The sequence below is a fragment of the Battus philenor genome, unplaced genomic scaffold (genome assembly GCF_028537555.1).
Source record: "Battus philenor isolate CCGP_79_NKW_IND1 unplaced genomic scaffold, ilBatPhil1.0.hap1 SCAF_17, whole genome shotgun sequence".
In the NCBI taxonomy this organism is placed as follows: domain Eukaryota; kingdom Metazoa; phylum Arthropoda; class Insecta; order Lepidoptera; family Papilionidae; genus Battus; species Battus philenor.
Genome location: NW_027181679.1, coordinates 1,915,911 through 1,987,999, shown reverse-complemented (window position 1 = coordinate 1,987,999; position 72,089 = coordinate 1,915,911). Strand labels below are relative to the sequence as shown.

At 33.2% G+C, this 72,089-nt stretch overlaps 3 protein-coding genes across 6 annotated transcripts in view; 1 reads left to right on the top strand and 2 right to left on the bottom strand.

Moving 5' to 3' along the window:
* Window positions 1-36,386: 36,386 nt before the first annotated feature.
* On the bottom strand, window positions 36,387-63,024 carry Pkc98E (Protein kinase C). 3 transcript variants are annotated; one of them, XM_068762804.1, is made up of 20 exons: window positions 62,786-63,024; window positions 61,801-61,933; window positions 61,455-61,569; window positions 58,525-58,585; window positions 57,374-57,548; window positions 55,082-55,113; window positions 53,690-53,760; window positions 52,730-52,880; window positions 51,258-51,394; window positions 49,672-49,765; window positions 48,474-48,542; window positions 46,471-46,578; window positions 45,146-45,276; window positions 44,257-44,489; window positions 41,887-42,035; window positions 40,676-40,728; window positions 39,566-39,752; window positions 38,427-38,566; window positions 37,897-37,995; window positions 36,387-36,905 (listed from the first exon to the last, which is right to left on the bottom strand). In XM_068762804.1, the coding sequence occupies exons 1-20, from the start codon at window positions 62,880-62,882 to the stop codon at window positions 36,828-36,830; spliced, it is 2,313 nt and encodes a 770-aa protein (XP_068618905.1). In that variant the 5' UTR covers window positions 62,883-63,024; the 3' UTR covers window positions 36,387-36,827. The 3 variants fall into 3 exon arrangements, with proteins under 3 accessions (XP_068618905.1, XP_068618907.1, XP_068618906.1); XM_068762806.1 differs by lacking the exon at window positions 46,471-46,578; XM_068762805.1 differs by lacking the exon at window positions 48,474-48,542.
* Window positions 63,025-64,006: 982 nt separating this feature from the next.
* On the top strand, window positions 64,007-67,848 carry Arl2 (ADP ribosylation factor-like 2). Its single transcript, XM_068763128.1, has 4 exons — window positions 64,007-64,163; window positions 64,358-64,513; window positions 66,239-66,437; window positions 67,339-67,848. The coding sequence occupies exons 1-4, from the start codon at window positions 64,099-64,101 to the stop codon at window positions 67,471-67,473; spliced, it is 555 nt and encodes a 184-aa protein (XP_068619229.1). The 5' UTR covers window positions 64,007-64,098; the 3' UTR covers window positions 67,474-67,848.
* A 2,509-nt stretch (window positions 67,849-70,357) lies between these two features.
* Pnn (desmosome associated protein-like protein pinnin) overlaps window positions 70,358-72,089 on the bottom strand; it is a 5,857-nt gene continuing 4,125 nt past the window's right edge. Inside the window, exons 5-6 of one of the 2 annotated variants that reach the window (XM_068762995.1) lie at window positions 71,414-71,704; window positions 70,358-70,637 (exon numbers count right to left, since the gene is read on the bottom strand). In XM_068762995.1, the coding sequence (XP_068619096.1) occupies window positions 70,432-70,637; window positions 71,414-71,704 (497 nt within the window). In that variant the 3' untranslated portion in view covers window positions 70,358-70,431. The remainder of the gene's footprint in view (window positions 70,638-71,413; window positions 71,705-72,089) is intronic. The other variant, XM_068762996.1, reaches the window with a different exon arrangement.

Here is a 72,089-nt window from a genome sequence, read left to right as displayed (position 1 = left end):
AGGCTGGCGTTGGGAGATCAGCAGCGTCGGATAGCAGTGGTGCCGGTATCGGGTGATCGAGCACAATAAATCGGCGCCGACAAACGACGCCGGGGCACGCCACTAGAGCGTCCGGGAGGCGCACCCAAGCTTATAGTCTGGGAGACAGGCTGCACGATTATGAATATTAATACTGCTAATCTCTGGTAGTATCTTTTGGCTTTCAACCTAGACAGCAAATAAAAACATGTAAATAGCTTAAGTTAGCTTAAATAATAAGTGTAATATAAATAGGACTTAATACTATAAGAATATTAGAAAATAAGCAAAATAATTAGAAACTAATTGTAACAGAGCCGACGGTGGGGGGTTTTAGTCAGTAAAAGTCTACTGAGATACTGCCTGGGCCCTCCATTCCCAGGCGTCCAATGAGGATTCCCCCAGTCTAGAAATTGTAATTTAGTAAATAAAGGCTCTGACTATGTTAGAGGAAAATTTTGTAAAATAAAAAAAAATGACAGTGTTTTATTTTTGTATTTTGATAAAATTTGTGTAAATAATTTTTTTATTTTATTGATATTAAACTCAATTAAAAAAAAAACCTAGACAACATGGACGCGGCCCTAAAGAGTAAAAGAATAACCGGAATACGAGAGATACCCCGTCGCTCGACGTATAGAACAGGAGGTATATAGAAGGAACGACGGCTTCGGTAACGAGGATATTTTTTCCGAATGCCACGCAGGCCTACCGCGTGCTCCACAGTGTCAAGGTGGACGCGGTCTTGACCCAGCTCTTCACGGGGCACGGGGGGTTCTCTGAGTACCTCCACAGGTTCAAGCTTAAGGAGGACCCCTCGTGCTTCTGTGAATCGATCGTGGGCCAGCGATCCGGCGTTCGGAAGACTGCGCGCAGATTCCGATTGCCGGATAGGCAAAAGGATACAAGAAGATAACATTGCAGCCATAATGCAAAATGAAGAGGAGAGAGGATGCTTCCTCAGCTACTGCGGTACTGAGGTAATTAAAAAGGTTATAAATAAAAATAAAACGATATAGATGATTCAGATATTGTAAAGAAAGCACCAAAGCAGTAAAAATAGTAAAAGAATTAATTAATTTGTAAAATAAAAATGGGTAATAAATAAAATGGTGCGAAATTGTAAAAAAACAATAAATAAAATAAAATTGTAAACTATAATTAGCATGTAGTGGCTGAGGATGGATGTAAGGATAACGGAATGGAAGTGAACGACTGGGAAAACTGTAGAAAGAATGAAGAAGAAAGAGAGATAATAAGAAATATGAAAGAAGAGAATGAAAATAAATAGAAGTGTTTAAATAAATTAATTTAAAGTCCCTGTCCCACACAAGATAGGGGAACGAGTGGTCCCCAATAACGGGGGCTATAAAAAAATCCTAGACAGCATTTTGTCTAACTAGACGACATGTTTTACACCTAAACGGCATAATGACAACATATATAACAATGAAACATTATTGTTGTACTTTTTAAAAACCTAGCTGCCGGTCTCGCGCCGGCGCGAGATACGGGGTGATGAGAGTGACCAACTTATGAGCCAGTACAGCGTCGACATCGCGCGAAGTAACATGCTAAAGTGTCTGCATTGCGCTTGAACTTTTTAACTTCGTTGACGAACTATTGATTTCTAGTTATCTTTTATATTTTTATCTTTTACTCCTGAAATATAAGTACGAGAAAGGGTCGCCAATAAACGCGAGACGCAGCACCGAAAGAAAGAATCGCTTACACAGTGCCGGTCTCGCGCCAGTGCGTGATACTTTTGATTTCTTATTTTTTTATTTTAATTACCTAATATTTGCAAATGGTACTTAATTTATAGCTTTTGAACCGTTTTAAAGTAAATAAGCAACAAAAAGAAAATTGGACAATGAAACGGGAGTTGGTGTCCAAATTTCTTCAAGACACTGGTGAGTAAAGCTGTAAAAAAAACTATTATCAATTGAAAAATTGATATCAACTTTACTCAATGAATTACTTGGCAATGTTTTAAATTGATTTTGTCGTCATCATTTCAACTCCAGCTGAAAAAGGCCTACCCCATACATTTTCATAAAAAAGCGACTGGAAGCGGCTTGCATCCAAAATTGTCCATCGACCTTAAAAAGATCTGTCAAAATTATGGGCGGAAATCCTGCGCAGCATTTGCTGAATTCTACTTAGTCTTCGTTTCAGAAAATTAAGGCCCCGCCATCATGGATTCACTTTAATTCCTTCCGCTTTTCTATGGACCTTCTCATTTTCAATTTGGACTCGTAGAGAAACTTTACCCATGGCCTGTTGAGCAACTATGAGCTTTCCAATGATGCTAATAGTAAGATACCATGTTTCTGTACCATATTAATCGAAGACTATCGTCATAAAGCTCTGAGAGAAATTTGACGTTTCATAGCTCTCCGACCGTTGCCCAGCTGACTTAATTCGAGAATTGAACATTATTCTAGTTAAACTTACCTAGTGCGACTGTTTCTATAGCTTAAGTAAATTTATTTTTGGAGAACATCCGTTGAAAATATCTCAGGTGGAGAGATTTGAAACCAATATTAAAAATATTATTTAAAAACTTGTTATATTATCCAAGAATATACTGATGTGATTTATGATGAATCGCATCTTATCGATGCTCATTCAGGAAGCTAATTATTGTCGCGCACTCTTCATAAAACTATATTAGCACAGAGTAACTGTTGAGTTTCTCGCCGGTTCTTCTCAACAGAACTGCATTCTGAGTCGATGGTAGCTTCCTGTAGGAACAACAATGCGGACATTTTATGTTATTTAACGATATCCAATTCGAATAAAGAATATTTTAATTTGGATTTTTGATTTTTTAATTCTTCAACGTTACTGGCTCCTGGACTATAGCAGTCCGCGCAGCCTGACCCTTGCGCTAGTTTCATGACTCCAGCACGATTACGCGTCACGCCCGCCGGTAATTTATGAGAGCCGCCACTTTTTCATTTTGCTGCTAGAGGATCGCGAGCGGCCGGGAATAGGTGACGCATTATTCTAGCATTCGACGGACCGTCCTCAATCATTACTTCTTATATACAGTATATGTTACAGTGTAATAGATTTTAGGTTTTTATATAATATTTATACTTACAAAAGAATCAATACAATCAAGCGATATACATTTTTAAAAGCGTAACAATATCTTATAGGCTGGTTACACACTGGCAAAACAAAAAAGAAAAAACGCTGCAATTAATAATATAATTTAAAAACAAAAGAATAGTACAAATTCAAATATATTAACTATATCAACAAAATAAAAATAAATAAAGGGATAACAAAAACAAGATTCAATCGATTTTAATTTACAATCTTCATTTTTTTTACAAAATTAACCGACATTGAATACAGAGGAAGTCCCTAATATCACTTATATTTTATGATTCAGATTCTTCATCATAACCAGCATTTCAATCGTGGGTCGTCCACCGCTGAAAATAGGCTTGCCCCATATATTTCCAAACCAAAGATATTTCACGTCGGCTCTTAGTCTTCGTTAACAACTGTCTTCGACGTATTCTCGGTATATACTGGGTTGAGAAAGTCTCCAACTTAGATCTCTGGAAACACTGCGGTAAGATACGAATCGTTCAGCAGATCAAACACCGCAATTGGAACTGGATAGGCCACACGCTCCGAAGGGACTCTGATCACATACCGAGATAAGCTCTAGAACAAAATCCTCAAGTAAAACGAAGACGTAGCCGCACCAAGTAAACCTGGTGGCGGACGATCACTGCAGAAGTGAAGGGAGTAGGAACAGTGGCGTAGCTAGGGGGTAGCAAGAGGGGCGGTCGCCCTAGGGCACCACGGGCAAGGGGGGCACCCAAATTGAAAATATTTTTTTTGATGAACAAAAAAATGTTAAAAGAAAAATGAAAACCACGATTTTAACTAACGATGTCAGAGTTCAGATCTCCAGTGGGCCCTTTTTTGCCAAAAATGACATATTCAACAGATTAGTGGGGCCCTAAGAACATTTACAAATTTAATATATGCCGAAACTGGTTCGGTTCGTTAGTCAGAGATTTTTATTATTTAATTTTTTTTGGGAGTTGGTATCTTTTGTGGCCTCAAAATTAAAAATCAAGAATTTAATGAAAACGAAACGGTTTGCAGCTATTTCAATAGACCTTTGGTTTTAACGCAAACAGTCTTGAATACTTTCCATAAACATTCGATAGTTATTGTGTATGAATTATTAAATCGTTAGGGTCAACAAAGTGTAGATTGTGGTGACTGTTTCGCGACGTAAACGTTTGAACTTAATTGGTTGTATCACCTCTAATAATAAATCACTATTTAGATACCGAATTAACATGTACTTTAACAAAATATACACAATCTGCAGTACGATGTCTATGTGTTACTTTCAGAGCACTATTCTCAGTGTATATGCAAATTGCCCAAATTATCCATATTTTCTCGTTTTGTAAAATTCGTTTATGTTCATTTATTTTTTGCATGTTGTTGTTGGTCCACCTCCACAATCGTATCAAACGGCCCAAATTTATCGAAATAAGTATTAAAAAAACCATAATCGAATTTATTAAAGAATATATAGATTATACCAAGGCTTCTAAAACTGAGTTTCGGACCCTCTAGCGTGTCTCCTGGAAATTTTAGGGGGTCACGAGATTTCGAAAATAAGAATTTCTATAAGACTTTTTCCTTTTTTATTTTTTTGGAGGGGGTCGCTAAGGAATCTTTTATTAAATGGGGTGGTCGCGAAAAACTTACTAAACCGAAAGGGTATCGCGAGTTAAATAATTTGGGAAGCCATGAATTATACCATAAATCGCAGACCTGCTAACATCTGTTTCATCCGAAATATACTTCATTTTCATGCCTAAACAATTTATACATAAAATGCGCATAGTAGCCGAAATCGCCATATGTTAATTTTCGAAATTGTGTTATAAAATAGAGAAGTCTTTTTCTACATGTTTTCTGTGAACACCTCATTCGTCCGTCAATAGCGTGGCGAATCTTCCCTTTTCAATATGCGTGGGTCAGCCGCATTCACAATATTTTACAGAAACATTTACTAGTCGGTGTTGGTCATCAGGTTCAAATGCATCCTGTTCGGTTTATGATATTTTTAAAATTTCGGCTAATTTCTTTTTACAAGGTAATTTTTTCGTTTTATTTTTGGGACCCTCTCCCCAAAGCTACCAACGCCCGTTTTTTTAATCCTTTAAGATAACTAAATATGTGTTTGTTAAAAGTTTTTCCTTCAAGATAGCACCTTATATTTTTTTGTAAATTTTGACCTTCAAGATAGCACCATATGGCGTTTTCAAAAAAAAAGATTCATTTGAAGAGAACACCATATGAAGTTTTAAAAAAACACCCCAAGAGAACACCATATGGTCTTATGTGCGTGAAAAGATAAGGCCATTGGTTTCTGAAATCTAAAAATTTTGAAACTCAGTAAAAAACGGGGGGGGGGGGGCACCTGACCACAATTTTGCCAGGGGCCCCAAATATTCTAGCTACGCCACTGAGTAGGAATGACGTGGAGTGAAGTAAATGGCGAGGCTCAAAACCGATCAGAATGGCGACTTACTGTGGACGCCCTCTGCCCCATATTGGAGAAATAGGAATAAATGAATGCTATATTTCCAATAGATCCGGTCATTTATTTATTTTGTGCCGTCTTAATATTATTATATTTGTGGTTAAAACTATTTAAAAGTATAAACAATTTTTTTTAATCTATTTTAATAGAAATCTATCGTCTCAGTTTCGATCTATACGTTTATATATTTACTGTCGCCTGGCTCTATCATGATAACGCCTTTGACATACGTTTACTAGAAACCTGTTAATTATAATGAATCCGATTTTATTTGACTCGTTCTCTTTAAGGACGTGAACTTATCTAATGAAGTCATTAAAATGGTCATCGAAGTACTCGCGTATAATTTATGGTGTATAAACATTAAGCCTTGGGCGACATTACTATCGTATTCCCCATTAAGGTTGATTCAACTATTCCATCTAGATAAACGTATGTGTGGTCATTTAATGGTTTAAATCTAAATCTGTGATATAAAATCGTAAGTGAGTTCTGAAACCAGAAAGCACATATTTTATTTGTATTATATATGTCAGCGCAAATATTGGTACGGACTGTCAAATGACTTTCGATGTAGCGACATTAATTTATCACATTGTAATTAATTCATAACCTCAAACTTTATTTCTATCAAATATTTACTTTTTTAAAAATTATATTAAAAATATTTAAAACTAAATTTTAGCTGTATAAAATCTTCACGGAAAGCCTATTGATTTATTAGTGCAAATGCAACGTACACATGCATGGCAATATGTAATATCTGTTAAAGTTTTAAAATTCGAAATCAAACTGATATGCTTCACAGGATAAATTTGAATTTGAAACAATGCATACCCTTGAAGTATTCTTTAAAAAACTCAACATAGTGTGTAATCAACTAAATATAAATAGACAAACGTGACCTCAGCAGATGTCATGATTATTAAAAAGATATTTGAGGTTATTATTCTGACATTTAATATTAGGGCGACCGGAAAGTAATGTCGTCTCTGTCGACTTATTTTACAGAATAACTGATTGATTTGTAACCGCTCGGGCATTGAAAATTTTTATACTATATGGCAAAAGGTTGTTGATAACGAAGGTGAATATATTGTTGATTGAAGTGTGAATTTAACTTAAGAAAGCGACATTACTTTCCGGTCTCCCTAATATATGTACACATGTCTGTATCAGTGTGTTGTGAAATTACATCGATTTTTTTAAATTTATATTTGCATGGGAGAATAATATTTTGTAATCACGTTAGTGTTAAAAACTATTGTTTAGGTTTTGATGAATATTAGTAATTTTTTGTGAAGGGTCAAATTAATAACAAAACGATTGAATCGCACACAGAAGAATTTACGCTATTAGTCGAAATAAGAAAATTCTTCGAAACTATCTTATATTGGAAGTGGGTTTTAACCATCTAAATAATTTTAGTAATTTCTGGGTTGTAATAGCGGAACGGTAAAGAACTGTCTCGGATTCGAATCCCGGGATACAATCTTATGTAATACACTCTTTGTGCATTAATTATATAGGATATCCACTCATTCATCACTTATCCCGCATTCAAAGCGTGGCGATTATGATATTTCTCCACATAGATATCTTAGGGGTAGGCCTATGTTTTTCAGTGGGCGTCTATGGGCTGAAACGTCGATGCAGAGATGTTTCTCTTACATATTTAAAATTCCTACTCGTTAACTGAGGAAAAATATGAGTAAGTGGAGTATTTGAATATGTGTAAATATTTTTCCTTTGTACCCATATTCCATATCTACTATAATGAACTAGGTGAACATGTACTTGATAAGGTCGTCGGAAAGTCCTGGACGCAGGCAGCTTTTAAACGAAGTTATTAGAAAAATAAGTTGTATTCGTTCATTTACGGATCTCTTTAATCCTGATGATCCTTAGAAGAATCTCGAGTCTCCCTCTCAATGGACCGTTAAGGGTTATAAGATTAATGACTTCAAACTCCCAAAGGTCCAGAAGGTTTTCAAGGCTTGCTCACCCCCTAATAGCGTTAACTTTTTGCTACTCACGCCAACCATAGGGGTCCCACTGAACACTCATCACACCACACCAGCAACCACTACATCTACGACACTCCGCAAACGTCACCGGGTTATGTACAATAAAACTAAAAATTACTCACCGCACCACTACATCCGTTTTTAGAAAACGACCGCCCGCGCCTTAACCACGAACAGCGTCAGCGAACCGTGGTTGGATCAGGATACCTCCTCGGCTCTCCTATGGTCCACGCTGCCGTCCCAAGCCGCATGCACACATAATTACACAGCTCTATACGGGTATAGCCCTTTACTACGTCATCGTGGAACTGGTACGCGCCCTACCAGCTTTATTTTTGGTTTTTAAGTTCACAGACCCATCAGCTCCGTGAACTCGGCTCCGATGAAGCTGTAAAAGCCTTCGGGCTAGCAGCAAGTACATCAACAGGGAATAATTATTTATAAGATTAATATAAAACAAAAATCCTGTTTGTAAAACAAAACTTATGGTTACCGTAGCGCATCGGCGAGTGCACCCGACCGAGGTCGCGTCGGCTGCAATCTGTCATGAAACCTCCATCTCGGATTGTATCTAGTTTTTCCCCCGGTATCATCTTAAAGAACTATTACTTAATTCCACTCGAAATTATAAACTTTCATACCCTGAGCTTTTTCAACAATAATTTCACGATAATATTGTTAACGCGTGGGCAACCTATTGGTTTAAATACTCGGGTAGTTTACAATATATTCATTATAAATTTAACTTTGTAATACAAAATTCAACACTGCACCACATCTGTGGTATGTAGTTCGGTCTACGTTCTTTATTACCGTTTGATATTCCATATTTTAAACAAGTACGGTAATAGATATAAACACTTTAAAAGATCATGTACAGCACAATCCTCTTTACACGTATTTCTAATAACCCAGTGTGAGTGAAAGTGAATTTATAAATCTTTTAGATTAATTATTTTTGTCCATAGGAATGCGCAAGGCCAATAACTTGTGGCAGTACTAATTCTGTAGGAACACATAGTGAATAATTAATTTTAGTTTGTCATAAATCGAATTTTAAAAACGTTTTCCGTCACTGCAAGGCATTACCTTCCCCTATGATCGTTATGATGACCGGTCTTACGCTGCCTACATCCAGCGACTTCCGTGACCTTATTTATATATATATATATATATATATGTGTATATATATATATGTGTGTATATATATATATATATATATATTTAGCTACTTCCCCTATACAGCAGTAGTCGTGCAATAAAGTGCACCGCCCACCAGCCCGCTGATAAATGCGCATGCGGCAAACAATGCAAATTACACAACTACCACCGTTAAATCACTCAACACGTGTTTCACCCCTCCACGGGGCCTCTTCAGGAGTAATGTTACACCGATTAGTGCCAAACACAGAGGTCTCTGTGTTCGGTCTGGCGGAAGTAACTATATATTGGTCCTTTTCTTACCTAGTAGAATCGGCTTGGTTAGGTGCTATCTCTACCTATGTGGTGTAAATAATGTTATTTTCGGCTTTATGCAGCTTCATCGAAATTGCAATCACGGAAACAGAGGTCCGTGAGACCCGAAGAGGGACTATACCTGTGTAGTTATATAGTATTGTAACTGAAGTGTAGTATAAGTCAGCGAAGATAGCCGTGCCGTAAAAAAAAGCAAAATGCGTTCAAATCTTATACAATTCAAATACAATTTATAATCTTTACGTATTTCATATTCGGTTAATTATACCAGCAATGAGAGTTGAAGCGACATATAATTTTATAATTAGGTTATTTATGCCATAAATACAGTTATAACTAAAAAAATATATTACTTTTAAATTTAAAATCTGTCATATTTATATAACTGGTCATTGTATTTTTTCGTTTTTGCGCCAGTGTATTATAAAATATTTCGAATTTAAAATGCAGTGGGGTGATAATGAGAATCGAAATTTTAATTTTTTTTAAATTCTCTATATGCTTGGTATAAGTCAAATGTCTCGAATATCTCCGACATTTTGTTTCTAAATTTACTTCTTTATTCTCCTCATGATAAGTTAATCAAAGATCTTATGCGCAGTTGTTAATAGAGAACTGTGAATTAGTAGTCATAGTGTATCGTTATTCTATTTTTAAATAAATTTATACTTTTTTAAATAAGAATACTAAGTCATTTACTGTGTAACAAGTGTTACCATCATTAATTAATACGCGGAAAGTCCAAAACACACAACACACGTAACCTTACAGCAAACACATAAAGCTTATCCACCCTACTTGACAGAAAAATCAGATACACTTTGCTCAAAGTTTCTACACCGTAACTTTCATGTACGTCTAACATCACGCCACATCTGTAACGGGGCTGGCAGAGATACAAATCGCTCCCGCGGTGCACGCCCTCCGCATATATATTACCAACTAAACGTTAATTTACTACGGAATATGAATTTAATTTAAATAGAGATAAATCTTTTAAGGTTTCTATTCTCAGGCGTGTTTCATTTCAAAGTTGATGCTGCGATCTACAAACATTTTAATCTTAACAAGTTAGGCAAATCCTTTCCTGAATCTCACACTGTGATGTCTCATTACCGTGATTTTTTTTTATAAACACTCTCTCTATCGTATTTTTAAGACAGAGACATACACACTCCTACTTTCACCATCCCTCTCTCACCCTTCACAATTTCATTCATTCAGCGTACATTCAACATATATCATTCACTCTCATTACATTTACACATCGCCTTCCATCCCTCGCCACATTTCTTGTTACACGGTTTTGTTTTGACTAGTTACGTCACCCACCACCCTGCAACAAAACCGCAACAAAGTGCTCTCGGCTTTCCTCCTATTCCAAGATGTTTCCGCAAGTAAAGTTTCCCCATTACCGTCTATTAGACAGTCACGGTAAATAAAAGTGTCAATGGAACACAATCGCCATCTGTCTAAAACAAAGAAGGTTTCACTATAACTGCCAATAGCCCTGTAATTCACAAACATTTGTTTACCAATCATATGGAGGATTTTAAAAATAATATTTACCATCATATCTACTTCATATAATATAATAACAGAGATTCGTTTCTCTTTATCAACCCGCTCCATTTTAAACTCACGAAAAATTTCACAATATATTGGCGTGAAAACAAAAAACAATGACCAATCATATAAATATGACAGATTCCAAATTTAAATTTTTTTTTTTTATTTTTAAGTACATAGCCAAACTAAATATAAGTGTAAATTTATGTGGCTCTTCAACTCTAAAATTCAGATAATATAGAATAGAATATATAAAGATAATAAATTGTATTTCAATTGTAAAAGATTAAAAAGTTTAGTCTGCAACGCATTTTACTTTTTTTACGGATTAATATAATCTATGTTTTATGTCGAAAATGTTAAAGAGCTTCATTCGTTTATAATTCAAGATTTTATTTTATATTTTTTTATTACAATATTTAAGTAAATATTTATTAACTGCGAAAGATTGTTGCTGATATGAATTTTAATTTTTTTTTTGCTTAACGCATTTTGCAGTTGTCTGATATTCCCATTTCAATTAGTTCTGTATTTTTTATATTACTTTGTACTTGTATGTAATATTGTTAGTATTGATGGATGCGTGGTGTGGGTAGATATCCCATGGGTCTCCGTATAACCTAAAAATGAAGATTCAAAACCGATATCTGAAAGTTACCGTAGTTGGTTAGTCGAAACGGTTCCGGCTGAGTTTTCTTCTCATTAGCACTGTGCTTCCCTAATCTTTAATTACGGACCCCCGGCGGGTCTGGGACCCGACTTGACCTCGACACCGTTACGGGTCTAATTAACTCAGCTCTATTTAGCGTCCCCGTATCCGGAAGTGGCAAACGGGCGGCTAACAAACTGTGGTACACCACCAGTGTTGTACGTTTTATCGATATATAAAATATCTTTTTTCATATAACTAAGAGTGATCGAAATAAAGATCGGAGTTTATTGTACATACGCCATAACGTCATAACTTAGGTAATTATAGTTATACTATATACTTTCACAAACAAAATACATTTATTTTTTGACATCTCATTGATATGTCATAAAAAAGCGCCAAAATTAAAAAGAAAGAAAGCAAAGGTAACTTAATTTTCAGCCTCATGCCACAAAAAATTAGCGGAAATTTTCTAAATTTAAAACGGATTTATTTTATTCCCTTATTTATTAATATTTCCTTCATATTTTAAAATTTAGCATATTATTATATACTGTACTATACAATTATGTAGTATAACAATTCAGATTACTAATACAGATGTATATATATGCTTCACAGAATTTTCTTGATATTTTTTTATTTTAAGAACTTCTTAGCTTCTAGCAGTGCTACCCCAGCGGTAAGGACTGAAACTTTCGATCGTAGATCACGGATTCGATTCCCGGGATACAATCTCATGTAAATAAACTTCGTGTATTAATTACATAGGATTGCCACTGCTCAGAAACAAGTTTCTAGCGGATTGATAGCAGCGACATCTGCGTACCATAATACAATACTGCGATCGCCAACCCGCCTGCCTGCCATTAAAGTATCCCCCCATAGATATTTTTGGGGAAGGAAACGACAACGAAAAAAATTCATGTTTCGTGAGCCAAATTAAAAAATCAATGGTATTATAAATATTAAATAACATAGTAAAAAAAACGTTTTCAAAATTCGAACACGTTAAAATAAATATTTTTTTATAATTGGTCTCTGCAGACTTTGTGCTTCCGGAATTTATTAGCCAATGGAATTTCGTTAGAAAAAATAAATTACCGTCACATATATTACAGTCATCGATGTATAATTAAAATATGTGTGAAAGCTTTACATCATTTTGCTGACAGAAAAACTTAAAAAATATTATTGACATCAGTAAAACTTCAACATATAAAATCCCGTCCCTTTTTCTCACGTTCCACTTCAACGATCTATATGAAACATGTTTTAAATGTCATTCCATTACGCACGCTAACCGTTAGTGGAAATCTTATCTGAATCTGTATTTTAAATTTCGTAAAAACGTGTACAGACAAACATACATTTTTATATATGACATACAAATTGGTGATTTTACCAAAAAAATTATGGTCATTTTCACACGAAGTTATTGTTAAAAAATGCCGTGTCTTCGCCACCATTCGTTACAGCCCATAGATATCCACTTCAAGACACAGGATTCGCCTAAAGATATCTATAGAGAGATACACCAATACCTCGTTTTGAGTTGTTTTGTTTTGCGTTTTTTTCGAAGTTGCGTCAATGCTTAATTAGTACTAATTTTCACTGTGCGTCGTTAAATTTTCACGGTTGCGTTGTTTTTGATTCGAGTCTAATTTTCTGGATAGGCCACACGCTCCGAAGGGACCCTGATCACATACCGACGCAAACCCTAGAATGGAATCCTCAAGGAAAGCGAAGACGTAGCCGCCCAAAGCAAACCTGGCGGCAGACGAGCTCTGCAGAAGAAAAGGCAGGTGGAATGACGTGAAGCGAAGTAAAGCGCGAGGCTCAAGACTGCTCGGGATGGCGACGTACTGTGGACGCCCTCTGCCCCATCTTGAGGATATAGAAATAAATGATGAATTCTCTATCATAGTGATTAAAAACTAAAATTAGAAATAATTAAAGCATTAATCAAATCTATGAATAAGAATGCGATTACCACTTTAAGTCTAAATTTGACCGACACCATGCGGTTGTAAAGGTTCGAGGTTATAAAAGCGAATATAAGGATGTGATATACATTTGCATGGCTCCCGGTCTTGCATTTGCATTTTCTCTCGCTACTAGCCCTAAGGATTTTACAGCTCATCGCAACTTGAAGGTCCTTGAGCTTAAAGCTCCCGGCTATAGCGGTTTTACCTGGTACACAAACTGTCGCATATATTACCCGTAAAATGTTTTTCAATAGCTTGATGAAGTCGAATTCTAAACAAACTATATTTTAACTTCCTTAATAATATATATATATACTAGCTGACCCCGCAAACGTTGTTTTGAAAAAAAAATCAAAGTTTTTAATTAACAAATGTAAGATAAGGGTTGATCGTAGAGGGGTGAAAATTTAGGTTTGTATGTATTTTTGTATGCTGTATCATAATAAAATAAAAACCAAAAAAAATGTCTAAAAAATTAAAAATAAAATTTAGGGGTGGACCACCCTTATCACTTAGGGGTATGGAAAATAGATAGTAGCCGATTTTCAGACATACTGAATACGCATGTAAAATTTGGTAAAAATCAGTCAAGCCGTTTCAGAGGAGTTCAAGTTCGAACACCGTGACACGAGAATTTTATATATTAGATATATAGAAACAACTAAATATAAAATATGCTATATTCGAAATAAATATAGAATTAGTATATCGATAAAACTATCGATAATTTCCCATCCCTAGTCAGGAGTCAACATACGTTGTGATCGGGTCACGAGCGTCGTTAAGGAATAGCTGTTTGACTCTTAGATTTAACACGTGCTGGTAGTAATAGTTTGTTTAACTTCTACTTCACCAGTTTAAAAAAAAAACAGTTGACAACCTTTCTATCCCCGGATTATAATTGACTAAACTGTTTAAAATTGAAGCGATGTACAGTGTTTGCTAAAATGCAATATGGTAGATAATTCTTTATTTTGTATAATACTGTTTATAAATTTAAACTTTAATCTCATACCCCATAAAAGATGTAAAAAACCTTTTGATTTCAGTAGTGGTAACTAAACGATAGAGAACAGAATTACGTAATTTAATTCACATGAATTACGTAAAATTAATTCGCACTTTGTGCATTATATAGGATTACCACCGTCCATAAACGTATTTCCAGAAGATGATCAACAGTTTCATCTACGTACCATAATATCAAATTGTAATCGCCAACCTGCCTGCCATGCGTGGCGATAATGGGATATCCCCCATAGATATCTTATAGCGAGTTCTATGCAGTAGGTAGTATATAGGTTGAAACGGCGACACATTTACCTATGTGACTCTTTTCGTAATTTTTGTTAAAATTGACAATTTTTATTTGATTAATGATACTGAGCCATGTACGAGTCGAACTATGTAGTTCATTGCTTACTATTCCTAAAGAATAAACTATCATACTGAATATAATAGTCCACCAAACACACACACATATATATATATACTAGCTGATCCCGCAAACGTTGTTTTGCAAAAAAAATTAAAGTTTTTAATTAACAAATGTAAGATAAGGGTTGATCGTAGAGGGGTGAAAATTTAGGTTTGTATGTATTTTTGTATGCTGTATCATAATAATATAAAAACCAAAAAAATTGTCTATAAAATTAAAAATAAAATTTAGGGGTGGACCACCCTTATCACTTAGGGGTATGGAAAATAGATAGTAGCCGATTCTCAGACATACTGAATACGCATGTAAAATTTGGTAAAAATCGGTCAAGTCGTTTCGGAGGAGTTCAAGTTCGAACACCGTGACACGAGAATTTTATATATTAGAGATATATATATATATATTATTACTACTGTCTGTTTTTTCTTTGTTTTTTAAATATTTTTAGCTATATCTATAAAATGGCTATAACTATAAAATGGTATATGTATGTATAATAAAATTTCACAATAAATTTTAGACCTGTCACCGGAGAGATTTAAAACCAATATTTAAGAAATATTATTGAAAGTTTATTATTACATTCAAAAATATTATACAGATGTTAATGCGTGGAATTAAACGTTGATGCTCACTCAGGAAGTTAATTCTTGTCGCGCACTCTTTATAAAATTATATTTGTAAAGAGCAACTGTTGAGTTTCTCGCCGGCTATCAACAGAACTGTCTTCCTTGCTGGTGGTAGCTTCCTGAGACAACAATGCCGAATTTTTATGTTAATTGACGATTTGATAGCTTGTAATAGCCTATTAAAATAATGTTTTGTTTTTTATTTTTATTACTGCATTATTTGTCTTGATATTTACACGCGTAGACCATATAGAGAATACCTCTAAAACATTAAGTTCGCTATTGCAAATTTGTATAATAATGTGTATAAATAATAATTGTTCATAAAAAATACAGAATTTTTTGTATAAAATAAATATATAACAACAGCTAAATCTTCTAGAATTTTCCTTATGCATTCAACAAAATTCACTAAATAACACTCGTTTCAATATCTGATTACAGTTAACAAAGCTAACACTTAGCAGTAATAAGAAAACCCCGTGAAAGACCGCGCGATAAGGACATGCAACACGCAACAGTCCCATCTATCTTGATACTTTAAAGGTATACAGGGGAATTGTTTATAAGTATCAAATATCGTCTCATTCCATAGACGTTCATTACATAGACCAGAGATCCCCAAACTTTTTTGTGTCGTAGACCCCTTGCCATGTTTTTCCGTGTTGGGTAGACCCCCTACTTACCTGATATTGATTTCCTGTAAATTTACGAACGAAACGAATAAACGTATTCATCCCACATTCGTATTTATAGAGTGACGAATTGAACAAGCAAGGTAACGAAGCTCTGCGACTGCGACTCTCTGGTTTTTACAAGTTCAAAATGTATCGCGACCACGAAGCGAATACCCACATCCTACAACTTACACAATTTTATAAACATGTATAATATTTTTTTTACTTCATAGGTACTTTCATAAATAATGTTAATATTTTGATATTATAAAATAGTATGATGTAAGTAGTAAATAGGCACTATCAGTGTATGTGTTGAGATCCGCTATCGTGGACCCCCATTTTCATTTCATGGACCCTTAAATATTTTTACGCTGACGTAGACCCCTTGTAGGTTGTCATAGACCCCTAGGGGTCGATATAAACCACTCTAGGAATCACTGACATAGACCTTCCCCAAAGATAATTATGGGGGATATACCACAATCGCCATGCTAGGCAGGATTGCGATCACAGTGTGGTATTATGGTACGCAGAGGAAGCTACTATAAAATTAATGCGTGAAGTGTGAATTAGATAAGATTGTATGCTGGGAACCAAACCCGCTACCAACGATTGCATGTTTTTTTCTTTACCACTGTGATACTGCTCGATGCATGTAAACACTATCAAATTTGTAAAGCGTTTTCAAAATTCTGATTAAATAAAGAGTTTTCTAAATACAGGCATTATATATATATGGAAAATGTACTTTCCATAATAATTAATTTATTTTAATTATCTATAATTTTATACCTTCTTATCTGTCAATGTCAAATTGTCAATGTGTCAATGACTTGTGTGAAACAGATTTTGTAATTTTTTCTAACCTATAATCACGAGAATTAATGTTAAAACTAATTAATAAGAGTTATAAGCTTTGAATGTCCTTTCTTTCATTTCAGAAACAATTACTGTGTTGACTCCACAAATATATATATATACGGTAACCTGTATTTAGAAAACGCTTTATTTACTGTTTTATCATTACGTCATTTATTACTTTAGAAACCATTGATTTTCGACAGGGTGTACCACGCATTAATTGAGGGCATATGTTAAACAACTATATCATTCAATCTGTATAGTAGAGATAAATCCGTATATTCTGGCGAAGGAATATTTGAAACCATTTAGTAAAGTCTGAAATAGAGAGATGTGATTATCACTACGTAGTCCAAATAGGTAACAAGGACAGGAATTTTGAAATCGCTTGATTAGGCGATAAGGCTTTGGATAGAAGAAGCTGGCGTCAGCATAACTAAAGAGAGGAAAAGAAAATATTCGTCATCATATATTCTCAAGGATTAGATGCGGTCTGCATTCATCGTCTACTAAAGACTTTCGTAAGGTCTGTCCACCTTTTGCGTGGAGTACGTACCCTGAAATTTTAGGGTCCCAACGACCATTTTGGCAATCTACCACTTGCCAATTGAAGAAATTTTACAAGAGCATTAAATGACATGGAGAAGAATAATTGCGAAATGCATCAGATATTAAAAGAGCGAAGTGAAGCATTTTACATTATGATCGATATATGACCATCGGTGGGAATACAATGGGAGAGCGCGGAGTTGTTGAGTTTAAGGCAATACAGATCGCATTCCGCCGCGACACAATGACGGGGGCTGAACTAAAAAACTTCAACACAGTAGTCGTGTCTCAAATTGGCCGATTAGTCACGACTGAATTCTCCTCGACATCGATAAACACGCGGTGGTCGATCCGTTCGTTAGGGCCCTGTAAAACTAGCGACCGGATACAATCAATAAAATATTTACAGTTTTATTTCTATATTTTAATTCGAATTAAAAAAAAATCCTTATTAAATGTACAAGAGATTACATCTTTTATGCAAGTCAAGTTTAATTTACCGCCTGTCGATAAATATATATTGTCGGTTACTTGTATATATTTTTTTTAATTTCAAATTGCATATTACATTCGGCTATAAGATGTCCACTGCTAGATATAAACTTTCTTAGACGAGAAAAATATCGCCTCATTGGTGAGTAAAGTGATGAGGAGTGTTGACCTTTCTCGAATTGTGCCAAAAATAAAAGGAAAAAAAGAAACAATTAATAAATAAAAAAATAACAAAGAGTGATAAAATATTACAAATTTAAGCAAATGATAAAAAATAATAAACATGAAATTGTAGAAATCTGGAGAGAATGCGAAGAGAGCGAGACGATGTATGGAAAGTCTAGAAAGGAATGAAAGATATTGTGAAGAAAATTAGAGGAAATAATGAAAGATATTGAAAAGGACGAAAGATGAGTATAGAAGTTAATTAAAATTATGTAAAAAATTATAATGTAAATAAAAACCCTGTCCGTCCATGATAAGAGTTGAAAAGGACATATGAGAAAATATAAGAAGATAACATTGAAAATATAAGAAATACTGGATTAGTTTGAATTTAGATAATGGTAAACCACAACATGCGCTATGTTTAAATAAGTATTATTAAATATACAACTATAAATGTTATGATTATGTGGATGATATTTTAAAATTCGCATCAAGAGACGTCCAAAGAGACCTTTAGTTTCTTTCCTAAATCAAATTAAAAGTATTAGTAATAAAACTCACATCTAATAAAACACTAAATATTACTAACATTAATTAAGATATCATTTTTTAAGATTTTAAAATAAACTACTTCATTCATTCAGCTAGTACTTATTACTGGTTAGTAATTATTATTTATTTAATAATATCACCATGTTACGTATTAATATTTTTATAATTACTCTGTGAAGTTAAATTAATTAACATAAAGTCGCTAGTCTGAAGGAGCCCTTAGAACGCAACGCGCTTAACCTATTCCACGCCAATGAAGCGTCGACCGATCCGATTTCACGCAGCGACGCACGGCTAAATAGAATAATCGTTTCTAATGAATAAAAAATCCCTCCAACACGACGACCGATCGCACATGTCGCTGGGGATGGACTAAATTAACCCTTATGCCTTACCGCCCTGTGCCCAGATCTGGGAATACCACACAGGATGTTTCCAATTCATAAATATACATTGAATTTCCTTTGTAACAAATCAATGAACTAGATATCGAATTTTTAAACTTACTCAAAATAATTTAACTATCATTTTTAACACGACTAGACTGATGTTTTTAAATATATTTTTTAATTTATTTATATCATAATTTAGTATTTATCATTCTCTATTGGAGAAAGACAAATCTTAAAAAGCGAGTCACAAAAGTAATTTCGTTACTTATTATTTATGAAACCATTGGTTTTTGGATTTAGTGTACCATACAATACTGGACACCAAGTGATTTATACATTTACCCCTTTTTAAGGCTTCCGTTATAAGAGATCTAATATTCACCCCAATCGTAGAAGAGACAAAGCCTTTTTTACAGTTTAATATATTTTTTTTATTTTATTTACCTCTTCCGCTCTTTACGTCTATCTTAACATAACAGTTTCTTTCGTACTTTTATAATTCTTTTCTCCTTCCATACATCACCTCTCTCTCTTTTTCACTATTTTCTTATTATCACAGTTACAGCATTCCCTTATTCTAATTTCTTTGGTATTATTATTTTGAAAATATATAATATCAATTTATTTATCACATTTCTTTTTTTTTTTATTAACTTTTAAAACATTTTATCTAGATGTTTGATCCTACCCGAAATATACATTATATAATATATCTTTTTATAACCTTCTAAATAATCGTAACGCAACATAAAACTTTAGAAGTTTTTACACTTACAACAGTATAAATTTTAAGAATGAATATAAGATTGCACAAGCATTGCCTTAGATTGCATGAGAAGAAAGATTTCCAACTGTTGTTGAACTTCTGAATGTTGTTTCTATAGACCAAGACCAACCTACCAAGAAAATCATTTTTTTTTACTATACTATTAAAATACATCCTGTACATCTAACCCTGATATTATTTCATTATTGTCCTGTTGTCCTGTACTAACACAATGACGCCTCCACTTGTGCAGCTGACGCAATAAAAACTCCCGCCAAAAAAACGTTCGACAAAATGGCGCACAACAATCTCTTTATTTGCGCGGATGTATATAATTGATCCGCGTTTACGACAAGTGGATGGCTTTATATAATAGACAAATGCTTAAATTATATGGGGAAATGTTTTTATGGCTTTTATGATTAGTTTCTATTTACAACCTCGTATGGTGTATGCAATAATCATTTATTTGAATGCGTTCTTAATTATTTTATGCTATTTATACCATTTTTGAAATTTTAATGGTATATATAATCTGTATAAATAAAACTTACATGCTGAATATGTTTTTTGGGGACGAAATATGATAACGGCTCACCGAAACAGTTTTTTTTTTCAAATATTCTTTAACACCCGAAAATTTTACAAAGAGAAAATAAATGTAAAAATTTCAAGAAATATATTCATAACAATACTTTTTCAAAACAAAGTAAATATGTATACGGTGGAATTGCAAGAGCATTGTTTACTATGAACTTTTAACGCTAACTAGAGCTATCCATTCATATCTCTACCACCAATAACTGTTGAGAATAAACCAGGAGGTTGATTGAAAAAGGCCGGAATTGATACATATGATATATCTAATATATAAAATTTCCATGTAACAATGTGAGTTACCGTACTCCTCCGAAACGACTTGACCGATTTTTACCAAATTTTATAAGCATATTCAGTAGGTCTGAGAATCGGCTACTATCTATTTTCCAGACCCCTAAGTGATAAGGATGGTCAAGTCCTAATTTTTTTTTAATCAAATTTTTTGGTTTTTATTTTATTATGATACAACATACAAAAATATATACGACCCTAAATTTTCACCCCTATACGATCAACCATTATTTTTTATTTGTGATTTAAAAACTATAATTTTTTTGCTAAACAACGTTTGCGGGATCAGCTAGTATGATATAATGTGGTTTTCAAATATTTAAAATAAATTAACTAGTAAAGCCTAAACTTTTAACGTCTTCATAAAATTAATAAATCCTTCTATATATTAAAGTTCTATAACATATATTACACCTCACGATTCTAAGTTTTAAATCAAATGTTAAAAATATATCTTATTATAGCATTCAACAGTTTTTAGATGATAGAAATGTGTTGAATTAGATTTGTTGATTCATTTGCATGGTTGCTTGTTAAATATTAAAAGAGCAACTGTTCAGTTTCTAACCGGGTCTTCTCAACAGATCTGCGTTCCGAGTCGGTGGTAGTATACTACTTATAGCGTTAAAATAATCGATAATTCAAAAATTCAAATGTCTACTTAAATAAAAAAATTTCGAAGTTTGAACTTTTTTCACTAGACATCTTTAGCCACTCAACAGTAATTAAATGTTATGGTGTGAAGTGATAATGCATTGACAAAACAGCCACGACTTTGTATCTTCAAGTTTCCACCGATTCTGGTTTCTTCAGAATTCATTAAGCAGTGTCAATCAAATTAATATTAAGGGGGAACTTCCAAAACTACTTCTCACTTTTTTTTCGGGAGTTCCAAAATGTTTACTACAATAGCACCATATCATGAACTACATTATGGCAAAAAGTCATCGAACAAATGGCAAATATGTATGTACTATAGTTAAATGTAAATAGACTTTGAAAAAATATTCAATTTCGAAACAAATTCATTAAAAATGTTTAAAAAGATGGTAAAAGAGAACCTCCTTGGCCTCTAAAACAAGATATTGTGCAGCATTTGTTGTTCATTCGTATTTATAATAATGGAAATACGAATAAACAACAAATTGTTGGGGTTTAGGAGTTAATACCCTCCTATATATACACACACACAGATATATAGATATATATAAGAATGTTTGTATACATGTATATATATGTGTCTACAGTAATTTATCTATGTTAATGTGTATATATATGTCTTTCATCTCCATCCAAAAGTTGTCTGGGAGAGATCGCCAGAGCGATAAAACCGCCTCTTGTACCGGTATATAAATTGTTTCTTTTTTTAGTTATTATATGTCTTATTTTGTGATATTTCCATTTTGATATATTTTTATAGAGTCTTGGTGTGAATAAATAAATAAAAACACGCAGAAACTTTTCCCCCGAACTATTTTAACAAATAATAAAATTAAAATTTTAGTTTTAACTACACGTTTACGTTTCTAAAGTTCAAAGAAACAAATCCGTGGGACTAAAAACGATATATAATACGTAATTATAGATTGCATAACCTTTATCTATATATGTCTAAAACCACGAACCCACTTTACCAAACAAAGGAACAAATTCACACCGGCTTACCTTGACACAATAACGCGCGATGAGGCTTTGACATTTTATTTCTTTGTTTGAATCCATTGCTTTCGAACTGTCTGCAAAACAAAGAAAACTTTAGATAGTTACTTTCTATTAAGAAAGTGTATCAAATTAAATTCATTTTCTTCCGATAAACAGTCGATTTCGACACCGATAAATAGATGAGAATATAATAGAAATGAAACTTAATTTTTAAACAGTTTCTTTTATTTTTTTTTATTTCTGTTAATTCAAATATTGACAATTTACGTCTGATATAACGTACTCCAGCATTAGAAACATTGGATTGAGATATAAGTTTGTTCTCATTAGGTGTAGTACTCAACACATCGCTAGGGCAGCCAAAGAATTCAACATCTGAAAGGTTCTCGCGTCGCGATCACGAGTCAGTATATGCAGAGTGGATAAGTGCCCGCTAGGTGGACATAGGAAATAAACAAGGTTGCCGGAAGTCGCTGGAAGCAGGCAGCATAACATTGGTCTTTGTTGCGAACATTGGGGGAAGCCTATACCTTTCACTAGGCATCCATCGGCTGACTGATTGTTTATTAATAAAAGTTTTTTTTTTATTTAATCATCATTAAAACTAACCAATGAACTGTACATTCCCTTTAAAACTTTTATACCTAAAACTAATCACCATGTATATTCTACGTGGTATCTATTGTCGGAACGTAAATAGATGTACCGTATCATAAAATTATTAATTATTTTCAATCCCTAATGCAGCCATGTACTCGTATTATATATATACACACATATATATATATATATATATATATATATATATATATATAGCACTCTAAATTAGTTTTTAAATTCATAACGCTTTCCGTTGCCTTATACAGAAATTCTTAACGTCAAAAAAATCCTAAATCAAGTGAGAAAAATGGTACGTTGCGTAAAATCTATGAAAGAGTAAATTGTCTTCGACAGCACTTAGTACGTTGGAAAAGATTTGAATTTATAACGCCGAGATCAATTCCTTGGAAATTTTATTTCGACTGTCTTTTAACGGAATGTGTTAAAACTTTGTATGGTACACATAAGCTTGTCTTTGGTAATGACACCCAGTGTAAATATTTCATAACAGGGTTCAAAGTCTTTGTACTTTACTAAGTACTTTGTACCTTACTTTACCAGGTAATAGGAAGCGCATTGCAGTAACTTAAAGTACATTTTCTGTTCTTCACACTTTTTTCTTTATTTCTTAAGGTCGTGCATAAATAGTTACGCTCATGATGCAAATATGTTTATAGACGCTCCGGCAAGTTTCATTTAAAAAAATCGACAATTATTTCACGAAAGGAAACCTTGTCCTAACAATGGAAATATTTCCGGATTGATGATAATACAAACTTTATAATAACGATACATACTTTGAAACAAGTTGAAATTTACAACATAATTTGAAAGACATAATTCAAATACAGATTTTTAAAGTAGTTCATAATATATATATATATTTATAATCATGTAGTTTGAACTTATTTCTGTCCTTACCAAATAAAATGGTACGTCCGAAATTGAAACTTGTCAGGAGAGACGAAAAACTAAAAATTGGTTATATCTCAAAAATTCATATATTTAATATTATGGCCTTTGTATACTTTGAAATTTAATTTAATACTGAAAAATCTTTAAATATTTATATTGATAGAACGCTATGCATATAAACTTTTTATTCTTGTTTGCACTTTACCTTGTATATTTAAAAAAAAGTTAACTGCCTATCTCCGCTATTATTAGCCAGAAATTTATGTAAAAAATTGACAATGTGTCTTTGAACTCGTAGATAAATATTTAATAATCCAATAACAACAATAGCAGAGATTGTAATTTTATTAGATAGGAGGCGGCGATGTGATTTAGTCAAATTTAGTTTAACATTTTGTCTCAACGATTTATTTTAACAAAACATAATATTTTAAACATCAAATTGCAATTGATTTTGTTGTAAATATACGAACTGAATAATATCATTACGCACACAAAGCGGAGTTCATTGTGTAAATAAATAACAATAAATAAGGCAGAATGTGGCAGATATCTTGCATCTTATTGCAGGTATTTTAAACTACACAAGAGTAGAGTCGATGTGTAATGTACACTATTTGTTGTGTCTTTAATGAAGCTGTATCGAAGTCCACTGGAGATTGTAGAGCTGGGTAACCAAAGATATTGCACTGTCTTTATATAGTCGTTTAATTGGATTCAATCCATTATTTTTCTTGGTTTATCGTTTATTTAGTTTCGCAGAAATTTTATTAACACTTTCGCGTCTGGTTGTACCACAGGTGGTACACGACGGTGTCAATCTAATAAAAATGTAATTATTGTAATTAACAAATTTATTTACCTATTTAAAAACATAAGAGAATTATTTCTTTTTGTGAATTTCGATTGGATCGAGCAGGAACAAGCCCACCTCACGGCGCGGCTAGTGAATTCAGGCTTCGTCGCGATTGTGATAAATTAGTTACATAAAAATATTTATCAGGTTGATTGATTATATAAATGCTTTAAAGGGGTGAATGCATTCAGATGTTACAGGTATGTAGCATTCCATAAGAAAAAAAATAATTCAACGGAGTCATTACTTTAAATATATTAATTCGAAAGAGATGTAAAAGATTTTAAGCTTTTTGTTGACAAATGTACTGTATATCGTTAAGTACATTATAGTCCATACACGCCCACTGTCGGGCATAGGCCTTTGGGCTTACAATACCGAACTAAAATCTTATAATCGGTATTTGATATTTAAAATTTGAATTATCGGGATACCGGTATTAAAACCGGTATTAGCTGATATGCAAAGTTAATCTAATCTAAACTATTTAATAATTTTTGTGTTATGTACGGCCTGTTCATTGTAATAGACGCATGCAATAGACGTAAAACATAAACAATCGCTTTATAGTGCCGACACCGCCGCTTCTTGATGGTGCCAAACTCGGCACATCGGCTCTGTATGTGTAATATATGTGCCCGATATAGATTTTAATACAATGAAATTGCGTGTATACCTTCAAAAAAAAAACTCATAATTATTTAATATTGTTTTAAATTGTATTAATATTGCGCATAAATTCAATTATTACCAACTAATTTAATACCGGAATACCAGTATTTTTACATAAATACCGGTTTTCAATACCGGACAAAAATCGTCCGGGATTCCGGTATTCGGGATCCCAGAATCCCGGTATTCCAAAGGCCTTCAGATCTTAAGTTATATCAACACGAAGAAGTGTGTACATCGATACGAATCTCGTCCGTATTCATACAGATGTAAATAAAGTATTATATTTCCGTGGGATTCACCTTTTCAATGACAATGACGTAATGTTGCTCCTACATAAACCGAAAAGTAATCGAACCCACGATCCCCAATCGCAAGTCTTAGTTACCATTGCTTTGCATTAAAACAAACTATACATTCACTATGTTACTACAACTTTCATAAAATTGATAACTCCTTTGTGGGCAACTAATTACACTGTCATGTACATTTCAGCTTATAGACGCCCACAGGAATATATAGGCCAATGATTCCCAAAGTGGTCTATATCGACCCCTAGGTGTCTATGACAAATTGCAAGGAGTCTACGTCAGCGAAAAAAAATTTGAGGGTCCATGAAATGAAAATGGGGGTCCACGATAGTAAATCTCAACACATACACTGATAATACCTATTTACTTACATCATACTATCTTATAATATCAAAACATTTACATTATTTATAAAAGTACCTATGAAGTAAAAAATTTGTTTGTTTAATGTTACGTATATTTTACATAACAGATGCAAAATTTTATTTAGAGTAGTTTTAATTTAAATTCAATTGATAAATGTATAAATTAACACGTGTTTTTACTTTAAGTTTTTAACACTAAACTTCACTACAGTTATAAATTTACAGGAAATCAATATCAGGTAAGTGGGGGTCTACCCAACACGGAAAAACATGGCAAGGGGTCTACGACACAAAAAAGTTTGGGAAACTCTGATATAGGCCTTTCTCAAAAGTATCTAAGAGGTCATATACTATAATCGCCACGCTTGATAGAAGAGTTGGCGATCGCAGTGTGGTATTATGGTACGCAGAGGACTTTGCTGACCATCCTCTGGAAACTTGAGTCGTTGCAATCTTGTCCAGTCCTCTTCCACTGAACTACCACTATGTTATGAGTGCAAAAGCCCAATTTGATAAATACTAGATTAATCTGAATCATGTCAGCCGACAGATACCATATTTCCGTCATCATCTCCCCGTGACCCTGACTGGTAGGTCCACCTAATGGGGAACTACTCACGCCTACCTACTCGTCGGTCTACCGTCTCGTGATCGCCTCTCGAGAACCACTGTTTCACAAGCGATGTAACCCGATAACTGCCACTTCATACGTAGAATTGTTCGACGTCGGTGTTCTTGTCTTTCTACGTACCTCATTCCAAACTTAAATGGTATTATGTTAAATAAAACAAACAGGTTATAATCTATTTTCATTTAATAGACATGTAGGTTTACATATACATACTTTATTTCATCATAAAACTATATTATATGTATTAATTTACTCAACTAAATGTGAACTAGTAGTGATTCTGTGAACAAACAACATATATAGGTATCTTATGGCATACCGAGTACCTTAGCCCGGGGACAGTTTAAAAATAAACTAAATGACAGCGATCAATTCAAAATGGCGACGAAGTCCCCGACTCTATGGCACGACGCGGTCGGCCGCAACATCTCAGAGTTAGCTACAAATATGCACATGCAGACATACTGTTAATGTAATGCGAGGTATACTTTGTACGATGTAATAGCGAACTATAGTTCACTCGCGTTAAAAGAAATAGTGACTCAGAATCAGTCACTATTTTTTAACGCGAACGAACTATATACGCCTATTAATCTCGGGACTCGACGTCTTACCATCGCCGGGTTAATATTATTCCTGATATGAAATATTCCAAAATAACATGGTGGACCAATTGCACACAAGTCTACAGTAATATTAAATGAAATGGGGAAATCCCCTAGAATATTACGACACAAACTATATCTCGCATGTAAGCAACAATGATATATATATAGCATCGCCGTGCATATAGCACCTGGCAAGAGACTCCAACTAAACAGGCTTAAAGCCGCTTTGTACAAAATTCATTCTTTGGCTTGACACGGATATTGCAGCGTAAAAACTTTTATAAACAAATACATAAACAATTAGTAAATACTCACACAAAGGTAAACATTAGATGCGTCATATAGACATACAATAAAATAAATATTACAAAAATCCGTAATTTCGTTTGCAACGCAGGACGTTCCAAGTTCTCAATTACACTTAATTATTACAAGCATTAATATTATCCTAATAAACGTAAATATATACTTGTATATATGTTATAAAACGATTATCCAATCCTTACTCTTTGACAAATAAATTTAAGCCAGATATTGCTTCTGTGATGTGAATATTACAAGTTTTTAACACATATCAAACTCTATATATACTATAAGACAGAGATACTGATAGATTGTTAGAGGAATTTTATTATTGACAAATGCCTTTTGCCTATTCGCAAATAAACTTAAAAGTTTAATATGAACGCTAAACATAAAATCTAGATATTTTTCATCATTTAAACTATGCGTCCAACTTCTATACGTGGTTCTCTCTCCCAAAGGCTTTAACTGCCATCTGTAGAACCTGCTATATTGTGCCCACTGTCACAACTTGCTAATCCTATGGACTTTCGATTTTTTTATTATCAGGATCTATATTCCAGATTCTACATATCAAATTGGTTTCGATCTTGCAAATAAACTCTGAGCACAGCCCTCTCTTTCATGGTAGTTGAACGACTGAACTTGACCAATATTTCGGCGACCACGTACTGTGTACTGTAAATTTGGAGGCCGCCCAACTCCTGGGTCAACCCTCCATGCATTGACAAGGGTTCCCAACTACTATTTAAATACCTGAATACTCCAAGACAGTCAATCTTTAGATGGTTCCGTTTTCTTTTGATCATCTGTTATCAAGAGTAACTTAGGTAGTCAGAAAAAGCCGATGAAAGCTTCCTTTTCTTACTAGAAACCCATAAATGTCGAAGTCCTACAGTGTTCCTCCTAGGACCTAAATAATAATACCCAACAGTTCTATCTACAGAGTTTGATTTGTGTTTTGCGAACATTAAGGTGCATTTACACGAGTACGTTACACAAAATTTAATAATCACGGGTAACGTAAATACGATCTTATTCGCGCTCCGATACGGTTCATTTTTAACTGTCAGCAACAGCACAATAGGCCTAATATAGTTTACAACTTGCTTAGATCCTTGATACATTCCTTTAATTTAAAAAAATTCTGACATTTTTTTATCATGTCTCCATGTACATCACTGTGCATAAAACTAAAAAAAAGTTGCTGTAATCATTTTTAGAATTAACACATTCCGTGCCATGTGGGGCGTATACTTCCGTTGCACTTTCCGTTCAGGCCATTTGCAGTTCTCATTGAAAAACAGAGGATTCTTAAACAAATTGTAAGGTCGAATATAGATAACTTCACATCACGCATGCTAATTATAGCTATTCAGTATTAAAAAAGTGTAAAGCATACGTCTTAAACGACTTTTTTAATTTTTAAAGTCTGGGTCGTATACGCCCCACGCGGCCTGAATGGTAAATCTTCAAAAAATGTCGTAGCATGTAACCTGTTAAATCAGCAAATAACAGAACGCAAAATTTAATTTTCAAAATAAAAAATTCATTTCAACAATTTTAAATCTCTATCTTCATTAAAACATGTGAAACATAACGATGTTTATATTTATATTTATCGACTGTAGTTTCATATATATTCGAAAGCCTCGTGTACAGTCACCAACATAAATACACATGGTAATGGAATATATATGTAAAATCTTTAAACGGGGTAAATATATAGCTCATTTACTATATTTATGTTGTACTGATAACATAATAAGAAAAAGAGTTTATTAAAATTCGAATTACCACAAAAAATATTTGTTTTTTTATTAAAATTAATTATTTATTACTATCTTTCAGGAATAGTTTAACTTTGTAGTGACGTATAAAAAACTTTTAGCTGAAAAATAAACTATAGGTTCACCTCTTTAAAACTTTTTTGTTCTCTTACCAATCAACATGTACATACATAAATATTATCTAAATAACATATATTAATTTACTTTTGTTATTAAATAGATAAATCATTCCAAACTTTGACGGCCCTTATTAATTTATTTTTAATTTTATACAGGTGAAAAGTCAAACATTTATGTTCGTGTCTGTACTTCCTTCGAATACGCATGTTTTAAAATTCTTCATCCACGCAAAACACAACTGCATATATATTTTCTGATAAATATTACGGCATTAAAACATGTCACATTATATATTTCTGTAACAGTTGTCCAACAACGATATACATAGCCTGTTTATAATGTACTTATATCACTCGCGACTATTTTTAAGCGTCAATGGATTTGAAACTTAACGGTTATCGACGACCTGCGTCAATGTTCAATTTGTAAAAATTGCTGCGTAAATTATACTCATATTATCTATCTGTGCTCTTTATTCTTCCACTACAGTGTTACCTACTAAAGTTTTAAATACAGTAAAACATTTTCGGTGCCATCGGTCAATAATAATTAACTAACATGTATATGCTGACCTTATTATAACGGGAAGAACACAATTAATAACCACTACACACTTAAATACGCCAAAAATTATACAGATTAAAAATATTAAACGGTTAACATTTGTAAAATAAAATCTACAAATTTAAATCGGAAGAAACTCATCACTTGGAATAATACTATATAACAGAGGCGACCAACTTCATTTCTTTTACCAAATATACTAAACCACTATTTTCACTTTTTTATTTTATTAAAAAATAATTATTATAGCATCTAAAGCACTCACTAATGCTTTTAAGTTATTCACCAAAATTATAGATATATATCAAGAGAAATATATATATATATATATATAAAAACTTGTACAAAAAATATTTTTAAAAATGATCCAGACTATCAGAGAACTTGGCCACCCCTGCTACGTAAAACAATACGAATTGGCCGTTAAGAGACAGACGTTTATACTAAATAAAAAAAAACTACAAAATGGCGGGAAGCTAAACGTCATGATTTCGTAATTTTTTAAAAACAGAACTAAATTTTAATAAAAACTTTTTTATATTGATAAAAGTAAAGGTAAATCACTATTTTAATATTAGTGGTCATTAATATAACATCACATTCTACCCGTACGAGTTTACTTCGAACAGGTCAGTATGCGCCATCTTGTATTAAATTTACCGCCACGTTGTCAAATCAAAACAAAATCTAGTTTCATTTCAAACTTTGGCACAAATTATCGGACCCTAAAAAAATTCCGGAGTTTTAAAAAAAATAATATCAAAACTTAATAAAATTTACGTAAAAATGCGCAATGATTTATCTTCTAAACTGGTATTAATCTTAAACAATTGTAGATAAAAAAATGTTTAAAATTTATCGATTTTAAAAGGTCAACAGACTATATATGTGGACAGATAATATAAAATACATAAAAGTAACAATAGTATAAAACATTTACAATAAAAATAAAATTTCAAACATAAAAACAAAACTTGGTTACCAGCTGAAATAGAATTACACTGAGAAATCCCAAAAATTTTAACAACATTCTAAATTCAAAAACTGACAACTCAATACAGGATTTATTTTTTAAATGAACTGAATCTCAATGTGTGACTCTCAAACAAAACAATCCATAAGCTCTTTCAATTTGAATAAAATTAATTATTTCTGAAACGATATTCGAGAAAAGTATTTATCATTAGTGTAGATTATAAAAAAAATGTACCGAAAAATGTTTTGCAAAAGATACAAGTCCAAAGACTAACAATACTCACGATACTTAAAAAGGAAAAGTCTAAAATCACTTACTGTACCCGGTGATAAATATTACACATCGACCTTTGGAAAGAAACAATCGGCTAATTTCGGCTTTGTAGAGCGTTATCTCTGTCGCACGAAATACAACGACTGACAAAAAGTCTATGTGCAATATTTATCGCCGGGTACTGTAATATAAATTACGTAATAATATATCATTTTCTTTTTTGTGGCGGCATAGGGTTATATAGTAAATATATATTATACAAGTATAGATAAACATTGATATCTTCAAGTCAATTATATATGTAGATAGGTGACGGCAATGTTCATAAAAAATATGTTATTAAAACAATATTAAAGTTCATTATCGAAAAGAATTCTGTGAATAAACATTGTCCTAACCATTGTAACCAAACAGTTTAATAAAGTCAAGTTCACAGTGACCATATGAACGTATTCTTTGAAAAGTAACAGCCATTCTTTTATGATTTGCTTAAACAATTATTTACAGCATTCTTAACGCGAATGAGCTAAAATCAGGGTTAAATAAGCATAATTAAAATAAAAACATACATATTAACAACATAGTATAAAAATGTAAAAAATTATAATTTTGTAAGACTCCGACTCCATATATATGCCTTAAAAGCAGAATTTTGGCTAAATATGAAGAGCACTTTTGTATCAAATAAACCCGAGTATGCATATGGGCAAAAGAGACAACTATACTTGCATGTGAAACAGCAAACTAAATCTACTTGTATGAGGGTAGATAAAATAATTTAATTTTATTAATCAATTAGTGCTTCATTGAAGCCGTTTCCATAATTTCTTATCCACCAATAATTTAGATTATGCAACATACATATGATATATATTCTACAAACAAATTGTATGTGGTCACAACAATTGTAGGGTGCATATATCTATATTATTATATTATTAAAAAAAGCATATATATATAACGTTGATTTTAGATGAATAACGGATGTGGATAAAGTTAAAAAAAAATTATCTCCCTTATTAGCAATTGTCAAAAACAACTGTAACATATATACTCGTGTAACAAGAGATTTAAAGATATTTATAATCTATATTTAATTTAGATTAATATTATACACGAACAACTACATAAAGCATTACTTTTTGTGCTTGATCTCTATTACTCCATCTATCTCTCTCTCTCTTTCTCTTTCTCCCTTTCCGTCACGAACGCAACAAACATTCGATAACATAGACAATTCGCTATAAAATTATACCTACAACATAAACGAGAAACTTTGGTTACCAAATTAATACTAAATTATTAAACACTACAACAGATTATATTTACTAAAATTATTATGCGACCAACAGACAGACAAAATTCTGGTAGACATGTGTTTATAACACGCCATAAATAGAATTTAATTAAAACCATGGTAGATTATTATAAAAAAAAATATTGGTAAACGCATAATAAAAACATTAAGTGTTAATAAAAACAGATTAAAAAATCGATTACAGATTTAATTATAATACTCGTGATCATCGAATAACTCACAACAAAGTTTGTACTCAGAGTACTCAGTATAAAGTAAAATATATTATTAAAAAATAAAACAACAAAAAATATTAAACTTATTTTTAAATGTAACTAACAATTCAGCCGCTCAGAAGCCAATGCGGTTATGTTTTAAACGCAAAAATTTGAAAATATTAATGTTTTTTGAAACATTCGTTTTTAAAATTCTTGGTTTATTAATTTAACTAGAAAAGTGTATAAAGCCTTTTTTCGAGGTGTAAACTCTGCAAAAAAAAACAACATATGTACAGGATGTGTAAATAAAAATGAATGTATTGAAATAATGACATCTAACAAGTTTTAGAACTTCTACCTTTTGGCAACTGAAAAAGATAAGAAATTTATGTAAAAAAATATTGATAGAAGGTGGACTTATTCACAATGGTTTCTGAAATTATTATACAATATATTCAGCTGTTAAAAAAGGGCTGTAAAAAAAAGTAAAAAAAAAGGCTAGAAAAAAGTACTAAAAGAATAATTGAAATTTTAAAAATTTGTAAAAATCAGAAAATATCAAAAATTCGACTTAATCGCATTGGCTTCCAAGCAGCTCAAATGTTACCATTGCAAACGCAATTTTGTAATTAAAACATCTGTCAAACGCAACACTTTTTTTCTTCTCATAATCGTTCACGTAAACCACGCCGTGTAATACAACATATAAAACTACAACGTAACAATTCTTTATGTAAAATGTAGAATTTACACCAAAAAGGTACAACATAACGCAGTTAATAAAAAATTGCATTGACAGATGTCAAAATAACATTAACACTAAAAGATTCATCAAATGAATAGTAAACGGGGAAGGTACTTAAAAACTGAGTATTAAACGTGAAATGCTTTGCAAATATAAATAACTAACCGATCGTACAACGCAAGACTAGAGGCGGGATATACGCGTAAATAGGAACAGACTAACAAACAATTATGTTTCAACACATTGAAGCACCGTTTTGAAACCAACAATATATATATATATGTATATATATATATGTATATATGTATATATATATTGATTTCAAATTCAAATGTCAAATAGGAATACGATGTACAACACCTTTGCCTAAATTAAAAAAAAAAAATGTTTAATCCATTTGAATTAAATTCTATGGTTGTTAGTCCTACATTATTATAAAGAATAATCGATATTACGACTCAATGGCAAATAAGACTTTTACAACATAATAATTAATCTTAAACGATAATATTAAAAGAATTTAATCGTTTGACAGCCATGCAGCTCTATCGCGCTTCCATATTTAAATTCTGAATAAGCTAACCGCGCTGTTATTTCTGTTCTAGCACTTTTTCTCACGCGCAGAGTAAACATCTTACTGCTATAGCGTTTTCGAAACGAAAGTGTGTCATTTAAAGCATAAATAGTGTTTTTAAATAGCATTTAAAAAAAATGAATTTAAATCTTAAGTACTTTGATTTCTTTTTTTTTCAAATTTTGGAGGTTAAAAATGAATCTCTCTTTTATATACTTAATTAAGTCCAAATTACCTATAGCACTTTTGGAATGTATGAAGATTTTGACGGATAGCTGTCAAACAATTAAAACTTTTTAAATGCAGAAATTAATACGAAATCAGATATTCGTAATATAGAGTATAAATGGCAGATCTTTATCAATTGCTATACGATCTAAATTGTATCAGATCTCTTAAACAATTCGAGTAAAGACCGAAGAAGAAAACTAAGATTGGTCTCCGACTGTACTAAAGTTTGTTCAGGACTCGACATTTGCCTAGAACCTATCATTCCAAAGACTACGATATCGTATATCCTATTCCTATATAAAGGCTACAACACTAATTATACGTGAAGTAACGTGAAACAATAAAACCGTAAACAATAGGTAGCGACGCAGTCCCCTCTACCCGCCTAGTCTACCTCACATCCTAAACAAATGGCAACACTGCACGCACACGAATTACATTAATAACACTACTAACGAATGGGGTTTACCAATTCCTCCCACCGTCGCCCCACACGCCGTGTCGCCAGTACATTGCCAGACGAAAAAATAAAATAATTACAACATGACTGGCAACACAGCGCACTCAACACCACATCCAACATTTAACGGATTCATTTACAATCCATTTTTAAATATATTTACAACAATCATTGTTTCTAATCTCATCAAATTTAATTACCGTTATTAAGGAAATCTCGAGGGAAATAATCATCATCAACAAGCTTGACATTTTTTTTTAAATTTTTTTCTTTTTTTTTAAATTCCGCGTGAATTACGTTTACTCCAGCGCCATGCATCCCACGCAAGTATTCACTCAATTTATACTTAAAACCATTCACGTTCCGTCGACGCAAGATATATTATACTTAATGTGTCCGTGCTGCCACATACAGCATATATCATTTCACCGTGTATATATAAAAAGCATGGAGTTAGCGTCGTAGTAAACTATGTATATCACACGTCAGGGTGGCATTTGATAACGTATTCTGGCTAGTATTTATCTTGGACAGAATCTCATAAGAAACCGGCCACGTAAAGTAAATTTAAATATTTTGGCAAAAACCATTTTTTTATCTGTGGTAACTACATGCGTGAACTATAGCTTTTTAACATCTTTCAATTGTATAAACATAAGTAAGAAAAGGACCAATATTTAGCCACTTCCGCACATGTTGCACGACTACCACTGCATGTGCGGAAGTGGCTAGATATTGGTCCTTTTCTTACTTAGGATGGACTTCCGCAAGGTAACGCCTGATTCCATTAAATGTATAAACATATAATAAGACGCCTTCATTTATCTATGGAACGTGTACACCATTCATAACAATACACATAAGGGAGAAATTGCAAATATCACTTGACCAAGTACGGAACAAGGTAAACATGCATCCAGTAGTTTAGCCAAGTGATATATGTATTGTTTCTAACATCTACACTATAAGATGTATCTAAAGGCATAGCTTATTGACATAAGGTCACATTAGAACAAACAACCTATCCAATAAACACCTTTACTATATAGAAAAGAAGGCACAGAATCCTACAACAAAGCTTACCTACGTTTTACTATGCAATGATTACATTGTACAAGGATACTTTAAAATATAATTCAAATATTTACGATTTAATTTGCAGTTATTATTTTATTTCATTAAATTAATATATCGGGGTGTATTTTTAATCGACTTGTTTATCCGAAAAGTGCCTTATGCCTTTATAAGCAGTTGCCTTTAGCACTTCTGTCAATAGATGACTTTAAAAAAAAATTGTGACAGCTGTCACGGTTGACGTCGGTTTGACAGATGTCAAAAAACAAGTTCACGTGTAGATTAGTGGAAAGTTTCGCACGATATAGTCGCACTTTGTGATGTTTGATGAACTATTTACGAATAGCTAAACAACCATACTGCGCCTACGACTAAACGACGGTCGAAATGGTAGTTGTTTTTTTTATTATTAAATTTAAGTAAAGTTTCAAGACTGAGCCCTCGTCTGAAACTTTGTGATACTAAAGTGATGTTCCTAGCCTAATCCAAACACTAGAGATAGATATAAGATCATGTAAATTCCAAAATAAATCATAAAAATAATACTTCAATCGATGTTAATACTAAGGGTCCAAATAAAAACCGCCCGAGCGGCTGTATCGTCATGACTAGACACTTGTTGGCATCATTGCACTTAAATAAATAAATAAAAAAAATCTTCGTCGCTGTACGGAAGTAGCAGCGTTACGACTAACATGGCACTGACTGAACAGAAACCTTCCCGCGGTGAAATAAGTACGAACAGAACGAACAGCGGGCTGCGCCAGTCGAATTGAGACCGTAAGTGGCGGCCCTTAGTGTGCAAATACCCTCGACACGCCCAGTCTCGGCGCGTTCAGGCGACGGGCGTCTTATCATAGCTGGGCAGCGGGTTGAAGTCCTTATTCACGAACGAGAATCCTCTGAACTCCTCCTAGAAAGGAAAAATTCAATAATTAGTGTATCACATTTTTATTAACATATATATGTTCATATTTCTTAATATTTTTTATATAGCCCTCTTTTTACCTCTCAGACCCCCCCCCCCTTCGTCGTAGGCAAATATATTTCTTAATATTTCTTCATTTATTTTATTTGCATGATAATCTTTTGGATCTCAATGTCTTTCGCTCATATTTCTTTCACCTTCACCTCCAAAATACTACTTTTTACATTTTATTCTAGATTATTTATTTCTCTATTTTTAAATTACATTCCAGTTTTTTGATTTACCAGTTGTTGGCATTTTAATGTATCTACTACTGCAACGTAAGCTTCTCTCATAACGAGAGTAGGAGAGACAGGAAGAGATAGGGAAGGAAAGAGAAGGATAGTACGGGGCTAGTTTGGAATCCGTTTAAGACATCTTTAAATGTTACCGCCTTGAAAAATCACATAACAGTTAAAAATGAAATATAGTAGGTAGCCACATTTTATAGACACCTGATTGTTTAAAAAGCAATGTTCAAAAGCAGGTAGACGAATATTTGAAATATTTTTGGCGCTTGAAACTACTGGACCTCTTTTACTACAGAAAATGATCATCAGCGAGTCGCGGGTTCAATTCCCGGGATACAATCTTAAATAAAATACACTTTGCATTTATCGTATAGCATTGCCAACGTTCACAAATAAGTTTCTAAAGAACGGGCTTTAAAGAAGTTATGATGTTAGTCATGTCTGCAAATACGACATCGAACACTTCTTAAACACCTTACCGAGACCACTTCTCCTACATATAATAAAAATGTACAAATACAGTATGATCAATTTAAACAATTACCATATAGTATATACATTTTTTTTTGTTAAAAACCAATAAGCTCTTATTAATACAAATCCCAATTCAACGTTGATAAATTAGCCAATATTTCATGTTTACCTCAGAAAAGTATATAGATAGAAATCATCGCAGCTGACTGTACCTGATTAATAGCGCGCACAACGTCCGGCGGTACGGGCGTCAGAACAGGCTCCTCCTTTGTAAACTCAGCGTCGAAATTAGCAGCTTCACGCTTACTCTTCTGTGAAAATAAAATGATTAACCAAATATTTAATTCATACTTTAGTAACGCATCTTTTTATAATCTACAGACAAATAATAGTCATATTGTGTAAGCAGTCTGTCTCACATATCTCATGTGCGTCTTGTAGCGGCCTCCCTCGTATCTCACACGCACACCTCATGCGGTACACTTTCACACGCTATAATTTCAATATAAGCCACTTATAACCACAAAAAATATATTACACGATTTGGGTTTTTTATTGAAATTATCTTTTAACAAATCGTCGACGAGTTTTTATTTTTATTTGATAGACCAAAAAATGTTTATAAATGTGTGTATGCGCGCGCGCTTGAGTGTGCGCGCGTGTGTATGTGTGTAACATATATATACATATAAAGACTTAAACCAAAAAAATAATTTATTAATAACAAAAGAATTGTACTCACGACTTTGGGGCGGAATGGCGGACGCAGTCGGCGCTGCGCAAGCGCATCCCAATCCATGTCGCGGAAGAAGGCGTGCGCACGTATACCAGCCGCCCCGCCTGCCACGCCCAGCCGTCGCACCGGGCTCTTTGTCATGAATCCTGACCATAAGAGAACATTTCAATATACAGTATAGCTTTAGTCACTTACCACACAGAACAAATGATCCAAGGTCACCAACACTTTGGACAGACAAAATTATTGATTTTTTTGCAAAGCTCGAAAAAGGCAACTCCTAATTGGGTCTTTTGAAAACCTATGGAGATCTAATGTGATATACTTTAGACAATTTAGATATACTCAAATCATTAAATATATATACTATATGGCCTTATCTACTAAAAATTAAACATTTTTAAATTAAAATTTTTGAGGCCGCTTGTACTTCCTTTCCTTACCATTTGTGAGCAGATATCATTTTTACAAAAAGTTTTTTTCACATAATCTTTCATTTTCATCTTACATCCTTATAAAAAACAAGATGATAAATCAGGACATAATCTTGATTTATTACTTTATTTCATTGGCTTAGCATTTTATCTTACTTTTTTTTGTAATTCCTATTTATTATTCTATTTCTTACTGGCTGATAAAGTTTGTCACGATTTTAAAACTTTATCACACATTGAGATTTTTTATCACTTTTTTGTACTTATCATTTATAATCATGTACACTGGTTCTTATAACCTCTTTACAAAATTCCAGAAAGATCAGACAATACATCTCATTGTTTACCTCATCGGTATACAGAATTAGAACCTAACTCTGTGATACTGCAATGTAATAACAAAAATAAACTGTGATACACTAGGAATAGTGATGAGGGGGTAAAAGGCGATTTGCGGAAGGTAATGCAGCATGGACAAGAAAGACATAAGAGAAGAAAGAAAATAAAAAAATGAGTAAAGTTTATAATGAAAAAAATTAAACCACAATAGAACGAGAGGCTTCAAAAATGGGAACAAAAAAGTGGAAATACAACCTTGTTAAGGTGGACTGAAGAAACTAGATGGGGAAGGCCTTGGTCCAGGAGTAAAGGTCCTATAGCTAAAATGATAGTATGAACATCGGTGGTTTAGTTTTAAACAAATCAACATACCCTTGAGTATAGAAACTGCATCCTTTGACAGCCAGACAGGATACAGCACGTCGTCATGCAGGATGCTCTCAAACAGATCGTCCTCGTTGTCCGCCTCGAACGGTGGCTGACCGGCCAGCATCTCGTAGAGCAACACGCCCAACGCCCACCAATCCACTGACGGCCCATACTCCAGCTCTTGCAGTATCTGTTGTCAATTAAATAATTGTATATATCGTGCACATTGTATATATCTATTGAAATAACATTCCAAACTTGGCAGTACTCATAATGTGATCAAAAAGGCAAATTTGTTTATAAAATGCAAATTCTTTATTTATTCTTCCAAATCAATTTCATCCTCTTCAAAGTAATCTCTGTCCAATAAAACCCACTTTTGCCAACGCTGTCCCCTCTACAGTAGAAAGTCTTTTTCCGGTGCAGCCTTTAAGATCTTCAGTACGGTTTTTATTTCCTAAATCGAGTCAGAAGGGTGTCACCACATTGGCCAGAGTTTGTTGAATATCTAGAGGTCTCTTGAGAGCCAACAGCCAAATAGGGTACGGAATGATATGAGTCCATTTTTTGGAAAAAAAAAAAACTAATGCAGTATGCCTTTAAAATAGTTTTTGCCGAGCCAAACGATATTCCAACTTTTGACAAACAGACTCTTGGCAAATGCTATACAGTCCTACCAACCTAAGAAAAAAAATCTACCTGCCCAACACCCGGAAGTTTTAAATGAAAATTCACATTTACTAGACTAGTTTGAGACTTAGAATTAAGAATAAGAAAATCCATAGAGAAAAAGCAACTGTCATCCAGCAAATTGACAAGTAGAAGTGAATTTGGCAATTCTTCGAGCTACGTCAGTGATCTTGATTCTTATGCGGATTACCTCATTCCTAATTCGACCTCGCAGTAAACTCTGAGCACAGCCTTCTCCATTGCTCTCCGAGTGATCTTGGGCCTTCTTATAAGGCCCATAGTAGAGTAATAGTAAACATATATACATAACGGAGGTCCTATATATGTGCTTAATATAACATAAAGATCTAAATATACGGCCATTAAGAGACTGTACATAAAAACTTCACTTGGTGTTTTGTTTTTTTTTAGAAAATATATTACCTCAGGAGCAATGTAATCCGGAGTTCCACAGAACGTAGTGGTGGTTGCACCGTCTGAAAACAATTGATATTGTAAAATATTCCTTAAGAACACATATTAAAGTTTATATTGTATTACTTTCGATCAGATCTCATAATCTCATAGTCACAGGGCATTACTACATCGCAGTCCACCAGTAAACTGGCAGTTACTATGCAGCCCCCCTCCAAATGGTTTTTTCATCATTTAAACCTTTACTAATTGCCTTCAATTATCAATGCTACATTTAACACATTGGTCAACGGTAATGAAATAACTGATGTTTTTAAGGTCGAACTTCGCTGACCAGCTGATGAATAAGCAGCTGATGAATAAACTTGTGATGGTTGAATGGTTGGCGCGCATGTAGTGCAATTATTGGCCAGAATAATACAAGCTGTTTCTCTCACTTATAAGAGCCGCCAAATCTTTTATTTTAAAAACCTAAATTAAAAAAATCTATGACGGAACGTAATGAAGAATCTTTCAATAGATTATACGCATATGCTTTATCTGACTGTCCGAGTGAAGTCCAAAAATTATACTGTATCGGAAGAGAGTAAGTCTGATATTAGGCCACCAAAATATCAAAAAAGAAATATCACAGCATCGGACAATAATGACGGTTTGAAAGAAAAGTGGGGTGAACATGATGTTACACCAAACTTACAACAATTATTTAAATACTCAATGATGCAAGTATTAAACTTGGTCACGCTCCGATCATCCGTAGCGTAAAGGCTTTATTTTTTGATAACAGTGTTTTTGATTTCCATTCTCAAATGAAAGAGTTACATAAAATTTAAGCAAAAACAGAGCCCGGTCGTGGTACGAGACAAATTTTCAGTAAAATCGCCAGTGAACAATTGTGATAGTAGTATATCTTAAATATGTGGTATGTGCACAACACTAGCATCACTGTCCCCGCACTACGACCAACATAACCTGCTTCCAGACGACCGGCGCACGCGCAGACGCGTCCAGACACCGATAGACCCGGCGTCTACGCATGCCACTCACTAAATAATATCCTTACGCTTTCACTCATAACTAGCTTGTGCCGCTAATTGTATGAAACACAAATAATATCCTATCAACCTTTGTCGAGTGTTTCATTCCTACTTCTACGAATAGGGGTTAACATTGAGGAAATACTAAAAATACAAAGGCTTAAACTGGTAAAATGCACTGACCCAATATCCCCTCCTTGCACATGCCGAAGTCCGCGAGCTTGCAGTGACCCTCGCTGTCCAGCAGTATGTTATCCAGCTTCAGGTCGCGGTATATGACGCCGTGCGAGTGGAGAAACTGCAGCGCCAATGTCACTTCGGCCGCGTAGAATCTTGAATGAAAAATACCAAGCCGCATTTTATAATGTTAATTGTTTAGTAGTTACAAAAAATATTAAATAACGTAATGACAATATGGTAAAATAAAAATTTAAAAATTCGTATTACTACATATTGAAATTAATTATTATTTATTATCTGTCCCTGCAGGCTGTACAGCCAGAGGTTATTGGTCTGTCATATTCAAATAAAAAAAAATAATGTTACTTATTAAATAATGATCATTTTATATAAACTACTCAAAACAAAATAGGGCCCACCGCAACTTTGTCTCTAATCGTGTTAATAAATAACTCATATACTAATCATTGACAAAATGAAGCACTACCACTTCTTGCACACATGTTTATTAGTGCATAATGATGTTTTAAATGTTTACTTTTTTGTTGATTTCAAGTGGGTAGACAAAAAAGTAAAGTGCTTAAATTTATCCATTTCTTAAATTTTCAATCGTTTGTGTTCTCAGTCTTGCTTTAAGCGCAATACTTTGATCACACTTTGTTTAGCTGTGTTTTTTTCGTTTCGGCATTATTCCCGATTACAGTGCCAGGTTCTCGTCGTCATATGGATGTGGAAACTTCGACAAGGGCAGTTCTTTTGCTTCAAGAAGGAGAATCGCAAAGATCGGTTGCATCTCGCCTTGGTGTGTCACGGCGAGCTATTCGAAACGTATGGGAGCGGTTCCAGGAGACAGGTAGTGTGGCTAGAAGACCTGGATCAGGAAGGATTTGAGCCACAACTGCTCAAGAAGACCGGTACATTCGATTGACTGCGCGCCGGGACCGCACGACAACCGCCCGGACCTTGCAATCCCGGCTAAGGCAATCTACTGGCACACGCGTTAGTGGTCAAACCATTCGGAATCGACTCCACGAGGACGGGCAACATTCTAGGATGCGTGTTATTCGTTTAAAATTAAAAATGGCTCACCGGGCAACACGTTTGAGGTTTGCGCGTAAGCATTTGGACTGACCATGGACAATTGGAGGTCAGTACTCTTTTCAGATGAGTGTAAAGTTAAGTTTTTTAGCGATGACAGACGTGTACGTGTGTGGAGAAGAGAAGGAGAACGTTTTACTGAACCATGCATGCACGGTACTGATCGTTTTGGGGGCCAGAGTGTGATGATATGGGGCGGTATAAGCTTGTTAGGCAAAACAGAGCTGGTGATCTTGAACGAAGGGACAGTCACTGCAGCCAGTTACATCGAGCAAGTAATCCGACCTTATGTCAACCCATATTCACAAAGAGTAGGTGATAATTTTGTGTTTATGCAAGACAACGCTCGTGCGCATATAGCTAGGGTCACTCAGAGGGCACTTTCTTATTCCAATATCTCGGTTTTACCCTGGCCAGCAATGAGTCCCGATCTCAACCCGATTGAGCATTTATGGGATCAATTGAAAAGAAGTCTTAAAGAGACCCATAGCCACGTTAACAGCCAACAGGACATCATAAATGCGCTGAAACTCTGTTGGGAACGAATACCCGACTAAAACATCACTCATCTGATTGAGAGAGTTCCAGATAGGCTCAGAGAGTGCATACGGAGCAAAGGAGGTCCTACTCGATACTAAAGAAAAGCTCCCGGCAAGTTTATTAAAAACGAACAGTGACTATAAAAGTTTTTATTGACAGTCTACTTAGTGCTCATTTTCTCTAAAAATGTGTATTTGAGTGTATTACGATAAAATTAAACAATTCAAACGTTATTTTGTGTTTACTTAATGTGTAAAACCCTAATTCAACATCGACTAATTGTAAAAATTTAATAATCATGTATGCACATAAATTAAGGGGCAAAATGATGGTGGGCCCTATTTTGTTTTGAGTAGTATATAATAGGACATAGGCGAAAAAGCTTTAATGTTTTTCTTACAAAAAAGGTATACTCATTTTTAAATTTTTTACACCTATAACCTTACTTGAAATTTCCGCCAAAGTAATAACTCATCACCACATCTCTGACACTGTATGGCTTAGAGTAAAAATATTCCTTCTATCAAATTAATTTCAGCTAAGAACGGATTTTTATACTCAAAATTCCACCCATAAGGAGATTCAAGTGTGCCTTTAATACACAAAAGGGACGGGAGATAGTTTATGTTATTTATATATAGCTATAAATAGCTTAATCTTCCTTTCTCTTTCGGGAGTAAGAGAGAGGGAGAGGGAGAATGAGGTTGATGTTTTAAGAAATATTTGTTCGCTCACCTAGCTCTCGGCTCATCGAATTTCCTGGCGCGTTGGATCTGGAACATGAGGTCCCCACCGTCCACGTACTCCATGACGAAGAAAAGGCGCTCCCGCGTCTGGAAGGCGCAGTGGAGCGCCGTCAGGAACGGGTGTCGTGCTGCCAGCGCAAGCACACGCCGCTCCGTCAGCGTGCACTCAACGTCGTCGTCCTGGATGATGGCGTCCTTCTTCAGCACCTTCACAGCGTACACCTGGAACAAATGTGAAAGTTATAATTTACTTAATCTCCTTTCTCAAACATATCCATCGACGTGATACATACAAAATCTCTAATCCGATACCTTAACTGTTAATTGAAGGATAAAAGGTGAAGAAAAAAAGGAAACTAAATATGAATGTGTGAGATGTGAGTGTGTGATCATGTTAGAAGACTATATATATGATCTTAAGAAGACTAAAAGAGTAATTAAGGAATAAAAAAAGGATGTGAAATAATTAATTAAAAATTGTAAGGTCCATGTTCCAAAACGAGATAAGAGACAATGAAAGGCCCCAATAATAGATGCCTTAAGAAAAAAACCAATACCTTGTTTACATATTAGACCATTACATTTAATGTTTCCAAATATAATCAATATTACTGTACATCCCTATACTATACATAGATACAAGTATTTAACTATTGTAAACAAGATTTAAATGGCAAACCTTTAATATTATTGTTTGAGATTGGACAAGTTTTATATGCTTTTCAAGTTAACAATGATTAATATTAATAATTAATTTATTTCAAAGTCAATACATACAGTTTGAAATTACTAAAGAAAATTGTAGATTTATTAGTTTTAATAACGATAAGCAATTGTATTTACTTAAGTTATTTAGTTACAAAGTATAGGCTACTCACTTCATCGGTCCCCTTCTTCTCAGCAAGCATCACTTTCCCGAATGATCCCTTGCCCAACACCTTAATGAAGTGGAAATCCTCGAGGGACACCTTCCCCTGCATGCAGCCCTCTGCACCGTCACCATCACCACCTACAAACGTGACTTCATTACCACACACCCGCACCAACCATAGAGGGGTTCCCTAGTATCTCTGGGTAAGTCCAGTCTGACCAAGCTGATCTAAATTGGCCTTCCTCTAATGAGAAACAACACCAACCATAGTTAAATATAAAGATTCATTATAAAATCTTTAAAGCGGATGTATAGTTGATTTTTCAGCAAAAACTTTAACACTTAGACATATATTCCCAAACATCCCATATAAAGTGATCACTCGAATATATGTTACACTAATTTTTTAAATAGCTTCTGGCAGTATTTTAAAATAATCTTTCTGAAATCATTGATTTTTAGATAGGGTACACCAATTTTTACCGTACATTAATTGACATCAAATGATGTGATCCATATCTTTAAAGCATTTTCCACTTTAACAAATCTACCTGTAGAATTTACGAGTCGAATTAAAACAACGGTAAAATAATAATCCGTAAGATTTACACGTATGCCGCATTTTACTGCATACTTCATAAATATAAAGTTAATAGCTTAATGGTATGGAAACTATTTTTTTAAATGGTTAATATAAAGGTGATCCATAATAAAATTTAATTTTGTTTTTCTTAGTAAGTTATTGCGATCAAAGCTATAAGAGCTCAATAAATGCAACTTCATGACTTGTTTTCAGCAAAGGCATCTAAAGCCAGCATGGAGTTCGTACAAGAAATATGCACAGAGTCTAGTTACATCTTGTTATTTTTATGGGCATATATATATATTTATACCCCTGTAGAAAACTGCTGCATATATATATATATATATATATATATATATATATATATATATATATATATATATATATATATATATATATATATATATATATATATTGCAGTCTTCTTTAACTCCATAAAATAATTGCTGATAATTCAGCAGAATATTCGAGAACACATTGGGGTGATCCCAATTGCTCAAACTTGCTTGTTTTTACAAACGAGTATTTTGGAACAATGTTCCAGAACATTTGGAATACACCTTGACATAATTTTCAAAAATCAATATATATTCATCAAATCACAATAGATATTTCAAAATTAAAGTCAATTATGGAACTCCTTTATAATAAACACAAAATAAGTAATTATAAATCTTTGATAGAGTTCCATTAAAATTAACAAACATAGCAAATCCCATCACCCGAAGCTAACATATGATATAGTGAACCTTCGTAACAAGTGAATATATCTTCGAGATCGTCCCAATGTGCGCGCCATGTCGAATCATTCTGTTCAGTCTCACAGTTATCCCATAGATTCACTGTGCTATCCGTGCCTGTACGTCACAAACATATAATAAATAAAACATTCAAATGTTTGACCGCCACCATTTTTTTGATTCTTATTTCCTCTTATGTGCTTAGATTAATTAATAAAATTCGGGCATTTAGATAAGAACAATTAGAGAAAATGATAGAATGTACCATACACAACAGGGGTGAACAACATGTGGCCCAAAAAGTATTTCTAAAATTGAATTTATTTTATAGACATTCTCTCATGAATAAATTGTTATATAATAAATTATAATAACCAAAACAGAGTAATGTACGATTAGAGATCTGCATAATTATTATACATACGATTGTATCGAAAAAACGGTGCCAAATTTATTATTAAAAATTTTAAGTATATTCATTTTTCCATTTTTGTCTCGTTTAATATTATTTTGCATTAAAATTTGCATATTTACTTAGTCTAATGTTTCTACGAAATAAAGTTTTGTAAATTATTACATTACATGTGGCCCGCCAAAACAATTTAAAATTTATATTGCCCTACTAAAGGTTGCTCACCTCTGATATACAGGAAGATTGGTTATATGTGTAAAAGTTCTTTTCCAATTATGTAAAAATACATCTCATTTGTCAGCAAAAAGGTTTCGGTTGAAGCTTTAAAGTGATCACACTAAAATATAATGCATTCATTTTCTTTTACTATTGGAATGGCCACAGATCTAACTTCTGGTAGTGCAAAATCTGCAGGGACAGATAGTAAACTGAATAAATAAATACATATATAAATTCAAATTTTGAAATTGCTTTTTCATACTTAAATATCAATATATATATCTTGACACATATTTGAAACCATTCATTTTTACATAGTCTGTGCACACAATCGATTGTAAATAATCAATGTATTGACCACTTTAATGGCCACTCTGAAATGACATTTAATTTTCTTTCTAATGAAATGCTACAGGCCATTAATTTTTGGCATTATAAATTCTACAGGAATAGATAGTAAACAATAATAATAATTAATAATTTTATTATGTAGTAATCCCAATTATAGAAACACTTTTTCTTACTATACTCTCATTATGTCATTTATTATTTCTGAAATCAATTTAAATTGCAACAAATGAGCTAAAAATTCACCATTTCAAAGCTTTTACATCAACCTGTGTAGAGCACGAAAAAAATTTTGATTACTCTTTTCGACGTTGTAATAACTTCAAAAATTACATTTGCGGATTGTAAACAATATTTTATTTTAATAAGCAGTGATCCGAATTTTGAATATTATATTCCTACTAGCTGATCCCGCAAACGTTGTTTTGCAAAAAAAATATTTTGAATTTTAAATTTAAAAATAAGGGTTGATCGTAGAGGGGTGAAAATTTAGGGTTGTATGTATTTTTGTATGTTGTATCATAAAAAAATAAAAACAAAAAATTTCGTCAAAAATAAAAAAAAATTTAAGGATGAACAACCCTTATCACTTAGGGGTATGAAAAATAGATAGTAGCCGATTCTCAGACCTACTAAATACGCATATAAAATTTGGTAAAAATCGGTAAAGGCGTTTCAGAGGAGTTCAAGTTCGAACACCGTGACACGAGAATTTTATATATTAGATGTTATTACATGTGAAATCATTTTCAATTCTTATATGCACTTAAATAGTATTTACACCTATAACCAATCATCCTTTAATTCATTTTAAGTAAACACCAACTTTCATTACGTAAATTAAAACAGTTGGTATTAATTTATAGATAAAGCATTAATTGACGTGTACAGCAAAGAGGTTAAGTTATTTTTTTTTTTGTATAAATTCCATCAAATCATTTCACGTGCAGAAATAAGTTAGTTGTTACAAATGACGGTCAATAATAGACATAAAGCATCGTCCCGCCACCAGAAGCACACAATAAAAGGGGACCTTGGTAACTGCCAAATATTTCCTGCAGCTCGGCCCAGTGCGAGCCCCACAGCACGCCGCCCTGAGTACCTAAAGTGACGTAACACAAAACGACAATTGCATACATGCCTCTCAATATAATACTAAAAAATAATGTTGAAGTAAAATAAAAGTCAGAGGAGCCATAAACGATCTCCTCCCCAAAAATAAGAGACGAAGAACACTTATTTTTAAAATATTTCTAAAAAGTATATTAGCGAAAGAATTTTCATTACTCTATCTAATAACGAATTGTGTATATATGTGTATGTGTGTGTAATTTATTCGAGTGTTTGTTTATGTATATATATACGTATATATATATATATATACATACATGTGTATTTATATATGTATATATATGTGTGTGTATCCAACCTTCTAATTTTTTTTATTATGAAGATCTATGTTCCAATATATCAGAATTTTTCGCTCACATTTTTGCATGTTACTGAATCTATTTTAAGGACGTCTTAACAGTGTCGTTTTTATATCCTCGTATTTAAGTGTCTTCATAGCTAACTTTATAATTCACCATATATATGTAGCATATGTTGATATAACTAACTAATTTTCTCTATCATTACACAAAAAACAGGGTAAATAAGTAAATTATAAAGGTTATAAAGTGGAATAAAACCTATGGTCAGGTAACAAGTAATTATACAAGTAAAGTACCAAACTGTGATAAAGTTAAAACAATATATATTTTAATTATCTTAAATATAACTGTAAATATAAACCGTGTGTAAATGTATAATAGAATGTAAAGAAAATTTAGTAACATAGCGAGAAATATAGCAAAGATTCATGTAAGATATGTAAATGTATGTCATCAAAGTGAGAGATAATGCGAAGGGCCATACAGGAGAAAGCAAATAAATAAATCTTAAAATGAAAAACATTCTGCCTCAAAAATAAGGCACCACGAATATGGCCTTAAAATAGGGCGATAAAAAAAATATAATAACAGCACAAGTCCTAGAGTCTCCTGGCCACTATTCTCGCATTATATACTACAAAATTATTCTCAAGAGACATCTCTAACTATATGCTTGAAATTGTAATTTAAAAATATTTATTTTAAATTTCATTGAATTGTATTGTAATAATACAAAAATTGAGTAGGTAATTCTAAGTGAAATTCATGTGATATAATATATATAAAAATGATGATTACCTTTATCATCATGCTTGTCGTTTGGATCTTTGCTATCTGAATCACCAGATGAGGCCAACTCAGGAGGTCCCTCCAATAATGCCGTGTTCAAATACTGCAATAAAATATATTTATTTTATATATCTATATAAAATAGCTATTGTAACGTAACATATATTTATGAGAAATAAATTGTTATTGTAGACATATAATTAAGACATTGACCACACTAAATATACCCTCAACTTGTTCAGCTATGCCGCTCTTGCCTGCCTTGGGCTCAGTCACCATGTTCATATAACCTGTGGGCGTATTTTTCGATTTATCTTTAACAAGTGTCGCTGTTATTAATATTTTTAGTGACAGTGCCAATAAAACCTCATTGGGTTCCTAAGTATAGACTAAGAATCTTCAGGCTTTAAGGCTCCGTGTACCACTTACCCAGCATTGTACCATGGTCTGCAGGTAGTACCACTCCGAAGCAGAAACAGACTTGACATCTCAATTAAACATCCAATATCACACTATTTCCCTTATTCATTCATCCATAATTCTTGAAACTAAACAATTTCTTTTATTGAAATAGGTTGTTGAGGAAATAATTACAATCTCCAGTGTGGCTTGCATTTGTATTGTTGCAAGGGCTGTCGCTTAGTGTTCATGGCATCAGAAAAAAGCCATATTTAGAACTAGATTTTCAATAGACTTGCGGTCGCGGGTTCGATTCCCGAGAGACACTTTGTGCATTGATTATAAAGGATTAGCACTGCTCACTAACAAGTTCCTAGAGGATGGGCAGCAGCGTCCTCTTCGTGGCATAATACCACACTGCGATCGCCAACCCACGTGCCAAGCGTGACAATTATGTTTAATCCCCCTATAGATGATATCTTCTGGAGTCGCCTATGCCTTGGAGTGAACTTAAAGAAAGATTTGAAACACATGACTATGTAGTCAAAATACTTATAAATCTTTTGACATTCTTCTTTTGGTGTATAAGAAAAAAAATATTGCAGGAGTTTTTAAATGCGCAATAAAATGTTATTAGTCAGTGGTTAAGTCAGAATTTTTTTGATCACATCAAAATTAAACAAAATAAATAAAAATTAAATCAAAAATTATTTTGTATTAATGGGCTACACAAATAAATAAAATTTGAGTGTATACAGTACTTACATCAATTTTTTTAATGTTGTTCCAGCTAAACTTTCAAAATGACTGGACCGATTTTGATAAGACTTATACTGGCAGGCAGCTAATATTATAAAGATCAACTAAGGCTAATTTTATTTTTGGAAAATTCTTAAGCCAAAAAAATAAAATAATTAAACTATTTTCTTTTCTTAAATTTCACGCAAACAAAGTCGAGCGCGTGGCTTGTATTTAATATTAAACTATTAGCTTGTTTTGGTGTTCAAAGTGGTGGTGGTGAAGTGGTATTGGGTAGGTCACATGGCCGCTATGGCTTAAAAGGCGCCACCCACAAGGTAGACCTACAATCTTGTAAGGACGTTGGATGAAGACAAGTCCCATTGGAAATCAATGGGGGAGCTTGCCCAGCACTGGATGTCTTACGTCTAAAATGATGATAAATTTCAAGCACTTACCTTCGAAGGCCTCGGTCGTGGATTCTTGTCGGGCGAGATGCCCATCTCGTTTAATATCTCCGCCATCACCTTGGTGTTGATGCCGCAGTTGTTGGCGACGTTCTTCTGACAGCGCTTGTGCACGTTCATCGAACATACTGGTAAAAACAATTGTAATGTTCTTTAAACAATTTATATCACAGTTAACCCAAAGTTAGACAGATACCGGATGGTACATAGTCGATATACTTTGATCAAAAAGTTAGATGAAATTGTCATCTAAAACTCCCGGGCATTGGGAAGGCAGATAATTTTGTTTTCCTAGTTTAGTAGCACTGTCTATAACATTTGCTTTTTTACAATATTTGAAATATCATTTGGCTCAACTTAAACCATGGCTCCATGTTGCTTATATCGTTCCGCAACCACCATATTGGCCTGATTTGAATCCGTGCGACTTCTGGTTATTCAGCAAACTCAAAAGTATAATAGTGGGGACATAATTTTGACACGATTGAGGAGATAAAAACCGAATTGTATAAGGTCTTCAAGGCTATACAGGAAAAAGATTATACAGACTGTTTCAAAGACTGAAAAAAGCGTTAGGAAAAGTATGTTTTTGAAGAATTAAGAATTTACATTTTGTACTTGGTCTGTGTCTTGGTCACAGTATTATATATGACAATATAGTCTATGCATAACAATATTAACATATTTATGAAAGATAATGATGTACAAAAGGTTAAGAGAACTGAATACAATGCTAGAGAACCCACTGTCATTTGAGATAAAGATAAACGCATGCTGCTAACTTTTATGTATGACAAAATCACAGTGGAAACATTATAGAAGTCAATAATATTTGCATATAATAATACAGTGCTCCAATTAATATTAATAATACTTGCAAAACTCAATTAATTCGACCGTTGCTTATTATGTCATTGTTGCACTAATGTTCTTATGTCATTGGTATTACTCAAATTTATTTGACATTTGTGGGATTGCCCCCACATCCCTTATACAGTGGAAGGTAAGATGATATGGACAACGCGGAAATTCTTCCTGGACGCCATTGTAGCCAATCGCATGCTCCGCAGCATCAGGGTGGACGCGGTCTCAGTCCAACTCTTTACGGAGCAACGGGGTTCTCCGAAGACCTACACCGGTTTAAGCTAAGAAAGGATCCCTCGTTCTTCCGTGAACCGGGTGTGGGTCAGACCGTGATCCACCTGGTAGCCGACTGTCCCGCAATCGGGTAGGCCCGAATCGAGACCGAATGTCGAATAGGTATAAAGATTGAAGAGGCGAGGATTGCCTCCATAATATCAGATAAAGAAAGCGATACATCCTTCCTCAGATGCGATTCCAAAATGTTACTTACTAGTTTAGTATTATTACCTTTCACTAAGTTACAAATGTTCAGATTTATCTAAAAACTTCTTACACTGAATGTCTAGTTTCTAAAATCGAAAATATTGGTGGAACCCTACCTTCACACTGCAGCCCTTGCTTGATGAGACCATAGAGCAGTGAGCCACAGTGGTCGCAGAAGGTGAACCGCTTATATGAATGCACCACAAAGCGGTGAGGTACATTCACATTGAAGCGCTGTCCACTTGACACTGTGACACCGCTTTGTTGCTGTAAACATATATTATTAATAAACACAAGCCAGCATCTGCCAAAAGCAATTTAAACCTTTTTTAATTTATTTTTAAATTATTAATCTGTCATAATACATAACTTAGATCAATTTGATTAAATGTTCATCTATGTAAAGGTTTATTTATTTAGTATTAATAACAGAAAAACGCGAACAATTTATGGGGGGACCGGAAAGTAATATCATTCATATCTGTCAACATATATTACAGAAAACCCAATTGACTTTTACCACTCCAGCATTGAAAATTTGTGTACAAGATGGCAAAAGGTTGTTGATAACAAAGGTGAATATATTGTTGAATAGAAATAAAAACTTGTTAAAATGTAGTCATATGAATTTAACTTAAGAAACTTGTAGTAAATATTATACTTATCTTACAATGTCAAAAGTGAAGTTATAACAAATAAAGGTTGTACAAATATATTCTTTTTATTCCAGATGTTACTAGTTTGAAATCAAATGTAATATAAAAGTAATGTCTATTTGTTTGTTTGAAAGATAAATAATCCTATACTAAGTAAGAAAAGGTCCAATATTTAGCCACTTCCGCACATGCAGTGGTAGTCGTGCAACAAAGTGCACCGCCCGCCAGCTCGCTGATAAATGCCCATGCGGCAAACAATACGAATTACACAACTACCACCGTTAAATCACTCAACACGTGTTTCACTTCTCCATGGGGCATCTTCAGGAGTTATGTTACACCGATTAGTGTCAAACACAGAGTGCTTCTGCACTGTAAAATTGTGAATGGTCGGTACATTATAAAATAAAATAAACTAACCTCTTCCTTCATGCCGGGGCACTTGGTGACGACAGATGAATGACATCGCTTATGCACCACGCAAGTACACACTAAAAGAAATAGAAATCATTAACTTCGTTTTAATTAACATAGCAAGATTTTAATTATTATATGTACATAGAGTTCAGAAATTTTAAACTATTTTTAATAAAAAAAATTGACTTGTCAATTACATATTATTTATCTTAATTTATAGGACACTATTTGGTCTCCAAGGCCATTTAAAAAACCCTTAATCATCTGAACATAAAATGAATTGGTTTTTTTTATCTCTGATACATATTATTATTTATTATGATATTATTTAAATTTCGTTGTTAGCATTAGAAAACTTTCCAAGGAGATTACCCTAAAAAAAACAAAAATTATCGTGTATGGAGGGGGGGTGGGTGCGAGATTCATCTTTATCATAATTTCAACCATAAAGAATAGATTTCTAATAAGACCTGTGGGAAGTGGCCTGCATCTAACATTTTGCAATGTGACCTTACTAGGTCATCTGTCCACTTTGCATATGTTTGATGCTGTGCTAGCTGATCCAAGGTATTCACTCTAGAACCTTAAACCTTACTAATGGGCCCCTTGGAATAAATTATGTGTAATAAGTAAAAAAGAGGGGAGGGTTGCTACATAATCTTTATTTCAGCTGTAAGACAACCAATGGACATCCACAGCCATAAGATATCTGCCGGACATAGACCTCCAATTTTTGGAAACCTTTCAAAGTCATCTACCTTGCTGGTTTCCCTTGCTTCTGCTCCTGAACCTCATCCTTAATATTAACTTCACATTCGTGTCTTTGCCTTTGTTTTTATAATTACATTTAATATTATTGGTTTTATTTTGATATTTAATGGATTCAGACGTTACATTGCGGAAGTCCATCCTAAATAAGAAAGGACCAATATCTAGCCACCTCCGCACATGCAGTGGTTGTCGTGCATGAAAGTGCACCGCCCGCCAGCCCTCTCGTAAATGCGCATGCGACAGACAATGCCAACTACACAACCGCCACCGTAAATTCACTCAACACGTGTTTCACCCCTCCACGGGGCATCTTCAGGAGTTGTTACACAGATTAGTGCTAAACACCGAGTGACACTCGGTGTTTAGCACTAATCTGTGTAACAACTCCTGAAGATGCCCCGTGGAGGTTTTATTTTGCTCACGTTTCTGTAAAGTCACAGTGTTTACCGAGCTAAATTAGTCTCCTAAACTATTTTCTAACTTAAATCATGAGTATTTTAGACTTAATTGAAGAAAACTAAATATGTTATCCTCATTTAATTATTTTGTTTTTGCGCCCTAACAGTGACCAGCCTTTAACATTACAATCACATTTAAATTATTACACTAAAATATTTTCCTTACCTTGACACTGGTAGCCCTGTTTGCCGAGACCCCTATAAACAAAAAATATTTTTAATTATATTTACATATTAAAGATACATCCAAACTGTCATATTCTGCATACTGTACAAAGGCATATTATACAAAGGCTAGGTTAGGTTAGTTATTTTTTAAAGTCTTTGGTACGAGTTCACTAGGCTGAGGTATTCCCTCCCTGTCATAAGAGGCCCCTTCAAAGGTACAGAAGCCGACCACCGAGGGAATATTAGTGGGAAGAAATCCCACTTATCCCTGCCATTTTTCCAGAGGGCAATGTGTCTTGTCCATCAAGATATTAATCTCGCCCCCCTCGACACAATAAAAGATTTTTTATTATGATTTTAATTATTTGTAGTACAAAGAAATATGGCCTTGTTATACCTTTCTCTAGGCTTTATATTATAACTCTTGTAGGCTGTATATGGTTTTATAATACACTCCTATGTAAATATTCAAATCATCGATTGGTAAATTTATCCCTTGGTAAATTCAAGAGATTTCTTAATCGCAGGCTCTACTCAAGGTATATTAGTCTATTTCAGAGTATATCTACAATTATGTGTTTGAAAATGAATTGTTTTAAAATCAATTAAATAAAAAAAAATCTGTTATAACAAAAAAAAACTTACAAACCACTAACTTTATTTTTAGTTCTCAGTAGGTAGCGCTCAGTAGGAACAACTTAATTATAAACTGACAGTTATATTAGAGGGACTAGAAAATAATTTCGCTTTCTTAACTTTAATTCACACCACAACATTTATATCAAGTTTTTATTTCTGATCATCAAGATATTCACCTTAGATCTTATCGACAACCTTTTGTCGTCTAGAGTACAAATCAATTCCGGAGCGGTAAAAATCGATCAATTTTTCTGTAAAATATGTCCATAGAAACGACATTACTTTCCGTACCCCCTAATATATTGTAATAACCTGATCATGTAATGAGTTTATATATAAAAGAAAAACTTGCAAATTAGACATATGATAGTGTAAAGTATTCAGGAGTGGTATTAAACTTTGGAATTGTTTTTATCTAAGCATTGTGTACTGTGCAAGTCATCACAAAACGAATTCATCTATTCATTTATGGTTCTTTTAAGATCAGGATGCATTTGGAACCATCTTTCGAGTTGTAAGCCAAATCTGTGCTCAATTTGACTTTAGCTTCTATCAAATTGAGCTATTTTGAATTCTTCTCATGACATACACAAGTGACCATCTTACATGATCACAAGAAAATCATCATCATTATTTCAGCCATATGTTTACCACTGGACATAAGCCCCCACTTAGCTCTAATTAAATTACTACCAGTCGAAAGACATCTAAAATTTACCAGTGACCTTAATTTGGTGATTTGTCTGTTGTGGACATCTTACACCTGTCAGCCCATGGTCACTACACCAGAAATTAAAGTCCCTGTTATGCCCACTGCTACTTCTACTTCTAGGCTATATCAATTACTTTCTTTCGCTGAATATAGCGCTCATCATGGCTGGTTCAACTGACTATCTATGAAACCTAACGAGAAAGACCCATATTTCTATGGTTTATTATAACAGTCAATAGATGCCTACTACAAGGTATACCTTGACGATCTAGACCAGTGATTCCCAAAGTAATCGACCCCTAGGGGTCTATGACAACCCGCAAGGGGTCTACGACAGCGAAAAAAAATTTGGGGGTCCATGAAATGGAAAATGGGGGTCCACCATAGTGCTATTTATTTCTTAGTAATTTATTATTAAAGCATCAGGTTCATCCTTCTCACTAAAAATATTGACTTATTGCTTATCTCATTTTACTTATAGCTTATTTAATGTTACGTATATTTTACATAACAGATACAAAATTTTATAAATTAACATGTTTTTACTTTAAGTTTTTAACACTAAACTTCACTACTGTTAGAAATTTACAGTAAATCAATATCAGGTAAGTAGGGGGTCTACCCAACACGGAAAAACATGGCAAGGGGTCTACGACACAAAAAGTTTGGAGAGCTCTGATCTAGAACTATAGGTCTCCCCCTAAGATCGTCACGGTGACTGGTCTTGCACTGACCGCATCCAGCGACATGCCACAACCATGAATGTCGTCGGTCTACCAAGTGGAGAACTAATCCACCCCGCTACCCTAACCGTAAATCTATTTTTAGCAATCAAGCTATTTTGTATATAAATTGTATATTAATACTAATCAAGCGACATTGTATATGAATAATTAGATACAGACATTTCTTCATCTTTAATAAAAAGATAAATCATACCAGATAAACTCCCGGCAATGGCTACAGAATGTAGGCTGACGCAGGAATGTCGCCATAAACTTGTGCCCGTTGACTTGATGCACGCGACGACGCAGGGCTCCCCTGCGTCGGGCGAAGCCCGCGCCCTCTTTGAACTCGCGCCCCCGGTTCGCGCGCCCCTCTGCCCCACCGCCACCTATAAATAAACAAACATTTATAACTTTCAATGCTGAACATACACTGAGATTATAAATTGATTGAATATAGGTGTTTAAGTTTTAAATGGATGAATGTATAGCTCATTTGCTATGAAGTGATGTATGGTATATATATACCATAATCACCATGCTTGCCCAGTGGGTTGATGATAGCAGTGTGGTATAATGTTAGAGAATGTTGGGAATGTAACTTCATATTCTTTTCTTGTCAACCTGGTAAGAATACACTAATGGTTTTTGTAACAATCTCAATTATTTTATAGATGTCAACATTTTGTTATTAGTATACTGATTTGATTTTTAACACTAAATCTAAAATGAATAATATCTGGTGACACAATTATATTTTATCATATATAATATTTTCATACATACATACATATATATATATATATATATATATATATATATATATATATATATATATATATATATATATATATATATATATATATATATATATATATATATATATATATATATATACATTCATCATGAATTATTTGTGAAGATATAATATAAATGTATTCAATACATTAATTACATTAGGTACAGCATGCACTTTATTTTTATCATCAAAAGGATTCAAAAATAATAAAAGAGAACGCTGCTGCCCATCCTCTGCAAACTTGTTTGTTAGCACAAAGTGTGATGAGATTCTATCCCGGGAATCGAACCCGTGACATACGATCGCAAGCCTCAGTCCTTACTGTTGGGCTACTACTAGTATTATTTTATAAATTGTATATTATATTTTTTTATGTTGTTTATTATTTCAGAAATCATTGATTTATGAAAAAGTTGTTCCATACATTAATCAACAGCAAATGATCTATACATACAACCATTAAAAGATTTTAATCAAATTTATGAAATTTTCAATAAAACCAATGATCAAAGACCTGGTTTAGTTTAAAACTAACAATCCACGGAAGCGGTCAATGAAGAACTAACCTTGAGAATTCCATTTCAGATCTATTTTCAGATGCAATTTCCCTTGCGGTTCTAGGTCCACCTGGAAACATTCATGTAAAATAATTTAACTGTCTATGCTCTTTGTACAATTATAAATAAATAATAAGCATCTTATATATAATAAGTTACAAATCGGAATTTATTTCCAAACACATGATAACTATATTCTATAATAAACATCCTTTTAAGTAATTGTTAGTTTATAAGTTAATTTTTTTATCATCACATTATACAAAGTGTTTATTATATTCATAGAACACTACAAATAATTTTAATATTTTTTTAATTTTGTACTGTCATCTCCCAGCAAGACTTTACTAACAAGAAATGTACCCTACTAACAATATAAAGTAAATTTGATGCACTAGAAGGCAATTTATTTTTATTTAATACTCTTTATTGCTATATAGTTGCATAATAGTAAACAAAATTGTACAATTATACAAGGGAATTTCTCCCAGACAACCATAGCATGGAAACAGTTGAGATATCAATAACGGGTAGTTAATATTTACATATATAAATATATATATATGATAATTATGGCTAGTTGTACATGAAATTATTTACAAGAAAACTGGGAAATTTTTCGTGATAAAATCGACACCTCATGCAAATACAAAAATTATTGGTTATACCATAATACACAATGAATTCACATAAAATGCGAGATATTTTAGTATTAAATATAACATACCTGTGTCAAAAATATATAAGGAAAAAGTAAAAATAAAACTTTACCCTATAGATGATTCAAACTGTTCACAGTTGAACTGAATTTAAAAGCTACACAATGACTCATTAAAGGAAATGATAAAAATTTGCTTCTTGTCACAACTGAGCTTAATCATGTGTCATAAATTTTAAGAATTGAGATTCTTTAATAATTTTTTTTTAAATAACAGGTCACATTCAGTAATAATGTGGCCAGTAACTTTTCTTTACGCATTTATTATTTTTTATTCTCTCATATTATTATTCTTTCGTATAAAAAATAGTGTCTATTTAATTACATGATTATAACACATAATAAAATAATTTAACATTTTATATAAGATTTTGAATGATATATTTTACATAAAAAAACCTAAATTAAAGATTTATGACTATAATGATAACATTTTTAATTTTTTTTTCTTTTAAGGCTATACATGCTTATTAAAAGACAGGTCTTCCCCAAAAATCACTATGGTAACTGGCCTTCACCACCTGCATTCAGCCACTTGTATGAATGTATATGGCTTTTAAACCAGTATATATAAAAACAACTCTGATGAGAGTGCTTCATAACTTGGATCTACATCTGTATCCATAATAAAAATAATTTATTACTAACAATAGTACACTTGCTTTACGAATGTGCTGTTTCTTTCAATATTGATCCCTGTAACTTGCTAGTAGCTTTGGGGAAGGCCTATGCTTTGAAGTTAAGTTCTACTGCCTTATATGATAATGATGAAACAATACTGCCAAAGATTGCTCCATTACAACCATATAAATAAATTGAAGTTTTTACCAATCCATATATATACATACACAATTAAAAAACTTCTAATAGACACTTGTATCCTACCTTGTTTGTCATGTGGAGGCCTAACATGGACATATACCAACAAGATATAAGAATAAAATTAGTTCAAGCCAACATTCTATGGAGAGAAGAATACTATACCTAGAACTAATTTACAAGACAAGGAATATGGAAGAGAACCCTACTCACTGATGCTTTGCAACACTCAACGTCTCAAATACAAATGGAAAGGTCATTTTGCAAGGCTCAACAACAAAAAGTGGGCACTCCAAACTACTCATTGATTGGAAACCTCGATTTATTTTTTTGGCCAACAATGTGTCTGCACTGGCTGGTCTCCACTGGATGAAAAAGGCCCAAGACAGAGATGCTTATCACAAATTGTTGGAGGCTTCTACCCAAATAGGATTCACAACAGTAAATAATGACCAAAATTAATAAATATAATATTTGTTTGGTATGAAAAAAGGAAGCATGTTAATATTATTATTGTTATATATTACACATATTAAATAAAACATATACAAATATACTAAATAATTTGCAATTGATAGCATGTTTATCAATAAATAAACATTAAAGTGATTACATATATTATAACATCAATACTTGCATATTTATCTTATCTCAAGATTTAAACAAAGTACAGCTCAGTCTGTAATTGTATTTAATTGCCACTGGTTGATAGATTCAGTTCAGTGCAATTGTGACATTTAAAAGAAAAAATACAGCTGAATTTAAATATATAATAATTCAAAAAGGCTAAGTTTTTTTTATTAATGTGGTATAGTATCACATTTGATTTGACACCTCACAAATATTTTTATCAGCAATATTAATTTATTTGTAAACATCACTCCATTTACTACTAGGTTGATTGGTTAAATGTGTGTAAACTTTAAAGGTGTGAATGTATAGCTCATCTGTCAGCAACAATCTAGCTTCTAAACATATTGCAAAACAAGCCATTATTAAGTGAATTACTCTGATATATGTTACATTTTTTTTTCTATTAGAGTCCAGTGTAAAGTCTACAGGGATAGATAGTAAACTACAATTAATGTCACTATGTACTAACTACACCATACATTAATTGACAACAAATGAGGTATTTATTCACCCCTTTAAAGCCTATAATAAATATACACCTATAATAAATCACTTTGTGTTAAAAATAGCACTTTAAAATTGACCTCAGCTGATCTATACTATAAGTCTTATTTTATCCAAGCTAACTCCAATTTCAAGTAATACAAAGGTATGTTTTTACCATGCCAGATAAGACATTAGCCAAAGCACACACCAGCACATATCAGTCACAATAATTAGTAGGGAGGGACACTATGCAAGAAGATCTATAAATAAGAACTAAACTCACCCAAAAATCAGTAGCCTCTTTATCACGGTGCATCAGATCTTCAAAAGGAATAGTGCAGTTTGCAACAAAATCGTCTGGAGGTATTGCAGCATCATGAAACACTGTGATACCCAAACTAAAAATAATAATTTAAGATATTATATTTTACACAAAAATATTATATAAAGTCTTAAAAAACTAACGATAGAGTTTTTTTGATAGGTTCTTCTCAATAAAATCAACATTTCGAACCTGGCGGTAGTTTCTATATAAATATGTATTTAAAAATGTCTTCACTTTTCAAAGGTAATTAGCAAATATAGTAGTTAAAGCATTAAAATAAAAAAGTGCAAAGGTTTGTATATACCTTGTGACATTGTGGACTTCATGAATGAAGCTCTCATTCCATACGGGGTCAAAGGTTTTTGGTTTTGTGCTTGAACGGTCTAGATGGTGTTCGTCGGCGTCGATTGAAACGTATGGGTCTATAGGCTGATCATCTGCAGAGATATCTCATGTTTACCAATAATAATATAACTCATATTTAAAATACCACTATATATCTTGGACAGAGCTGATTTCAACAGTTCTTTTGTTTTGCAAAGGAAAAAGAACAAATAATTGTGGCAAATGTAAACAAAGGTAAAGAAAAATAAAGATGTATTTACACATAAGAATTTTTTTAAAACGGTATAAATTTACAAATACATCTTAAAAATAATCAAAGTATTTATTATTTTCTAGCAAACAATCAGTATATGAGTTTATTGCTTAAATAATATTTTTTTTATAAACATTTCTTTGTTACGTTTTTTTCTTAAAAACAGAATAAATAATATTTAAATACAGTTATTAAGATTTGTATATTTTTTGCAAACTACCAAAAGTTCAATGGTCTAGTCTTTTCGTTCTATTGAACTGAATTTAGAACAGTTGAATGGTACAATCTCGTTAATATTGATATCTAATGATATTTTGATTTCAAGGTACATATTTAGCTCTACGAAAATTAATCAATATTTCTTAAAGCACTTTACGTAAAAAAAAAGTTGAAGTTGGTCACAATCACGAGTATTTTTCACTTTAGACCATGGAACACCACAACTTGTATTTTATATCTCGTATAATGTAGTTTGATAATTTGCACTCAATACAAACTAATGCTTACATTAGAATTAACTAATGAATTAAATTGTGCATTTTTCAATATTAACTTTTTCCGACAAATACAGCATAGTAAACATGTTACGCCTTGTTCGTAAATACTTGTAACATATTTAACCGAGCGAAATAATAAAAATATACACGTTTGGGATGTTCCAGGATAGAATTATATTTAAATGTGGACTAACCAGGTTTCCCGAAGGTCATGTTGTGCCGTTTCTGAAAGTCGGTCGGTCGGAGGCCCGTAGCCTCGCACACCTTCACACGCACGGTTCCGCTGAACATTGTGCTACCGACGAGAACCCTTCCACCGGGCGGCGCCGCCACACTATCACTCCCGCACAATAAACCCACTTAAAATCATTGAAGGCGCTTCATAATTGAAATGGAAATAAAGTTGACACTGATGAGATCCGCCATGGATGGATGGATATTTTCTCTATGGTTTTAAATGGATTCCAATTCTATTCGATTGGTGAAAAAAAAGGTGTTGCTTTTGGTTTTTTTTTAAACCTGACAACGTTCCGTGATCATGTTACATCAATAATAGATTTGTTTATTGAAGTCAACATTATTTTATAAAGCTAAAGAACAATAAGTTATTAATGTAAAAGTAAAATAATATGAAACATCATCTAAACGTTTAAAAATTAAAAAATACTATCGTTAACAATAACCACTGCACAAATGATAACTCCGTGAAGATATATTAAGAATAAAAAATAAATAAATACCAATAAAAAAATGTAAACGTATTTAAATCCAATTACTTTATATAAGGAAGATATTCCCTTTTATCATTTCAGCCGGAAAACTTCCTCTGCTAGATTAGCCCTTTTTCATAGATTTCCAATAGGACCGATAAGAAGCGACCAGTGTCCAGTATCTTCTGCCGGCATTAATAAAGACGATTATCCAGTTTTTAGGTGATCGTTCTGAAGCGTTTGCTGGTCCGTCGTCTGCATTTCGGAGTCTTACCGCACCAGCGGCTATTTAAGAATACATACATGGGTTTTAGTTTTCAATCACCTGCTAAACGCATATGCAACTGTGTATTTGTATGAAAATGGAAATATGCTCAAAAATTTTATATTTGTTGAAAAACCTAGTTGCTGTTAATCCAAAGGAAAAAATTAAAAAAAAATTGAACTATTTTAGTGAAAAATATGTTTAGTTATGCAAATTTTTGAATTATTCTTGTAAGAAATGATACTCATGTTTTAATCTTTTTTGCTCAAATTGCATGTAATTATAAATAAAGAAATATTCTTGTCTTTCTCGAATAACTTTAATATTTGAATCGATCGAGACGTATCATTCGTGAATCGTGTATCTTTACTCCTCTATAAAGTTTTATATTCTTTGTTGTAATCTGTACGTAGAAAAATATGTCACATAGTTATTGTCATTGTCATACTTGGTAATAAATCTATTCTAGATTTCTTCAAAATATGGTAAAAAAATAAGATTTAACTATATTTTATTCAGTTTAAATTATAATATGGGCTTCTTAACAATTTTAAAGAAACTTCGTCAAAAAGAGAAGGAAATGAGGATTCTTATGCTGTATCCTTTTTATAAAAATCGAACAGTTGTTCACAACATGTAAACTTATTTAACGGAATAAACAATAAAGTTTTAGTTTGTAAATAGATAGAGAATACAGATATTTATATCACATGAATCTGGCGTAAATCGCCAGCTGTTTATATAATAATTCTGAACTTGGTTTTACTTAATTTCTTTAACAAAAAAAGCAGTGGTTTGGATAACGCCGGTAAGACGACGATTCTCAAGCGGTTTAACGGAGAACCTATAGACACTATATCTCCTACGTTGGGCTTCAATATAAAAACTCTAGAACACAGGGGATACAAACTGAATATATGGGATGTTGGTGGACAGAAATCATTAAGGTAAGAAACACCAAAGGTAAACCCAATTTCAGAATAGCTGTGTAATATGTACAAACTCAAGCACTACTGGACATAGGCCATTCAAATAGATTGGAAGAGGGCTGCATCCAATTATAACTAATTATTAAATATAAATAAAATATAACTTATAATCACTGAACACTTCATAATACTCAAATCACTACATTTTACCTCATGTTTTGTGCAGTAGTAGCTCAGCAGTAGAAGAGTAAGATTTGCGATTGCAGGTTGTGGGTGTGATTCCCAGTTTACAATCTTATATAAATCACCTTTAGTATATAATGACCACCAATTTCTTGCAATTCAAATTCCTGTACAAAACTTGTTACCAGTTAATCAAATGTAAATACTAATTTTCTACAAGATGTTATTAAAATTAATCAATATTGATTGTATAATCAATGTTGATTGTAAAAATTACAGGTAATTGTATTTAAATGCTCTTCTCAATGTTAAACTATTTCCATTGCAACATCTAAACAAAACAATATAATAATAGATAATTCCAAGACTAAGTTTTGTACTAAATAGACAGGTGAAAGTATTTTGTTGTATTATATTATTAGAATATCTCTTGAAGGCAAGACAAGTATATGATGTTATGCTGTAAGCCACTTCAAGCTGTGTGCAGCTTCATCTAAATTGAGCTCTTGAAAATAGGGGTACATGAGCTAAAAACAGATTGTATTCCAGTTATAACCATGATGCTTGCAGAAGAGGTACCCATATAAGTGTAAAGTGTTGTGATGGAAGTGTAGTGTTGGTAAGCAATAACAATGACATGGGCTTCTCCTGACCACGCTTTCTTTAATTATGGTGCATGGTTTTATGAGTGTGATTAATGTTATTACATCCTAGCATAGAAATGAAGAGGGAAATTTATTTAAATGCAGCTTTATGAGTGACTAGAATCGAGAGCCAAATGAAGACAAAAGATATTAAAAAAATGTGCATTTATTTAGTTAATTAGTAAGCATCTATTAACTAAATCTACTCAAATGGTACACTACCAGTCTGACTCAGATTTCAATATTCCTTGTGGTCAAGACTTTGGTGTACTGAAGCTAACTTATTTAACATCAACTTATATCTTTATGATGATTTAACTAATAAAGATGTAACTTATGATTAGAACCTCAAATTATTGTAACAGGCAGTTAACTTGGATTAGCTTGGCACTATTATTTTTCTTGTGGCACTTAATTGCTTATCTAATACATATTTTTATAATATATATATATATAGCAACTAAATTTTCTGTGATTTTTAACCTTTTTGTATTAATCTTGGTAGAAACTCAATACTAAGATAAAAAAAAATTCTGTACAAAGCACCGATAAGTATGTCAGAGCCTCTCAAAGACACCAGCTCTCTTTCTTTACAGGACTTTATGTTTGCGATGAATTTCATTGTCTTTTTGGCAATTTAATTGATAGCTATTTATGATCTTTGTGATAAATATAAGGCATCACCATCATTTCAGTCATATGACCCCCACTGCTGGACATAGGCCTTTCTCATAGATGTTTAATAAGACTGGTAGGAAGTGACCTGCATGGTCCTCTTTGTGGGTGGACATCCTTCGTTGCGCTTATTGTGTATCTGTGGTCTCCACTCCAGAAGCCCCAGTGATCATTTGCATACTATGTGGACTGCCACTATATCTCAGTACATGAATATTACATCATTTTATTAAAATTTCAGATCATACTGGAAGAACTACTTTGAGAGTACAGATGGTGTTGCGTGGGTAGTTGACAGTGCTGATGCAAGACGGCTCGCAGATTGCGCTCGTGAGCTTCACACATTGCTCCGAGAGGAAAGACTGGCAGGGGCAACTCTACTTGTTCTTGCAAACAAGTCTGACTTGCCTGGAGCTCTAACATTGCAGGAAATAAGGGAAGTAAGTATTAGATATCGATGCAAATTGAGCAATGTCATTTTTTTGCAGAAATCATACTGCTGAGATAAAACAAGTGAAATAAACTTTTTTAATGGCTCCCGCTATGGGGACCCCTCATACCCCTATCTATTGTGGATAAGGGACTTTGTTTTTATTTAATATTTTTTTCATGTAATATTTTTATTTTCGCGATCTTCTATCGTTCCTCCTATGATCTATCATTTTATTTCCTTCTATATCCATTTTTCCTTTCTTTGTTTTTATTCTCTATCACATTTTTGATCTTTTCTAGATATACATTGATATATATATACATACATTATTTTTAATTTTATGTCCACTCTTGTTTCTTTTCATCACGTTTTAACGTTGGTCTTGCTTGCTCGTCGTTGATTAGCGAGGCCATAGAGTCCTCATTAACCTTAATGCCTAATGATTTTCTTAATGTTGTATGAGGGTTTTAAAATAGATAAAATGTGATGGGCCTGTGAAAGATAGAGCGCAGCGACATTGGCGATCCCAAGTTATGTCCACTTGCACACACATTAAAATACATACACAAACTCATTCATTGATTCAGTCAGTTGATATACATGCCCATTATAAGGCATTGGCCTTCCCCAAATATCGTTCCGATGATCAGTCTCGCTATATGATCTACAGTTTAACCAGTGTCTTTTTAAATGACCAATATGTCCACTGTTACTTATTACTTTTTGATTTAAGTCAGTAACATTGGTTTGATTTGATTTGTTCTAGGAGAGAATCCCCAAGTGGAGTCCTCTGGGTGACCTTAGGCGTTCTTATAAAGCACATCTTATCCATGTCTCAGACTAGGGTCATCATCAGCAACACAATTTCAATTTCTTAATATCTTTGTACTGTCAACAATTTTTTTCAGGCCCTGGACTTGGACAACATTAAGACACATCACTGGCGCATATTACGTTGCTCTGCAGTCACCGGAGAGAATTTACTCGATGGAATGGATTGGATGCTTGATGATATTGCTTCTAGAATATTCACTCTGGATTAACTACAATTTACTTAGTATTATACTCAAGTATATTTAGTTTACACATATGTATGCTAATGCAGGAAGAAACATGTTTTATATGGCGACATTTTAAAGGTTGTGCCAAAACTTTTTTTAATATTTTGTATTGCATTTCTGTTATAGTTTAGTGTGCTATTATTAAAATTGAACTTCATTAATAATATAGAGATGGAATAATTTTGAAATTAAAAAGTTAATATGACTTTTCTAAATCAATTGGTATTATGTCTCTTTCTCTCGCTATAGACTATACATAGTTACTATTGTATAGGGATTTCAGAATTTCTTATACATATAGTTATTAACTGCTGAGTGGTGACTACAAGCTGGTATGTATGGTGTGAGTAGAACCCCTCTTAGACTCTTAGGGGACCATTGACATAGGTAGGGGCATTGCAAGACCAGCCATGATAAAAGTTATTAAGGTCTCCATTCTGGTTTTCACATATGTGCGGGAACTACCCACGTGTGTCTTGTGGTTGTCACTTGTATGGTAATAACTTTATGATAAATGAGATTCAGGAGTACTTGAAACATATTTTATCTTCCATAGACCTTTTCATATATCTGCCTTAAATCACTTTACTAAGACTTTAATTTGGACTTTTTTAAAAAAAGGCTTTTGAGAAAAGGTATCAATATTCAACTAGGGACCATATAATCATGTATTTAAATATTACACTAATCACCTCTATAATACGGTACTCATATAACACCCATTTCTGAATTGTGAAATTTATAGTGAATATACAGCACTTTCGGATGCCATTGTGTATGAATACTAAATGGATATAGACAAAACCAAGGCAAGTTCCTCCACCCTTATACCAAGTCACTCTATGGAGCATTTGCTGAAGCGATCCAAGACCTAGGTGGCTCTTAAATCCCGTGTTATAATAGTATGTGGTGGTTCAAGCTGTCATCCCATAGCGAGCTGGAGCATCGATACCATAAGAATGATCCTAGAGTAAAGCGTCCTCTGCGCCCTGCCACCTCGACCCTATGTAATTTGTAAATGCCATTTGGATAATAGTGCAAGTCCGGTTTAAAAAAGAAACAGGTTTTTTTGTTTATATGGAAGTTTTGTTATTTAAAATATATTTAGTTTGATTTTAACAGTACGTAAATATTTCATTCATAATTTTTTCCCAATATTCGTTTAAAACCTTCTTTTAAGATATATGTTAAACAAAGTATTTGATTTAGAAAGTTCATATAACGCGAAAATAATCTACCGTGTTATATGGGGTACTGTATTTATGTATAATATCAGTGATCAATGCTTGTTTTCCTGTGGATAATAAATTTTTTCTATAGTTTTTTTTATTTCAAAATCGAATTATGCCAGCATTGAATATGTTTTCAAGAAGTCAAATTATATTTAAAAACCTCCTTCTCAGTGATTTGTAATACATTCTATGCACAATCTTGACTCTGTATCTTAAATTAAAAAGATCTGTGATCTATAATCTTAATTTATTTCAGCTTCAATAAACTTTTTTTAACAAGTCTTTTTTTAATTATGGCAATCCTTTGAACATACGTTATGTCCGCTAATGTTAAACAAGCTATACAGGTTGATTATATTATTGAAATTCATCGGTTTTACACGTGGCGGTTTTATTAGATCTACTGGTGTACATAGTGATATCCACACTAATAATGTGTATTAATTTTTGGTCAACTACACAAGACGGGAAAGCGTTCAAAAATACAATACGATCACGTAGGTATCGGTCAAAAGCAAAAGTACTCACAAAACAAAGTATATATATATATCAAACTCGATACAAAAAGTATATTGTACCAGAAGGAAAGTATCAGAATTTGAGTTTATTATTGCCATTTAATCCTTAGTAGTAAAGTGATCACTCTGAAATAAGTGACAGGCCATTAACTTCTGTCAGTACAAAGTCTGCAGAGACATTAAATAATAAATAATTTTAATTTTGAAAAGGATTTTTCTTACTATATCATTACGTTTCTTTTTATTCTCGAAATTTTTGGACAATGTAGACATTTAATTGACAAAAAATAAACTATACATTCAGTTCTTTAAAGCATACATATAACCAAACATATACATTTCGTTGTTATTTGGTATAGAAAAATCAAAAGGATAACACACGGTTTTATTGGCAGTTTTACTGCCAGTTTAGTGTGAAATTCTTGCCATAAAAATAAAATTCTTTTTCCCTCGGTTCTTCATTTATCTTTTTTTAATAGCATTTTACTTATTAGTAGTACTTACTTTTCAGAAGATTTTGAAATAAATAAAAAATTACGTCCGGTTTACATATGCAAAATCGATAAATAAATCACAAAATTCATGTTTTCACATGGCGATTATATGTCGTTCGTTACGATGTTGGCGAAGCATCAATATTATTTATTTCATCACCATTTCAGCTGTATATTTTCAATAAGACTGGTTACAATTGGCCTGCATCTAGTTATCTAATGACAAGTATCTTAAGAAATGACCATCTATACACTTTGTGGGTGGAGGTCCTGCGCAGAGCTTGCCATCTTGTCTCTACTCCAGAACCTCAACTTCTCTACGGCCATCTGTTTTGTGCACATCTGAATCTATTGGGCTATATTTACTTTAGTTTCTCTGCAATCTCATTTCTATGTCAATTTGTAGAGAAATCCTGAGCAAAAATTTCTCTATGGATCATTAATTTACACACCAGGATTAAGAACTAATTATGTTATATATAATGCACTAAATAACACTGTTTTTAAAATAATTCATTTTCATTTAATACAATTCGACATGATTATTCACAGCTAGGGCACAACATCTGTTGGATTACATGGGTGTTAAAAAATAAACAAAGTACATTTATATATCTCATATTTCATTTATTGATACAAAACGTGATTTCTGTTTCCATATAATTCTGTACCTTAATCATTTTCAATGTTTAATGCTTAGGAATGTTCGGTATTATCATTAATTTCCCTCATTTCAATATCCTGTTTAGTTTCTTTTGTTTCTGAATCTAGATTTTCTTTTGTACTTTCCTCAGTTGAATCGGTTGATTCCGTGTTTTCTTTTATCTCGCTTGTTTCCACTGCTGCCTCTTGTTCTGTGCTTGTGTCCATTTTCTTCTCCTCTATTTCCTCTTCTTTCACTGCTAAAAATATAAACATACCTTAATCAAATGATTGAATATTAACGATGTTTTATGATGCCAAGTCAAATGAAATAAGTAAATATCATAAAGGAGAAAGGGAATAAGAATCAAAACGAGAAGAAAAAAAAAACCTACAATATAACATAAGAGGCAGTGCCAAAGTAATGTCATAATTTGAATGTGACAATTTTAACAAATGGCGCCAAATGTCACTGCGCTTTGACATTTATGATGTGTATATATATATATATTCACGCATATTGACAACTAATTCTCACACTATGTATACATCAGGTACCTGCCAGTATAAGTCTCATCAAAATTGTTCCAGACATTTTAAAATCACAAACAGACACTTTCATTTCATTTTATTTATGTAAATAGATAAAATTCAATTATTGTGGCAATAAATTTACTACAATTTCCGGAAGCGTCAGCGCTGAGGAAGCGTGGTGGTAGAGACTCCAGTAATGCTTGTGTCAAAAACTTTCGCTGCTGCCAAGTTATTAGATATAAAAAAAGTTGTGTTTGGGCCAAATGTCTTTTGATATTAAATAATATTCCACTGGGGCTGAAAGGATCTCGAGTAGCGACCTTGACCTGGTACACGTGGTGTGGGGATATGTCCCCCCACTAGGGAGACCAAAGACACACTCAATGTCATCATGGTGATCTTTTTGACATGATGATGGTTTTGATTATATCCAGACGTAGAGTAATGGTATGTGTAAATATTAAATATATTTTAGTATTTAATTATATTAATAAAGTCTTACCGGTTTCTACTTGTGACTTATCTATACTGCCCTCGTCATGTCTTTCATCTCCGTCACTGTCTTCCCTCTCTTTCTCGTCTACGTCCATTGCAAATTTATTTCTCTTACTTCCCTTATCTTCTCCATTATTCGTATTATGTTCTTCTGTCTCGGAATGGACTGTTTTCTCTTTGTCTTCTCTTCTATGTTCCGGGTTATTCTCCTTGGTTCCGGGACCACGCGATCGTAGACACTTCTGCTCTATTCGCTGCAACTCGTCTTGTAGCTCTAGACGTTTCTTGATCATGCATTCTGTGTAAGAAATTATTTTAATAATTAAAACACTATTATATATATCAGAGGTCACCAATCTCCTTGATAGTTCGAGCCATTGTTTATTGATAGACGCCCACTGCAAGACATAGGCCTGCCCCAAAGGTACACAATTACCGGTCTCGAGCTGCCCGCATCCAGCAACTTCTCAGGACCTTTACTACTTCCATATGCCCAGTGAGTGGGTCACCAACGCCGAGTCTACCGGCTCGTGGTATCCACTCAAGAACCTTTCGACCCCCAACTACAACTTCAAGACTAGCAATTCTTAAAACTACATCGGTGACCATGGTTCTTCTGCGGAGTATTGATTTAAGCCCATTATAAAAATTTATAATTACTTAATTTGAATATACAATATACA

Excerpts from the sequence above, each read along its gene's own strand:
- Pkc98E (XM_068762804.1), bottom strand. The coding sequence starts at position 62,882 with ATGTTCAGCGGAACCGTGCGTGTGAAGGTGTGCGAGGCTACGGGCCTC. Across the intron at positions 61,570-61,800 it reads GAAGTCCACAATGTCACAAG|TTTGGGTATCACAGTGTTTC; the intron begins GTATATACAAAC and ends TATTATTTTTAG. Across the intron at positions 48,543-49,671 it reads CGACAAGCATGATGATAAAG|GTACTCAGGGCGGCGTGCTG; the intron begins GTAATCATCATT and ends ACGTCACTTTAG.
- Arl2 (XM_068763128.1), top strand. The coding sequence starts at position 64,099 with ATGGGCTTCTTAACAATTTTAAAGAAACTTCGTCAAAAAGAGAAGGAA. Across the intron at positions 64,514-66,238 it reads GGTGGACAGAAATCATTAAG|ATCATACTGGAAGAACTACT; the intron begins GTAAGAAACACC and ends TTAAAATTTCAG. Across the intron at positions 66,438-67,338 it reads CATTGCAGGAAATAAGGGAA|GCCCTGGACTTGGACAACAT; the intron begins GTAAGTATTAGA and ends AATTTTTTTCAG.